The sequence below is a fragment of the Gymnoscopelus braueri genome (genome assembly GCF_963280865.1).
Source record: "Gymnoscopelus braueri genome assembly, chromosome: 2".
NCBI lineage: Eukaryota > Metazoa > Chordata > Actinopteri > Myctophiformes > Myctophidae > Gymnoscopelus > Gymnoscopelus braueri.
The window spans coordinates 9238460-9307522 of NC_137604.1; the positions used below are offsets into that span (position 1 = coordinate 9238460).

At 41.5% G+C, this 69063-nt stretch overlaps 3 protein-coding genes across 4 annotated transcripts; 1 reads left to right on the forward strand and 2 right to left on the reverse strand.

The window, feature by feature from the left end:
• Positions 1-7428: 7428 nt before the first annotated feature.
• On the reverse strand, positions 7429-17103 carry LOC308093911 (extracellular calcium-sensing receptor-like; the record flags this gene model as incomplete). Its single annotated transcript, XM_080440306.1, has 10 exons — positions 7429-8342; positions 9609-9732; positions 10398-10625; positions 11484-11759; positions 12510-12719; positions 13190-13459; positions 14058-14144; positions 15369-15462; positions 16103-16233; positions 17086-17103. The coding sequence occupies 10 exons, from the start codon at positions 17101-17103 to the stop codon at positions 7429-7431; spliced, it is 2352 nt and encodes a 783-aa protein (XP_080296432.1).
• Positions 17104-21121: 4018 nt separating this feature from the next.
• rbm34 (RNA binding motif protein 34) lies at positions 21122-31264 on the reverse strand. Its single transcript, XM_080452360.1, has 11 exons — positions 30995-31264; positions 29881-30049; positions 28748-28857; positions 26547-26754; positions 26179-26238; positions 25800-25843; positions 23897-23980; positions 23535-23598; positions 23381-23423; positions 22862-22980; positions 21122-22568 (listed from the first exon to the last, which is right to left on the reverse strand). The coding sequence occupies exons 1-11, from the start codon at positions 31018-31020 to the stop codon at positions 22170-22172; spliced, it is 1326 nt and encodes a 441-aa protein (XP_080308486.1). The 5' UTR covers positions 31021-31264; the 3' UTR covers positions 21122-22169.
• Positions 31265-32061: 797 nt separating this feature from the next.
• On the forward strand, positions 32062-59717 carry tbce (tubulin folding cofactor E). 2 transcript variants are annotated; one of them, XM_080451090.1, is made up of 17 exons: positions 32062-32144; positions 34606-34745; positions 36325-36409; positions 38540-38674; positions 39277-39380; positions 41108-41207; positions 41591-41693; positions 42655-42731; positions 45596-45691; positions 46581-46645; positions 46818-46882; positions 47230-47382; positions 49896-50049; positions 51075-51143; positions 52910-52969; positions 53259-53350; positions 59046-59717. In XM_080451090.1, the coding sequence occupies exons 2-17, from the start codon at positions 34622-34624 to the stop codon at positions 59139-59141; spliced, it is 1578 nt and encodes a 525-aa protein (XP_080307216.1). In that variant the 5' UTR covers positions 32062-32144; positions 34606-34621; the 3' UTR covers positions 59142-59717. The 2 variants fall into 2 exon arrangements, with proteins under 2 accessions (XP_080307216.1, XP_080307217.1); XM_080451091.1 differs by having other exon boundaries at positions 32092-32144; positions 34618-34745.
• The last annotated feature ends 9346 nt before the right edge of the window (positions 59718-69063 follow it).

The window sequence follows — 69063 nt, forward strand, 5'->3', positions numbered from 1 at the left end:
AGGATGAGTGATAGGACTGACACTGATCTCCATGGATGTACAATATATCATGCTTGTTTGCACACACAGCTCATTAGACAGTAACAATCAGTATAATGGTGATGTAGACTGTGACAGATGGTTGTTACTTGTTACTTGCACAATCACATGAAACAAAGTGCAAGCTAATTTTCCTGCTTATACCTGTGTAAGTGAGTGACAAATATGTTTCTTGATTCTTCAAACATGCTCTGAAAATTCATGCGGCCCACCTATTTGATCACATAGATGGGCCACGAATGCTTTAGATTTAGAGAGCATATTTAGAATCACACTCAGGTCTAAATGGACTAAAACCATTTGATATACAGTACTATTTGATGATATACTACTCGATACTTGCCTTTAACTACCATGTTCTGCAGTTTGGTGTTTTCTTTCTGTAAGGCCTTGATCTGGCTCTACAGGTCTCTGGTAAGGTTGTCGTTTTCCTGGCTTGACGATTCTGCTGGACCGGGGCTGAACTGACTGTCCTCTGACCGTAGTTCCTCCTCCGCCTGTCTTTGCACAGCAACTTTGGCCTTTTTCTATATTATTATTTAATCATGGATAATCCAATACACAAATGATGCCTAATGTGATATCAATTACCGGTTTTGAATTTCCAGAGCCAGAGGCTTTGTCGCCAGTACTGGTATCTTCATCACCAAAGTTCAGGCGTTTTGCTTTTCTCACCCTCTTGACCAGGATGTTATCTGGATAGAGTTCCCTCTGAACAGCTCTGAGTGTAGCATCTTTTTCTACATTCATATAGAAGGATAGATTTTCTTAATGCCAAACATCAACACCGTTACAATGAATAAATACAAATAAATACAAAATAATTATGTGTCCCATCTTTAGAGTTCTTTAAAGAGGTAGTGCCATGAATTGTTTTTAGGTATAACGAGATATAGTTGAAAATGGACAAAAGCAGTGTCAGTTCTTACAATAAATATTAGAATGCTTAATTGATTTAGAGTGCTTAAGATTAATGGAAAACATGTGAGGCTGAACAGAGAAATCAGAATTTGAAAGGTCATGCGAGGGGTTAAAGCTTTCAGTGCAAGTAGTGTATTCCCCACATCTAAGGAACCCATAAAATGCTAATAGGAAAACTGCTTCCAAAAGACCCTGCTCTTAGGTGAGACTAATTTATGCACCGGTGGAAGAGTAAGGAAGGGACGTTTATCATTGCCTTGGGGGTGTGCTTTCTTTAATCCATTGAAGAGGAGCTTAATTGATGGATCCGCGAGCAAACAACCAACAGATGGGTTCTGGCATCTTAAATGAAACTGCACACCGGCGACCAATGCTTTAATTGAAGAAAGCTGGAGTTTGAGTTTTGATTCTGCAGAGTGAACTATGCATGTGCAAATCATGGGAATATTAACAGGAAACACAGAGACTGAAAAAGCTGCACAAAATAAATGAAAATAGAGCTGCAAGCAGCAATAAGCGGTTTCGAGAGAGAGAGAGAGAGAGAGAGAGAGAGAGAGAGAGAGAGAGAGAGAGAGAGAGAGAGAGAGAGAGAGAGAGAGAGAGAGAGAGAGAGAGAGAGAGAGAGAGAGAGAGAGAGAGAGAGAGAGAGAGAGAGGGGCAGTGAGAGAGGCAGTGAGAGAGAGAGAGGCAGTGAGAGAGAGAGAGGCAGTGAGTGGCAGTGAGAGAGAGAGAGAGAGAGGCAGTGAGAGAGAGAGAGAGAGGCAGTGAGAGAGAGAGAGAAAGAGAGGCAGTGAGATAGAGAAAGAGAGAGAGAGAGGGAGAGAGAGACAGTGAGAGAGAGGCAGTGACAGAGAGGCAGTGAGGCAGAGAGAGAGGGAGAGGCAGAGAGAGAGAGAGAGAGAGAGGCAGAGAGAGAGAGAGAGAGAGAGAGAGAGAGAGAGAGAGAGAGAGAGAGAGAGAGAGAGAGAGAGAGAGAGAGAGAGAGAGAGAGAGAGAGAGAGAGAGAGAGAGAGAGAGAGAGAGAGAGAGAGAGAGAGAGGGGCAGTGAGAGAGGCAGTGAGAGAGAGAGAGGCAGTGAGAGAGAGAGAGGCAGTGAGTGGCAGTGAGAGAGAGAGAGAGAGAGGCAGTGAGAGAGAGAGAGAGAGAGGCAGTGAGAGAGAGAGAGAAAGAGAGGCAGTGAGATAGAGAAAGAGAGAGAGAGAGGGAGAGAGAGACAGTGAGAGAGAGGCAGTGACAGAGAGGCAGTGAGGCAGAGAGAGAGGCAGAGAGGGAGAGGCAGGCAGAGAGAGAGAGGGAGAGAGAGAGAGAGAGGGGCAGAGAGAGAGAGAGAGAGAGAGGCAGTGAGAGAGAAAGAGGCAGAGAGACTACTCTAGATCACTGGTTCACAAAACATTTACCAATAGTTATTTTTAGTCTTCTCGGAATGTTAACTAGTGAAAATAGTTGATCTACAAGCTCACAACGCGTTGCTATCTGAAAAGTTGTGAGATTGTAGATGTCTGTGAGATGAAGTCTGCATGAGGTGGGACTCAGGGATCGAACTATGGATCACAGTCTGCCTCTCTTCTCATTGAGCTAGAGATTTTGCCTCCCTGATGGTGTCTGTTGATATCTATAGGTTTTTCCGTCCGTTATGAACCAAGCCTCTGTTTCGCTAACTACTCTAGATCACTGGTTCACAAAACATTTACCAATAAAGTTTGTTTTGTCTCCTCGGAATGGAAACTAGTGAAAATAGTCGATCTACAAGCTCACAACGCGTTGCTATCTGAAAGGTTGTGAGATTGTAGATCGGCTATTTTCACAAGAAAGTATGTCATACATAAAAAACAACTACTCTCAAAAAAGCATTTCATGTTATTTAAAAAAAATTGCACATGTCTGAATTAACAGGGTCATGTTTTGTACATGCAATTTAAACTGTAATGAGTGGAGTTTGAACCAGGGACCTTCGGAAGATGAGGCTAACACTGTACTGATCAAGCTATTCAATCCACAGCCTTGGTCAGTGAAAAAGGAGAATCCAATAAAACAAAACAAAAGGGGGAATATAGTACATTGAAAATAACTGCTCTCAAATAAGCATTTCATTTAACAATTCTACGTTTATTCATTGATACAGTCATGTTGTGTGCAATGCAATTGAGATGAAGCATGTATGAGGTGGGACTCGAACCGGCGACCCTGTGGTTTCAAGGCAGATGATTAAGCGATCAAGCCATTGGACCAACAGACCTGAACTGGTGAAAAAGGAGCTTAGACATTTGACACTGTTTAAATGTTTTTCAAACTGCTCAATATGGCGTAAAATCTAAGGGCGGAGCTTACTGGTCAAAGTGATAGATGTGTTCCTCATGAGTCAAGGCACATGTGTAAGCAAGTTTCACGGCTGTCGGCCAAACGAGGCATGAATAATAATGCCCCGATAGAGAGAGAGAAAGAGAGGCAGTGAGAGAGAGAGAGAAAGAGAGGCAGTGAGAGAGAGAGAGAGAGGGGCAGAGAGAGAGAAAATAGACAACCCACAGCTATGACTGATTGTTAATATTTTGCATTGTTAGTGTAGCCATACATCTCTCTATCTAAATATAGATATTTATGGTTTGTGCATTTAACCTTTGTATGCCTTTTTGTGTAAACAAATCAATTGCCTTCTATGCATGGCTGATGTGTGCATGCAATGTAGAACTGTCTCATCATTTCATTATCTGCTTGAATTTGCAAAAAGCTAAACTTTGCTTGACTGCTATTTGTACCGGTATATTTAGTAGAAAAAGTCAAAAGTATAGCTCTAGAAATAAAGTGCAGATTTATTGCAAAATATACACATCTTAGAAAGACATGAATGAAATAATGATACAAAATACAATTAACAAATAATGTGCTAGCAAACTCTGCTTTATTGAACAAAAGGGCAAGGTTTCAGCTCAATCGGAGCCCCATTGAAGTCGATCATACAATTAAAGTAAAAAAATATTTAAAAAAAAACTTAACATAAACTTAAAAAGTTACAAAACAAACCCGAAATAATTTTTTAGGTACTTATTTGGGCTACTGGCAGTGAGTGCATACACAGTTTGGTGCTGATCAGTCCAGTGGTTTGCTAGATTAGCCCTTTACTCACACAGACACTATTTCTTATCTGCCCTCTTCCTCCGCATCTCCTCCATCCACTGTTCAAGTTGAATGCCAGCATTTTGGGGACAGTATATGTGACCATAATACTGGCTGTGGCCATTTTCCTTGTTGCGGGGCTGGTGGCACTGACTGCATTTGTTTCTTTCGACTGTCCGATTGTAAGGCCTCCGGGCAGGTGTAGTGGGGGGAAGGGGGCCAGCAGGCGCAATCGGTCTGGCTGTACCTGGGATTGCTGCTGGGATTTGTGGCATTAAAAATACAATGGCAGGCCTGGGGACTACGGGGAATGGTGCAGCGGTAGGTGGAGGTGCCTGCTGGAGGAACAACTTCCTCTTCGCAGGTAAGCGTGGGTGGACAGACTGTGGAGCATGGGGGTGGTAGACAGGAGCCACAGACTTCCTCTTGTCCACTGCCTGTCCTACTCTACATTGAGGCAAGTGGTAATGATGTTGGGGGCCAGGTTGTGGTGTTAGAGCAGTGGGGCGTACTTGCGCAGGTGCGAGAGGCACAGGAGCAACAGAAATAGAGGCTGGCAAGTTGACCCCTTGAAGCAGAGTGATACAATCCTGCCTAGTCAGTCTCTTGTTATGCCATTGGATTAGAGTGTGTTGATTTACACTAAAGAGCTGCAATGTAGTACTTTCTATGACTTCACCATCTTACTGTGGTCCCTGAGAATCTGAGTCCACCTTGTTAATGTGCATTTGCCCTGCTTTTTGGGGTGCTTATAGATGTTGCAAAGTTTTACAAAAATTGACTCTACCAGACGGCAACAGTTTGGCCACTGGGCAGGGGATCCTGATCCTAAGACACAGCGTGTCATGCTCTCCACACCTGGTGTAAATTCTGTTTTTTTTTAGGACTTGAAGCGTCCAGTTATTTTGCGCACCTGGTGCCGTGGAGGATATGACACTCGCCGCTGGTCATACGGCAGCAGGTTCTGCCACAGGGCTATGATGGTATTGACCTGCTGGTTGTTAAGGGTTTGGCCAGTTTGAGTCCTCAGTCCCACCAAGTAATCTGCCAGGCTGTCCACTCTGTCCATCCCCGGGATACTGCGCATATCCACAGCCTGAAAAATATAAGAGTACATCAAAATTCAAAACACAATTTCATAAGCAGATAATAGCATATCTGTTACAGTGTAACTTGTCAAAAAAATACTTACCAGCTGCTGCTCAGATTTCCAAACAATTGCACGTTTATTCATTGATACAGTCATGTTGTGTGCAATGCAATTGAGATGAAGTCTACATGAGGTGGGATTTGAACCGGCGACCCTGTGGTTTCAAGGCAGATGATTAAGCAATCAAGCCATTGGACCAACAGACCTGAAATGGTGAAAAAAGGAGCTCAGACATTTGACACAGTTTCACGCAAATTGCTCAGAAATCCTGGGTTTAAATGTTTTTCAAACTGCTCAATATGGCGTAAAATCTAAGGGCGAGCTTACTGGTCAAAGTGATAGATGTGTTCCTCATGAGTCAAGGCACATGTGTAAGCAAGTTTCACGGCTGTCGGCCAAACGAGGCATGACTTTTGCCTGTTTAAAGTTTGCATTTTCAAAAAATTGCTATAGCGCCCCCCTTTGACCAATTGGAGTAAGATTGGTTTCAGTGATACTTGGAATGACCATCTACATTATTGCATAGTTTCAAAGAAATGTGAGTCTGCATGTATGTGTTAGGGGCAGATGAATAATTGTCATAAAACTGCAATGTTCATTGGCTCATAAAAGCTTAACGTTTTCACGGAAAAAATCCGCTCCCATAAATCTGTTGGTATAGGTCCAAAGTTCATGTGTAAAACGTTTCGTGCAGATTGCTCAAAGATCCCAGGAGGAGATAGATTTTTACTGTTTTTCATATCATTCAAAATGGTGGGAAATCTAAAGGTCAGAGGTCAAAAGTCAGCTTGCCGAAAGTTGTTAGGCATGAGGAGACGCATGTGTGTATCGAAGTTTCATGGCTGTAGGTCAAATAGGGCATGAGTTGTACCTGTTCAAAGTCAATTGAGTGAAATAGCGCCACCCTTTGGCCAATAGTTGTGAGTTTCGTTTCTTAGCCGTTTGGCATAGCCCATATTGCCGAGTTTCGTAAAAAGTGACCACACGGTTGGGCCAGAACTGAAAAAACGGCAGAAGAAGAACGTCAACAGTACCAATAAGGCTTCGAGCCTGATAGGCCTCGAAACCTTAAAAAGACCAGGCAGCGTATGCTTTTAATGTATTTGTGGAAAGGCCAATTCTCATATGATGAGATGGCAAAGTCATGTAAGACTGTAAGCGTTCGTCTAATCTAGCGTGTTAGTCTGCTTAGAAATCTATTAATAATAGGAATTGAAGATCGACCTTTATTGATTATGTGAACCGTTGCCTCGTTATCACTAAACACGATTATTTGTTTCCTTGCCCACTTATTTCCCCATAGAATGGATGTGACCACTACTTGGTAAAGCTCGAACAACGCTGTGGATAGCTTGTTTTTTGGCAGAGCAAGTACATTTTTTGGAACAACTCTTTGTGGGATATATCTACCGGAGGTTGAATGCTGCTAGAGCTCTTCCAATATTTTTGGCACTGGCCAATCCTCAAAGCATGGGAATGGAATTACTCTCGTTGCCAGGCCTGCACTACGACGGCGAACGTACTGGGTGTTATCTACCTCTCTCCCTCGCTGCGACGGCTATGACAGATGGGCTTCCATCTGGGTCTCCTGGATGAAGTCGTCCTCACCCTCCTCTGAATACGAATCATCCAGTATGCCGACTTGGTACAGTACATGATCCGAACCAGAAGAAGGGTGAGTAGAGAAATGCACCACGCTTTAACTCTCATCTGCTGGCAGAATCTTGCTTTAGAGATAGATCACTGAAGTTGGTCCGAGCTTGACGTAAATCCTGACACTGGCAGCTGTACAACCGGCTTTGACAGCTAAACACGTAGAATGAAGCTTGTTAACAAATGAATGGGGGGGGGGGGGGGTATGGGGGGGTACGGGGAGAGTGAGCTAGCATGTAAACATCGTGCCTTTGATGCCTACATGAACTATCGTTACGCTGAATAATGTCAACATAAACATTGCAACAAAACCAAAATACAGCCAGAGGGATTTGTCTTTCTGCAGGAAAACACCCCAGCATAATTATAGTGGCTGATAGAGGGAAAAATGCAATATATATATATATATATTTATTTAATTTAGGCTCAAAGTTACCTAGTTAACCTTTAAGAATGGTCGATGAATGAGACCCAATGTTATCAGCAATCAAATCAATATATTTTATTATTGTTATAAATTACACAGCAAACGTGCTATCATTTAATCTCTGCTTCTATATCTTGGTGGCACCGCGACCCATGATGGACTTCTTAGTGTTTCTCTCAGGTTTCAAAATGATTATATAACACTTTGGTCCAAACAGTGCCACCAAGAGACCAAAACTAGATGCTAAAATAGCAAAAACCTCCACTACATCTGCATATTTGCCTGGAGAGCTGATGTATGCTGGGATGAAGGCTATCCACACGGCACAGAAGATCAACATGCTGAAAGTGATTAACTTGGCTTCATTGAAGTTGTCTGGAAGATTCCTTGCCATGAATGCTAGGACAAAGCTGAGGAGTGCCAGTAAACCAATATAACCTAGTAGCACGGCAAAACCAACTGTTGATCCAACGTCACACTCATAGACTATCTTATCACTGTTGTATTGCATGTTTTTATAAGGAGTTGGTGAGGCAGACACAAGCCAGGCTGTGCAGATTGCAGCCTGAATGGAAGTAAGAGCCAGAACTGTTCCTCTCTGCTGCATAGCACCAAACCACCTCATAATGTCTGCACCCCCAGGCTTGGAGGCTTTGAATACAGCCAACACCACCATAGTCTTTACCAGGATACAAGAGATACACAGCACAAAGCTGATCCCAAATATTGCATGCCTCAGCTGACAAGTCCAGAGCCTGGGACGGCCAATGAACAAAAGTGAACACAAGAAACATAGTTTGAGTGACAACAAGAGAAGGAAACTGAGTTCTGAGTTGTTGGCGCGCACCATGGGTGTGTCTCGATGATAGATGAAGATTCCCAGGACAATGGCGCACATAAGTGTGCCTAGCAATGAGATGGCTGTCAAGGAGATTCCCAGGGCCTCATGGTAGGAGAGGAATTCCAGGTTCTTTGGGACACAGTGGTCACGCTGGGGACTGGACCAGAAGTCCTCTGGACAACTGGTGCACTCTGTAGAGTCTATTACAAAGATGGCAAGGTTAAAGGGACGTAATATGGCAAGGTTAAAGGGACGTAATGTGGGGAAGTAATGTATCATCCTGAAGATAACCTTAAGTGTGACATCCGTATCATCCTGAAGATAACCTTAAGTGTGACATCCTACTATCGTACTATATGTATCCTAATATCCCATTCTCTTATAAATGTGGAAACCTCTAACCTTCCTTCCTTCTCTCTGTGCCTGTCTGTTTGTCCTCCAATTATCTCCTCGGCGAGTTGACCAATCTGAACTTGCACAAGGGCACTGGACTTGCACTTTTCTGTGTCTGTGGAGTTCACATTACTCCTTTATGCCTGCTGGTGTGGTTTTATTTTTAATGTGCATGGATGTCTTCCCCATGTATTTTTGGATTGTTTCTGTAAGCTGAAAGCTTCTCTCTCAAAAAGGCCAATAGTAGAACCAGGCCGATTTTGTGACGCACCCAAAAACATCCCCTCCATCGGCACCTTCCTTCATTATCATACCATAACAGCTTACACACGCGCACGCACACACACACACACGCACACGCACGCACACGCACACACACACACACACACACACACACACGCGCGCATGCATGCACACAAAATGATTGATCGTTTGGGACGAGAACCCTTGTGGGTTATCTGGTAGTTAAATTAACACTGAGGATTTGACAGTGGAGAAGAGGGTCCCAGTCTCAAAGACAGAAATTGTATCAAATTGGGGTCGGTGGCCTAATGAATATCATGCTATTAGTCGTAGTCAATGAAGGCAACGCTATTTCCAACAATGTTTTTTCTTTTTGCATTATCTGTCTGTCCAGAGCTCTGCTTTTGCAGGTATCCGGTGCTGTCGGGCAGAAACATCTCCATATTTTGACTTTTCATGTTTTTTTTTTGTAAATTAAGGCCCTACTTGATCATACTACTGCGTCACATAAAAGCATCAAAAGTAGCAGATCGGCAAGCTCGAAACGTGCTTGTCGATCTGCTACTTTTGCTATTTTTTCATTGGAATCCTGACAAGTAAAAAGTTAAAGTTTTGGACATAATGAGGTTTCCATCCGACAGAGACGATATCAAGCTATCTGTAAAGACTGGATATACCCAGCTGTCACCCACTTCTTTACACCTGCAAACCAGTTATGTGACAATAAAGTTGATTCTGATTCTGAAGTGCTATAATGTGTTCTTTTCTGTGCTTTCACCAAATAAACTCAATCAATTCATAAATAAACTCAAATCAGCCAACCAACCTACCTGTCTGATTGCTGATCTCTCCCTCAGAACAAGCAATGCAGTCAAAGCAGCAGACAGGTTCTCCTTTCCTTCTGGCCACACGGGTTCCAGGGGAACAGCTCTCACTGCACACTGACCTAGGAGGCTACCGAGAAAAGTTGGAACATTTATTCACTAGGGATGTCCCATATTATCGACCTCCCCGATATTATCGGCAGATAATAGCACAAACATTTGATATCGGAAAATATCCGTATCGTTTTTTGATGCATGCTATTTTACCGACTTAACAAAAATCTACAGCAGAAGAATCAACTTCTTTGTTTTACTGTCTGTTGCGCAGGTGAGCAAGCCATCTGTGTATGAACGTATCTGTATACTTGTATTTTGTATGTATCTATGTATGTTTCATGTTTTTATGGGACCCCTTCGAACATGAGAGGCTGCATCTCAAGGGGCTATCCCTTCAAGAAAATGATCAATTTCAGTCTAAACCAAGGGTTCCCAAACCTTTCAGGCTGCGACCCCCCAAAATAATCATAATTTGAACTGGGGACCCCCCCACCCTGACAAGCACTGTGAATTGTAGGCATTACATTTAGTTTGACTCGGTTCCACAGATACTTATTGAGAAAATAGCCGATCTACAAGCTCGCTGTACGCCTCGCACCGCAAATGTTGCACATTAAGCTAATCATCTGGGGACCCGCCAAAATAAATTGGGGACCCCCAGTTTGGGAACCACTGGTCTAACGAAATGACATTCACATCACGAGTTCAACATTAGTTACTTTAGAAATCCAAAGTGACCTTAGTCGACTCAAAGCTCCAGAAGATTCTGTCTTCATCCAGGATGAGTTCTTCATCTCCGGAGGCTGACTTCTTGACCACACCCACGTTGTGAACCTTCGCGCTTCCATCAGGGAGCCACGCCCAGTTCATGACATCATAGATCGGTAAAGGATCACCGTTCTCATCAAATGACACATCATCACCAAATGACGTGGTGAAGTTGACCTTTTCCATGTAATGGACAAGCTGGAATTTTGAGATGAGGAAAATTATGAAAAATAAATAAATACTGTGTACGATATACACTATAGCAGCTGCTCCCAACATGTGCGCTGGGGCCCACTGGTGGGCCATGAGGATATTGCAAGTGGTCCCCCAAATAATTGGCGATTTGAAGATTTGAATGCCAATATAACATTAAATATTTAATAAAATGAATATAAAGTCATGGTATTTATTCTTTACAAAATGGCTGCCGTGGTAATTGGGCAGACGGGTGGGCCGGCTTTCGAGATTTTCAAGTGAGCCCCCGGCTGATCACAAAAGGTCGGGAACCGTTGCTCTTGATAAATATCACAATGTGGAGCTTTAACTTTTCAACAAACAAGTATCCAAGTGAGCGCTCCAACCACCGATAAACATTACTGCAAGGCGATTAGTATTACTATACATCCAGTCATCCACTAATAAATGCATTGTTCATCCTACTTTGTCCATTTTTCATGCCTTTTACCAATGTCATATTGGCACGCACATATATTCACTATTATTCTCACTGTGAGTCCAACTAGAAACATTAACAGGTAAACTTTGATTTAACCCATTAAAACCGGGAACGCATCTGTGTAACCGAACCATTGTTTTATACTTTGGCTATTAAAAAATAGCAGATATACAAGCTCATCGTACTGCTATGGGCTTGTAGATCTTCACATTTTTGAAAAACTGGGTGCAAATCTTTGAATAATAATATATTTTTAAAGCGAACATTTTAAACTCAAATCTTTGCTTCTGGGGGTCCCTGGAACAAAATATTTTGTAATATACTGTATTTAGAAGGCATTTGTAGATGCGTTTCCCGGATTGAATGGGTTAATATAACACCTGCCATGGTTGTATTGTCTGCAAACGGGCACAGCTGTGCCCAATGAAAGGCCCTCTTCCTGGCACACATTGCAACATGTCACGGAGGGCATGGGCCAGAGCGTACACAGCCTTGTACACATTGTACTCTATCCTGAGGTTAGACACATCCAACAGTGTGCTTTCTGCTGTCCCCAGGTCCTCTTGTCCAGTACACACCCTTCCACCATTTTCCACCCACTCTGACGGAAGGGGTGCGAATTTACACCGAAATGTGTGTTCCCAAAACTGCCTCACCTGACGAAACACAATAAAGAAACATAAAGAAACCTTGTAAATGTTTGAGTAAAGACATCAGTGTGAAATTGCAGCTTAATACACTTAAAGGTAGGGTAAGCGATATTTTTGGGTTAAAACATTTTTATTTATTTTTTAAGTTAAAGCTCTATATTCTGATAGTAATGGCTATAGAGTGTTTGCTCAGTAACAGGAGTCTCCATGTCTTTCTAGCTCTTTAATACACAGAAGATACATTTTCAGGTAGGTGACAAAATGTCAGCCAATCAGGAGAGAGTAGCCTACTTTTTTTTAGTACATTTATCAGCTTAATTTTTATAGTGTATTTGTCTGCTCATTTATTTGTGTCATCACTTCCAATTCCACTTGTTTAATCTGTATCCTGACTGAGTTCTCCATCCTGATTTGATTAAATTGGTGTCCCGACTTGAAAATGCATTTTCTGTTTAATAAAGCGCTGGAGAGACATGGAGACTCCTGTTGCTGAACAAACACTCTATAGCAATGAGTACTATCAGAATAATAGAGCTATTTAACACTTATTTTAACCAAAGAAAATCACTTACCCTACCTTTAAACCCCAGCATCCGTATTGTGGGGAAAGCTTTCGCAGAAAACAATAAACTGAAACAGAAATAACAGAAAACAATAACAGAAAACAGAAAAGACACTTGCATAGAGCCCTGAGGGACTCCACTCAACCATAATGGGGTTTAAGTGGTTAAATACTAAATGAAACAAAAGACTCACTATGCTATTCCCATGACTGTTGTTGTCAGGGTCATTGTCAGGATGTATTTTCAACAAGAAGTCCTGGAGCCCTGGTATCTCTCCACGACGGACCGCGATACCCAGGGTGCCTCTCAGGTACGGCATGAAGACAGGAGACTGGAGTTCAGTGTACGTCGTCCAGGACTCACTGGCCATCCATTGCAGACCTGTCACATTCTGCTTTACCACCTGTTGAACAAAATACATCACTATACTGTATATCGTTGCTGTCGGACAGAAACCGTTCAGGGAATGGAGAAGAAAAACTAAGAACCTGTGTTCCAATGGATCCAATCAATGTAGTTATTATTTAGGCACAAGATCTTGTTGATACTTTTCATTGGTTCAATGTTTATACAACTCACAGACAGACTTTTTAATTATTGGTTGTAAAGGTGAGATGTGAGAATGCTTATCGTGCACAGAAGTACTGAGATCAAAAGCAAAATATGAAAAGTTGTAAAAAATAAATACACAATTGCTGAGCACTTAAATTGGCCTAGAAAGAGTGATCCAGTTGCATTTATTTCTAATGCTTTAAAATGTGAAACACATATTTTGTTCTTAAAGAATGTGTTCACTTCAATATAGCAAATGTCATATTGCTTATAATTATGAATCGCATAATTAACGTGTACTGTACTATAGATAATCCCAACCTCCTCCATGATTTTAACCATAAGGCCCCGATAAGCAAATCCAATGACCACACGAGCTGTGGACGCCTTCATCACAGAGACAATCCTCTGGAGTTCCGCTGGGTCGTGGTCCATGGGCACGACCTCCACGTACGCCAGACAGGCCGAGCCAGACCGGGCCAGCTCAGACCGCAAGGATCTGGCAGCGTTGTGTCCATAGTCATTATCGATCAACAGCATTCCTACCCAGGTCCACCCCAACCGCCTCATTATCTGCAGCATAGCTCGCACCTGATTGGATAGAATGGAGGGATAAGTGTTTAGGCTAGATTATACACATAGTGAATCAGTGAGCTACACAGATTCCAGCAAATTTAGCTGAGGACCAAACATTTAAAAAAAAAAAAGTAAGCTTGTAGATCAGCTTTTTGTTATCTTGGGAACAATTTCACATATTGGAAATATTTTGGAAACATTTTAAAGGAGTAGTTCACCCAAAATAAATCTTATTTTCTATCAATTACACACCCCATGAAGCCTTGAATTCATGGAGTTTTTGTCGCATTCCTAACCCAATAATTTGATGACCGGGTCTTCGGTCGAGTCTCCTAACAGAGACTCCGCTAGTCATCAAATTATTGGCTCAGGAATGTGACAAAAACACAAAAATTGCCATGAATTCAAGGCTTCATGGGGTGTGTAATTGATAGAAAATAAGTATTTTTTTGGGTGAACTACTCCTTTAACAACACAAATCTTCCCTGGCACAAACTATTTTCCGACGGGGGTCCATGGCCAAATACACATAATTTGGGGGTCCTTGACATGAAAAAAGGTTTGAGAACCACTGTACCACTACCGGCAGATCTATAGTCTATAGAGGTTTCACCTGGAAGGCGTCACTTGGGATTGTTCTAAAGAAGGACAGGAACTGGTTCCGGTCACTCAGACAGGAGCAGGTGGCGTAGTAACTGACCTGCAAAAAGCACAACACATCCCTTCTCTAATATCGCTGTTGTCGGGCAGACACCTCCTATCTCCATGTTTTTACTTTTTGTGTTGTTTCGTAAATGAATGCCCTACTTGATCATACTACATGCAGCTTCACACAAAAGCATCAGAAGCAGCAGATCTACAAGCTCGAAACGCGCCTCGAAACACGCCTCGAAACACAGCTCAGTTTTGAGCTTGTAGATCTGCTACTTTTGCCATTTTTTTTTATTTGAATCCTGAAAAGTAACAGTTTTGAACACATGGACCTAACTGAGTATATTGTCTGTGGGTGGAAACCTCATGTGTTGTATGTATTGTGAGGTTCAACACATAATGAGGTTACAACGATCGATGCTATAATACAACATACAGTGTAACAGGTGTGCAGAACATAATTCTGTCATTCACGTTTCTCTGTAATCGGCAAAGACTGACTGTTATGTTTTCATAATCAGTCAATGAAAGGTTACAATTTGAAATGAAAGTGTTGCTTTCCTGCTGCTTTATACCACACTGGTTTAGTGATTGCGTTCACATGCTTTCAGGATAGAGGGGGGGGGGGGGGGGGGGGGGATACCACAGGATGTATTGTTATATTCTCATATTCTCTGTTTGCAGGGGACATTTGTTATGACCGTCCAGAGACCGATCCTCCTCCTCGCTATTGCTACCGGCCTATGAGCACTCATCCTGGGCATAGAAGTGGAGCTGTGGAATGACGTCCTTAACTAATGATGTTCAGTCATAGTGACTTCCCCATTCATTCATGGTGAGGATCAGGAGTTAATGTTGAGTCGATAGATTCATAATGGATGAATGTATGAGTTCATCCTTAATTCAACATTAATTACATGCTGAATGAATATGCATGCTCAAGTAAAGTGTGACCCGATATGTTTTTCAAGCTGTAAAAAGACAAAATGCTTTATTTATCACATTTTAGATATGGAAAGAAACACAATTAAGCATAAAATAAGTTTAAAAAAAAGGGGGTTCAAGTAGGAAACTTACCTGGGGCACTCTGTATAAACCTAGTATTCTAGCAATAGCAATAGAACTCGTTGAGGTAGAGGTGCCCACAATCCCGAGCACTGGAGGGGACCCAACACATCTCTCATCCAACTGGAACCGCTTCTCTCTCCCGAGCAACGACAACGCTGCACGGAACGCAACTCCAAGCGTCACACAGGTATCATAGAGACTATACCCCAGAGTTGGGCAGTAGCAGGCTGCTGTTGCTGTTGATCTCATTAACGGCAAAAGCCATGGTCTGTGCGGACCTGAAGCCGTCGATGTCAAATCTAACACACAAAATTCCTCTGTAACGTTGAATATTCATCTTTGTAAACATACACATATACACGTAACATCAACTAATCCTCTGGAACTATCTATCGAACACAACTTACCTTATTGTCTTGCTCATTGAATAAAGCAAAATAAAATCTCATGACTGTTTTGTCCTAATCTGCGATTTGTGTGAGCATGAAAGGAGCTGTTTCCTTAACAATTAGCACAATATGTAGAATGAGGTATTATCTTTCAAAACGTATGTTCTTGTGTGTGTGAACCAATTGAAGAAATCAGAGATTGAGGCTTTTACCTTTGCTTTTATGAAATATTTGAGAGGGGTTTTATGGAAGATGCTTCTGAACATATATATTTCTATTGCTAGTTTGACCAATTCAAACACCCTTTATTCTATTGTTAGTTTGACCACTTCAAATGCTCTTTGATTTGAAAAAATAACTAATAACCAAAAATTGCCTATCTACAAGTTCACAACGCGTCACACTGCAACGCGTTGTGAGTTTGTAGATAGGATATTTTTGGTGTGCGACATGCTTCCATAAAAGACACGCTGGCTTCTATGGTATCCAAATGACTGAAATCAGTCAACGTTAATCCATGCTTGCTTGCTGTTGTATTTGTGATACTCACGGATAGCAAGTGGGCTCCTGTTTTTTGGAGGTGAACGACAGCTCAGGTTGGACAGAGGACAGGTGGATCTCAAACAGGCCGCCCAGAACAAAGTCCCCGGCCTTGTACACTCTGTTCAGATTAAAGTGTTCCTGTAACACACAAGAAGAGGAAGGTGAGGAAGACAAAGCAGAGAATGAAGAGAACGACATCACGGTCAAGTACAGGTATGAAAGCAGAGAAGCCATCATGACCATGTCCTCCTCTGTCTAACACCCCTCCCCTTTCTAAATCCATATCCATTGTCAAGTTGCTACATTTTATACAGAGTGCTATGCCATCCCCTGTGCCACACTGACTACGTCATCTGTCCAGTGGTGGAAAAAGTACTTTTTTTTTACTTAAGTAAAAGTATCAATACTGCGATGTAGAAATATTCTGTAGTAAAAGTAAAAGTCATAGAATTTAAAATGTACTTAAGTAAAAGTACAAAAGACTTGGAATAAAAATGTACTAAAAGTACCAAAAGTAGTACTCATTATGCAGAATGTCCCGCTTCACAAGTTTTCAAATGTATAAAAATCGTCGCATTGCGACGCATTGTGAGCTTGTAGATCGGCTATTTTCAAATGGCCGAAACGTATATGGGGCTGAAGTGGTTAATGTATGTTTTGTAATAATAATCTAGATCTACAAAGTGACTAGTCACTAAACCGGCTAAATAATTATAGGGGAGTAAAAGCACAATATTTACCTTTGAGTTGTAGTGGAGTAGAAGTATAAAATTGTACTTGAGCAAATGTACTTAGTTACTTTGCACCACTGAATCTGCCACAACCCATCTGGGCAGAGGCTGAATCCTTTCATGTCAAAATAATATTGTGTGTGCCCTATAATGTGTCGGTCACACTATCTCAGTAGGGCAACACTGGCAACTGCCCACCTACTGTAGGTATGTAGATGATGCAGAAAAACTGTTAAAAACATAGAAGAGCCTGTCTCACCAGGTATGCCTCATGCATTCTGGGGTGCGTTCGGAAATTGCGCACTAAAGTGCACTCGCCTATTAGTTTGTATTGGCCAGTGCGCTCAGTGCTGTATTTCCGAACGCACCCTAAAAGTCATGTCAATTTATCCTCTGTTGCAGACCATCTGCCCTTTAATCCCCTTTAGTTGTTGTTGGGCTAATTGTCACTTGATATTTATCCTCTGCATTTAGTCACTTTCAGAAGCAGCTTTATTACCACACACATCTCATTCACATTTCTAACTATTACTATTTGGCTGCCCTGGGTGATTTGAAACTTCAGATTTGCCTATGTCTCTAATAATTATAATAATTTATTACACGGCTTGGTTGAATGCTCGATTCTGATTGGTCAGTCATCGGTCATTATTTCTTGATAACCGATGAGCTCTATAATAGACTGCTGTGTAATCAGAGACTCAGAACACCTGCCTGTGCCAACCTGCGCTGCTTGGTTTTATGCTTTATCCAACATGACAGCCATGTAAACAAACAACCAATGTCATTTACAACTAAACGTTGCTCTCAATAATATTTTTGAAAACATTTGAAGTGAGAAATAGACGATGCAATAACCGAAAAGTGATTATATTTGATCCACTGCACTTCCTTGTTTATCGTGGCGCACCGACGGGGGAATACCGAAACGCTCGCTCCAAAACACAGTCGCCCCCGGGCAAATCCGGCGGTATTACAGGCAAATCGGCGGTATATAGAATGGGGGGCGAGTGTGTTTTGGGGCGAGTTTTCTGTTATTTTGTCATTTGTTTTCCGAGGCGAACTTGTCCGCCCAGCCCAATACTTATGGAATACTTTCATTGCCGTAAGCAAGGAAATACTTTGTTTTGTTGTTACTTTTGAGTCAATTTATTTATTTATGTATTTAAGTAGCCGTGTAATAAGCGGGATAATGCATGGGGAGGTAGTCATTATTGAAATTTAAAGCCCTTCAGGGTGATAATGCACCTCCCCATGCATTATCCCTTGCATAATAATATATTTTTCGGGCCTTCTGTGTTGTTAAGTTGTGTATGTGTTTGTATCTTGTTTTTGTTGAAAATGTATCCATTCAAACAAAATTGTATTGCTGATATGATAATAAAAACAATTGATAACAAAACAAAAACAAAAATCGGGGGCTTTGAGAGGTTTGCCAGGTAAATTCGCTCATGCTCTGACTTTAAACCAGATTTATGCCTCGTTGTACGACGGGGTAACATAACTTGACGAAATGGCAGGGAACAGTGAAAACAGCGGAGTAGCCTGCACAGTATACGCCCCAAGCCGTACATACAGCATGGCTGGTCTCACTACTGTCTTATTATACATCTTCCCTCTAACTCTTGCTGTACCATTCTGTCCCAAATCACTCCTGACACTTATCTCTTACTTTGAATAGTTGACCCTAGGTATTTAAACTCCTTCATCCTCTCCACCTCTACTCCTTGCAGGGATCCACGGATCTCCATATAGGGGCATACAATATAGGCACATAGAGATCCAGTTGTCCATAACCGCCAATCTGACCGATATGCCCTTATATGTAACTATGGGCACAAACTGAGGACATTAGAGATCTTGATGGACATAAAGGCAGGAAGGCGGGCAGGCAGACAGACAGACAGACAGACAGAGAGATTCAGAGATCTCCATAATGGGCATAAAAGGGACACAGGCAGACAGACAGATGCAGAGATCTCCATACTGTATATGGCAGGGGTCTTCAACGTTTTCAGGCCAAGGACCCCCTAGCTGAGAGAAAGATGAAGCAGGGACCCCCTACTACATATTGTATATATTGGGTTGCAGATTAAACTTTTTCATAGATTTCATAGATAGCTGGATTCGTGCTAATGTGTATTGTCAGACAGTTAACTTTTAAACCCTCAATATTTAGTCAACTTGACCATTGGCTCTGTACTTGGTCTGCTCTTTTCCCCCCCGACACTCACCGACTCTCCGAAATAGCCGATTTTCACAACGCCTCGCGCTGCGAGGCGTTCTGCTTGTAGAGCTTGTAGATCTGCTATTTTCAGGTAATGTTCCCCACCACACAAGGATTTGGCGGACCCCCTGTAGTAACTCCGAGGACCCCCTAGGGGTCCCGGACCCCCTGTTGAAGACCTCTGGTATATGGGCATGAAAGGGATGCAGACAGACGGATACAACAAGTACTCTGACAATGGTTACAAGGGGTATTGCATATCCGGGTGGGGCATGCATTCACAACTTGCTTCGTTCCCGGTCTGGTTGTATTTAAATACAGTACTTGAGTAAATGTACTTAGTTACTTTCCACCACCGCTGAGGTGAGAAGGAAAACAAGAGTGAAGCCCGAGGCATCTTCATCTCACCAGATGTGTCCCATATCGTTGCTGTCAGGCAGAAACCTTGTATCTCTATATTTCAACTTGTGTTTTTTCCCCCCGTAAATGAATGCCCTATACTTCATCATACCAGAGTGTCGCACGCCACACTGCTCGCATTAAAGTAGTGAAAATACCTATATGTGACGCGTTGTGAGCTTGTAGATCGGCTACGTTTACTATTCCTTTGTTTAAGTAATAGTTTTGGACATACAAGGTTTACACCTGACAGCAACAAAATGTCCCTTAGCTGACTGACTCATGTGCCTGCCAGGCAGCTCCACAAACACACAAACAGTGTTGTTTTTCATTAACACAGGCCTTAAGAGGCCATTTAAACACCACAAGGTTGAAACATTACAATAACACTAATTAAACTAATTTAAGCGCCACAAGGTTGAAACAATACAACAAAAATGAATTGTCCTAATAAATTGGTCAATGCCTTGCTAAATCACACTTTCTTAATTGTTTATTTGACAAGATTATCAAAAGTGTAAGTGTAATACCTTTATAAATGCCTAAATCCCCTGCAATGATGAGACATGTAGAGTAGAATAATGCAACTTCATATGGAAACGTGCCAAAATCTGTCTTAGAAAACACACATACAGTACACAGTAATTAGTTATTTTGGTAGTAATGTATTGGTCTAAGTACAGTAGATAGTATTTAAAGTATTTAAAATAATCAAAAAATCTGTCCATTTAAAACATTTCCGTGCTATCCGGTTAATGTTGTCATAAATATATGACTATACATTAATTTGTAACTAAATTATATTATTGTGTGGCGTGCATTTTATTATTATTTAAACGTTATTGAAGGTGATGGGCATTAATAGGCACAGATTGTTAATCTGATTGTTGGTAAATTGTATTTGGGGTTATTTATTAGAAAACATTGGAATTTACTTCACTGTTTTATGTGTGTAGAAAGTACAGGAATGCACTTTTGGCAAATAGTTTGAGAAAACTGTGGAATGTGAAGTCAATAGTGTTAGCTTCGCAAGTGAACCTGTTAATTACGGTAATGTGAGAACTATTCTAACTTTAATGTGCATAAGTCTTGGTACAAGAATACACGCACGCACACACTATTATGTTTCGTTTGAAATTATTGACTTATTTTGTTTAGTTGATGAACAAAAGAAAGTGTAGCATGCCCTTCTTTTGGTACACCCCTACAGAACTTTGAGGGAAACACAAATACTTTTGTACCCCAACTCAAGTATACCTTTACATATTTTGTATACAGGACATTTACTTGTACATTACATTGCAGTACATGCATAGTGTTCCTACATCGTGTCATTTCTATTTTCACTTACATAAGTGGAAAAAAGTGAGTATTCTTCCACCACTGCACAGTTTTGTTTTAATTTTTTTATTTATGAAATCGTTTTATTCATACATACATACATATGTATGTACATTTACAGTTCATACATACATTATAATACCTACAGGGATGGAAGCTTTCCACAGTTCTGGATTGAAAAGTCAAGAGGGAGATGACGAGAAAAAGAGGTTTGTGGTAACAAGTGAAGCCAGTTTGTTGTGGGGAAACAGGTTGATGCAGTTTAAAGGGGGTGCATTTTCTTGCAAGAATAAGCGTCAAGTGCCATTCACACTGAGCATGATAACGATACCGTGCTCGGTGTGAATGGTGCTTTACATAGCTTTATATTCCAATGGTTATCACTGCTATAGAGTGTTTTTTTCAGTAACAGGAGACTCAGGAGACATGTTTCTCCAGCTCGTTTATCCAATCAGGATCTAGATCTCATACAGAATACAGGATAAACAAGTGAAATCTGAAGCGATAAAAAAAAACAAAAAAAACACAATTGGAAATGGAACACTATCACATTGAAGCTGATAAATGAGTTCTCTCTCCTGTCATGATTGGATGAAATTGGTGTCCCACCTGAAAATGTATCTTATGTCTACTAAAGAGCTGGAGAGACAGGGAGATCCCTGCTCAGTGTAGCCTGACAGTGTGTCGTGGGTTCGAGTCCCGATCCCAACGGCCTTTGCTGCACGTCACTCCCCCATCTCTCTCCCCATTTCCTGTCAGCCTACTGTCCTGTCAATAAAAGGCATAAAAGCCCTAAGTAAAAATCTTAACAAAAAAAATAAAATAACTGTAGATTGCTGGCTGTGTGGACCTGCAGAAGAACACCTACAGGTCTGTAATTCAGAGAGTGTACATTCGCACTCTCAGAGTCGTGAGGGTCCGTGGCCTAAAGCATTGAAAACTGGGGGTCCTTGAAATTAGAGCCGACCAGTATATCATCTGGCCGTTATACTGGACATTTGACTTTTTTGCAGTATCGGCAGTTGTGTCCCGATTTTTAACCACTTTCAACCTTTCCGTCCCTGGACTTTGGGCATGTCATAGTTTTCAAACAAAATTTAAAAAGATAGCAGATCTACAAGCTACAGTATACGAGCTTGCAGATCTGCCATTTTTGAATTTGTTTGAAAACTATTGAAGTGTTTAAATAAAATAGATTCTAGTTAAATGTTCTCAAATAGAAAACTTTAGGCAACTCGAACTTTTTCAAATTGATAATTGGTGATCTCGGGATCGGCATCGGAATTTGGCTTCTTGAAACCAAGCAGTTTGAGAATCCCTGCAGTAGAGGATCAGAGCAGTGAGTTCACATCATGGACCTTCTTCCCTGCTCTCTACTACTTCTTCTTCTTCTTCAGACCTCTGGTCTTCTTGGACTTACCACCGGGCTTGGCCATCTCCCCTTTGACCTTCTTGGGTTTACCACCGGGCGTGGCCATCTCCCCCTTGAACGAAGAGGGCTTCGCTGGACCACTGCTTCTCTCCTGCCCGGTCCGGTTCTTGTGAGGCCCTTTCCCCGGAGCGCCCTTAAACCCTCCCTTCGCGGGCACCCCCTTCCTGGGGCCGCTGGCATCTCCTCTCCTTCCCTCGGAACCGGCAGGGGTTTTCCTGGGGCCTCTGGGTCCCCTGTCCTTCTTCTTCACCTTCTCCTTCTTCACGGACCTCTTCACCCGTATGGCCCGGCCCTCCAGCTCGCTGCTGTTCAGTTTGAGAGCCAGCTGGACCGAGTCTGCATTCTGAGAACGTAGAAACAGGAATAATCAACAACCAGTTTATCAACCCCATTCAATCCGGGAACGCATCTTTGTCATTTTAGATTTCTTTGGGCTATTTTTTTAATTTGTGCAAATCTTTGAATATATCTTTTTTTGTAAATGAAGACATTTAATGTCAAATGTCTCAACAAATGTCTTCGTCTTTCTGAAAAAACATTGTTGCTATATCAGTGGTTCCCAATCTTTTTCATGTCAAGGACCACCCAAATTTAAAAGTATTGTGTGAGGAGCCCCCACCGGTGCTTTATTCTTACCTCAAACAGGACGTAGCCAAAGCCCTTCCCCATCCCAGTGGCTTTGTCTCTGATCAGACGCACGGCCTCCACGTTGCCACACTCTTCAAAATGCTGCCGCATGGACAGCTCAGTCATATCTGCAAAACATGTACACACCAATAATGGATAATCTATGATTTAACCCATTAAGACCGGGAAGCTCATAGCACTGAGTTCCGTGCTATGAGCTTGTAGATCTGCTATTTTGAAAAATCGTGAAAATTTGAGCAAATCTTTGAATATATATTTTTTAAAGCAAACATTTGTAACTCAAATCTTTGCTTCTGGGGTCTCTGTAACAAAATATTTTGAGATATTTTTTTTTTAATATATTTAAATATTTTTTTCAAAAAACTGTTTTTAGATTTAGAACACATTTTTAGACTTGGCCTCAGGTCTTAATGGGTTAATGAAATAATCGATCCCCATTTTGGCCATATCGCCCGCCAAAAAAAATCAATAATCTATCAAACTACCTTGAATAAAATCATGACTTACCATATGGCAGATTTCCCACAAATATGGATCGTTTGTTGTCATGCTGCAAAATGACAAAATATGTTAGTTTTTCAAAGTATTTATAAAATGGACTCGACTTCATTAAATTCAACATGTAGTTGCAGCAACTGGCAGGTCGTGCTTTTAGACTTACAGATGAGTGTTTATTAACTCTGTCCACTCGGATATGCATGTTTTTCTCAATCTCCATTCCATTTCTGTAAGGAGAGACATTAAGAACACACGATCAGCATTTAAATGTCGTTGTATGTCCAAAACGGTTACCCAGACCCTCTTCTAGACAGCTAAACCCCTATGAGCCACACCGTAATAACACTGGTTCTCAAAGAGGGGTCCTTGACAGGGGAACAGTTAAACATTAAAGCCCCATTTTAGAATTTTTTTTGTAAAAATCCTCTCTCATGGGGGTAACTGGCACAACATGTTATTATATGGCATGTGAGAATGATGCAGATTATAGCTTTAACTCTTCCACACATCACTGAAGTTGCTTACCTCTCTAAGGCATTGGTAACGGCTTCTTCATCTTTAAACACCACATAGGCATTGATGTTTTGTTTTTTGGGATGGACTTTGCGTCTGTAGGAATAAAAAAAGTCAACATAGTTTTGATGGTACTAAAGTTCACAGCTGGATGTATTCAGAGTCTCACTACTTTACATGTAAATGAACAATGTCTTTTGTAAAAAGCAAAACAACTAATGTAAGTGTTTGGTCAGTAACAGGGGTCTCTCAGTCTCTTTAGTAAACAGAAAATAAATTTTCAGGTGGGTTACAAAATGTAATCCAATCAGTAGACAGAACCCCACAAAGATCAAACACACAAAAATAGGCAAACATTATGTGAAAATAGGTGACCTTTTGGCAAAGACCTACAATGCAAAAACACATGCAAACAATTACTTATTTTCTATCAATTACACCCCATGAAGCATTGAATTCATGGAGATTGTTTTGTTTTTGTCACATTCCTAAGCCAATAATTTGATAACTGGTGGTCTATCACGACTCAAAGAATCTCCTTTAAGTCTCCTACCGGATACATTAGCATCTTTCCGCCAGCAATCAAATTATTGTCTTAGGAATGCAACAAAAACAAAAAAGATCTCCATGAATTCAATGCTTCATGGGGTGTGTAATTGATAGAAAATAAGATTTTTGTTGGGGTGAACTACTCCTTTTAAAGGACCACTTCATCAATGTTCAACCTTATCTTCATATAATTGGCCCTCACTCCTCACTAACGGTCATTAATAGATGGCATGGCACCATTTCTGTCTACTCACTCTGATAGCAGCTAGTTTGACTAGAGAGAGAGAGAGAGACACTTACTGGATGGCAGCTAGTTTGACTAGAGAGAGAGAGACACTTACTGGATGGCAGCTAGTTTGACTAGAGAGAGAGAGACACTTACTGGATGGCAGCTAGTTTGACTAGAGAGAGAGAGACACTTACTGGATGGCAGCTAGTTTGACTAGAGAGAGAGAGACACTTACTGGATGGCAGCTAGTTTAACTAGAGAGAGAGAGACACTTACTGGATGGCAGCTAGTTTGACTAGAGAGAGAGAGACACTTACTGGATGGCAGCTAGTTTGACTAGAGAGAGAGAGACACTTACTGAATGGCAGCTAGTTTAACTAGAGAGAGAGACACTTACTGGATGGCAGCTAGTTTGACTAGAGAGAGAGAGACACTTACTGGATGGCAGCTAGTTTAACTAGAGAGAGCGAGACACTTACTGGATGGCAGCTAGTTTGACTAGAGAGAGAGAGAGACACTAACTGAATGGCAGCTAGTTTGACTAGAGAGAGAGAGACACTTACTGGATGGCAGCTAGTTTAACTAGAGAGAGAGAGACACTTACTGGATGGCAGCTAGTTTGACTAGAGAGAGAGAGACACTTACTGGATGGCAGCTAGTTTGACTAGAGAGAGAGAGACACACTTACTGAATGGCAGCTAGTTTAACTAGAGAGAGAGACACTTACTGGATGGCAGCTAGTTTGACTAGAGAGAGAGAGACACTTACTGAATGGCAGCTAGTTTAACTAGAGAGAGAGAGACACTTACTGGATGGCAGCTAGTTTGACTAGAGAGAGAGAGACACTTACTGGATGGCAGCTAGTTTGACTAGAGAGAGAGAGACACTTACTGAATGGCAGCTAGTTTAACTAGAGAGAGAGAGACACTTACTGGATGGCAGCTAGTTTGACTAGAGAGAGAGAGACACTTACTGGATGGCAGCTAGTTTGACTAGAGAGAGAGAGACACTTACTGAATGGCAGCTAGTTTAACTAGAGAGAGAGAGACACTTACTGGATGGCAGCTAGTTTGACTAGAGAGAGAGAGACACTTACTGGATGGCAGCTGGTTTAACTAGAGAGAGAGAGACACTTACTGGATGGCAGCTAGTTTGCGTGGCATGGTGGGGTCCTCTCGTACCTGCAGGGATGGGATGGACACAATAAATCAGTGATTCTCAAACTTTGTCATTTCAAGGACCCCCGCATATTATATAAAATTGTGGTCATAGATTTCATAGATAGCTCCATAGACTTGTTTGACATACATTATCTTTTCTTTTCTATTAATACGTTGGATTCACGTGTATTTAACAGACAGTTAACCTTTTTAACCCTCTATATCTAGTCAACTTGACCGTTAGCTCTGTCCTTGCTCTGCTCTTTTTCCCCCGCTACGCCAACTTTCCTTTGCAATAAATGACACAACAACAATAAAGAAAGATGGATGTGACTAAAGAAAAACATGGTTCTTACCACTGAGCGGAACCGGATCGACTCGATGGCTCCTTTGTCCCTGAACAGAGTCTGGAGCGTCTAGAAGTGCAGAAAGAATAAAGTAGAAGTCTATTGATTCTCCCTCATTAATACATGTTTAATGCATAAAAGAAATGCCAACGTGTTTCAACCTAGAAAAAAGGTCTTTAAATTTGCAATTAGCATTCATTATAAATGTTAACTATACACTTGTGTGGGGTTATTGCTCACATGGTAAGAGAAGTGTGTGTGTGTGTGTGTGTGTGTGTGTGTGTGTGTGTGTGTGTGTGTGTGTGTGTGTGTGTGTGTGTGTGTGTGTGTGTGTGTGTGTGTGTGTGTGTGTGTGTGTGTGTGTGTGTGTGGGGTACCTTCTTTGTGCAGCTGGCTGGCAGGTTGCCCACAAACACGGTCCTCTTCTGTTTGATCCTCTCCTCTGCCATTCTCTGCCTCTTAATCTTCCTCTTCTCCCCCACATCCTCCCCTCCACCATCTTCGTCTGGCGCGGCCGCTTTCCGTTTGGCCTTCTTTCCTGTTTTACTACTTTCCTCTTCATCGGCATTCAGCAAAGAATTCTCCCTGAGGCAGAGGATGGTTGACAAACACACATTTTCGTTATTTTGTACATCTATATATTTTTTTATGTCTGTGCTCAAATGAAACGATTAAATCTTTGAAATGACTCAGTTTTAGCATTACAATAAATAATTTGATTTAATTTTATGTATTAATTTGCACAACATTAATCATATTCATATACACAGTATACTACCGGTACTTCTTTCCTAGTGAAGATAACAGAATATTGTTGTGCCGGTGAGGTAAGAACCCCACACTGTAAATACTGTAAATAAGGTACTCAGAACACTATGCAAAAAAAAAAAAAAAAAAAAAAAAAACCTAAGTCTCGTTACACGAGATTGAAATCTCGAGATTGAAATCTCGAGATTGAAATCTCGTCTGGCGAAATCTCGTCATTTTTTTTTTGACAGTGTTCTGTCACTATGTACGTTAGATCTAAAAAAAAAAAAAAAAAAAAATATGCGATCTGAGAACCATGTGTTCATTTAAAAAATAATGATTTTTTTCGTGCGGAAAATCGCACCCTGTCTGCAAAGGCCTTTAGTCCAAAATCCTCCTTTAAGTGAATTTCAAGACTTCACACACAAACATAATCATGCACAATATAAATGTAAACACACAGCAGGGTCCGATGTTGAGTTTATTTTTTTCCATAAATCAATCTAATTGCCCTGCTTGGACAACTCAAATCCACCTGTTGATTGTGTGTAAAACACAAAAATACAGAACGCAAACATACAAGCTCATAGCACGGCACGGTGCCGCTCTATGAGCTTGTAGATCTGCTATTTTTGAATAGCCAAAGAAATCTTAAATGAATTAACTCATATAGTGCCAATGACGTCTTTTGACGGCCGTTTTCAGTGTGCCATTAGTGCCAATGACGTCTTTTGACGTCACCATTTTTTTTGGGTTATTTTTTTTATTTTTTAATCTCAAAGGAACTAGGAGAAAACGATTTTCAAAAAGTTAATGCTCCATCCACTTCAATGTTAAAATGTAAACGGAGAATTTTTTTTCTCCGTTTGATCCATAATGCCTGTGGCATGTGGATCAACAAGCTTGAAATAAGCCTGGCAGTGAATGAGTTAACCACTAGGAGGCCACCAGCGCCCCAATTCATTCTTTTTACCCCCCAAAAAAGCCAATTATTTTGTACCCCCCTTTTTTCTCCCCAATTTAGTCGTTATGCATATTGACTCCTCCCCCACACACATTCCTGTGTCGTCACCGCTGTCGTATCCTACTGACTCACCTACCAGTGAGGAGCCCCCACCGGGAGGACGCCGTAGAGCCTTTGTCCTACTTCTCCCGCCCAACACTCCCCACTGGACAGGTGCGGGAGTGGCTAACGTGCAAACGACCGATATCACCCTCCTCCCCGTCCGGCTTCCCTCCCCCCGAACACGGTCCAAATGTGTTCGTTTAGACGCCCGACAAGGCCGGATGCACCAACGGTGGATTCGAACTTACAACCTCTGTGGTGGTGGTGGGCAGGTACTTTACCACTGCGCCACCCGAGCGCCTTCATTTTTTTTCTTTAACCCATTGAGACCTGAAGCCGATTCTACACGTCTCCTAAATCTCAACAGTTTTCTGAAAAACGTGTGTTTCTATATCAGTGGTGCTCAAACTTTTTCATGTCAAGGACCCCCAAAATTATATGTATTTGGCCGCGGACCCCCATCAAAATATTTTGTTCCAGGGACCCCCCAGAAGCAAAGATTTGAGTTAAAAATGTTCGCTTTAAAAATATATATATATTCAAAGATTTGTACACATTTTCACGATTTTTCAAAAATAGCAGATCTACAAGCTCGTAGCGCGGCACTCGGTGCCGCGCTATGAGCTTGTAGATCTGCTATTTTTGAATAGCCCAAAGTGTAAAATAATGCTTTTTAGCTCAAATCTAAAAATGACACAGTTCCAGGTATTAAACAAACCCTATTCATTTCTGCATGTATCCCTCCGGGCCATGACGGTGTCTCACCTGTTGTCCAGACGTTGATCGGCCGCTGACTTTGGTTTCTTCCTCTGGTTGAGCGCGCCTGGCTTTGTAGCAGCTGGACTCTTCTTCTGCTCTGGAGGCTTTGGAACAAGCTGTCACGACACAACACCACAAACGATATGAGACCACACAGTATGAAACCAACGCGTTTGCGTTGTGAAATTGTAGGTCTGCAAGTTTTGAAAACATTGTAAACGTTCAAAATTGGGACGCGTTATGATCGTTAACTCGGGATACGCCGTTGGTTTCATAATTGCCGATACCGAAGTCATAAAAAAAAAGTCAAATAATGGCCAAGTACAGAGCCAGAGTTCAAGATTACTAAGTATTGTGGGTTCAAGTGGTTAAATGTCTGAAAGTACACAGTGACATCCAACATATTAATACAAATTAAGATAATGTGTAAACAATCAAACAAAAAACTAAATGTATAAAACACTGATGGCAGTGCTGTCAAACAAGTCTATGAAGCTATCTATGAAAAAGTTTAATCTACAAACACAATTTTACACAATATGTACTAGTCGGGGTCCCTGCTTCATCTCTCTCAGCTAATATAAGAGGTCCTGGAAAATAATTGAAGACCCCCCCCCTGCTCTAGAGCAGTGGTTCTCAAACTTTTTCATGTCAAGGACCCTCAAAATGATATGTATTTGGCCGCGGTACCCCCCCCCCCCCATCTCAAAATATTTTCTTCCAGGGACCCCCCAGAAGCAAAGACTTGAGTTACAAGTTTGCTTAAAAAATATATATATATTCAAAGATTTGCACACATTTTCAAGATTTTTCAAAAATGGCAGATCTACAAGCTCATAGCGCGAAAGCTCTATGAGATTGTAGAGCTGCTATTTTTGAATAGCCAAGGTATAAAATATGGATATGGGTTCAAATGATTGTGACACTTTATTAACTAATTTTGGTGGGGACCCCTTGGTACCCTCCCAAGGACCCCTGGGGGTCCCCGGACCCCACTTTGAGAATCATCGCTCTAGAGTAAACATACGTGTGTGTCACATAAAGCAAACCTAATGTGTGTTCCTCAGTCTCTAAATGAACGATCAAAAGCTGCAGCAGCAGAAATCAAAAAACGAAGAAGGCTGTTCAAGGCGTTTTACCTTTGGAGGCGGAATAAACAAGACGGAGGCAGCCGGCGGCAGTGGCGCCGCGCTGAACAGAGAGGAGAGCGAGCCGGAGGCCGCCGGCTTGTCAGGGAACAAGCTGCCCGATACCTGACCCGGCACATAGTCTGACTCTGAAGACGGCTGCTCAGTCTGTTCACTTTCACTATAGAAACACACAGGAGAGACATAGTTTAATTTTATTAGATTTTATTAGACGTTATACAGGGATGTCATGTTCATCGTAGAAACGTCAAGGATACAGACACATAAAAGTCTTGCGACTTATTTTCGCAAGACGAAAATAATATGAAGACAGCTGTTCACTATAGAAACACACAGGAGAGACATAGTCTGAAGACAGCAGTTCACCATAGAAACACAGGAGACTGAGGAGAGAGACAACATCGGTGATGGATGATCATAGTCACAACATAAGACACTTCTAAAAGTTAGGATATCGTTCAATCAAAGTCACAGAGCTGTGACAGTCATCACACTCTATAGCGTTCAGGGATTTAGCAATCTCTGACACTAGTAGATGGCCATATATTTGAAAACATGGCCATATATTTGAAAACATGGCACGTGTAGAGTACATAACTGTACATCTGTCAAAAGGATACAGCACAAAAAAAGCATGAGAGCTTATTTCCAATGCGGTCCTTTCAGTGTAAATGATAATGTGTGTAAACTGAGTACCATGTGATGGTTCTCTCCTTGACAACAATCACTGGCTGAATAGTAGTCTTTCCTCCTTTTACTTTCACTCACACACACTTCTAACAGTTAGGAAGGGATGCAGACAGAGGACACATTTCTAAGGTTTTTGCAAATGTACAGACACAGTAAACGACAGACAGACAGACAGACAGACAGACAGACAGACAGACAGACAGACAGACAGACAGACAGACAGACAGACAGACAGACAGACAGACAGACAGACAGACAGACAGACAGACAGACAGACAGACAGACAGACAGACAGACAGACAGACAGACAGACAGACACACACACACACACACACACACACACACACACACACACACACACACACACACACACACACACACACACACACACACACACACACACACAATGACGAACCTCTGTGGGTGAATTTTCTTTTTCATGGTTCCTCCTCGCAGTGGATCAACACACTTTAAATGATACAGAATCTACTGATCTACCAGACCATCCGTGTCATATACAGATCTAAAGGAACTGAATCTACTTGGACCAGACCATCCGTATGTTCTACAGATCTAACTGAACTGAATCTCGACTTGGAGCAGACCATCCGTCCGTATGTTCTACAGATCTAAATAAAGTAACTCTGGATCAGATCTTCACACGTTTTGTTTGCATGGAAGTAGCGGTCCGTCGCCGTGTTCCTTCCCACCGGAAACAGTGCTGCCGTCAATGAAAGGTTCCGATATTTTTTTTTTTTACTTTATTTTTAATTCGTAATTTAATTCTACCTTTGATACTGCTTAATTTACTGAAACAACTTTTTTTTTTAAGATGTTGAGCTTAGCATTCTAGTGTGGATGTTTATGGAAGTTATGAGCAAAAATGATTTATTGTGTCGTAGTAGAAGCGATGTGCACAGTGTTGCCATGTCCGCTTATTATAAGCGACTTTGGGCTAATTTGTAGTTGTTTGTAAATATTGGTAGTTGCTTATTTGGGCTTGTTTCACATTTTTTTTAAATTATTTAAATCAGTGGTTTTCAAATATTTCATGGACACCCAAATTAACCCCCAAACGTATTCATCTTTTGATAGAACCCTTATTGCTTGAATACTTTATTAGAAGTTTGCAGAAAAAAGCACATGAAAGTACAGTTCCATACGAGGCCAGCTAATAGGAATTAAAAAAAAACAAGAAAGCCATTGGCTTGTTTTCAATGGCGTCCTTAACCTCCATCTGAAAATGTGTTGTGTCAGGGACCCTTAATACCAGATTTGTGTTGTTAGAATGTTTAAAAAAGTATTCCACATTTTATTTCGAGATTTTCTTTTTAAAATAGCAGATCTACAAGCTCAAAGTGGAATTTCTTTGATTTATTTTGTATTTATTCAATACATTTTGGCTTGTTTTCCTAGACCTGGTTGCTTATTTCTCTCACAGCATCTGGCAACACAACACTGTATGTACACCGTCTAAATAAGTCCTTTCCGGTCGTCTATGAAGATGTAGTGACAACACAACGTTCTGAGAGCAAAGTTTACATAAACCTGCTTCATTTCGTCAGGTAATTATTAATCATACTGTGATTATACTTATACTCTTCCTTTCACACGCAGACATGATGTAGTTTACCTTCGACTGGAGTAAATAAACGGGAGATCTCTTTAAAGGCTGGGTGACATTATTTTGTTTATAAAGCCATCGTTGGGATTAGCCATGGATCACACAACGGTCTTCTGTCACGGCTATAATGATGAACTTCAACCCGTTGTTTGCACTTTCTCCCTTTTTGGCTTTTTATAAAATGCTTTTCCCATGGCCACGGATGTTACAATTGTGTACGGGCTCTCATAAGTACCTGTATATACCGTACTGTTCAATAAAAAGCATTTTAATCCGACCGGTGGCCATTTTCTCATAGAGTTATAATGTATCAGAGTGCAATACACCTCCCAACCGATAGGGTCGCGTAGTTGAAAGCATAAGGCGAGAACACTGGAAAAATGGCCACCGATCTGATCAAAATGCTTTTTATTGAACAATACGGAACTTACGGGTACTTCTGAGGGCCCGGACATAATTGTAACATCCGTGGCCATGAGGTCAGCACTTTATATTTGAAATCTGAACGTTTATGTAGATGTACGGGCCATAAAGGGAGAAAGTGCAAACACCAGGTTGAGGTTCATCCATGACTGTCATGATACGACAGTCATGTTTCAGGGCTAGGCTGCGCCCATCATGACTTTGTAACATCAGATACCAGAAGAGTGGGCACCTAAACATTACATTGTGGGCACTGGCCTGGGCACCTCTTCCAAAATGCAAACAATAAATGAATAAAGAATTTGGAATTGTCAGAAATAATGTAAAGTACACGTGTTTTGAACATGCATTGGTGCATTGTTATTATCAATTTACCCATCAACTTTAGCCTTGGATCAAGACTATCACATAATGTATTTTATTGATTTTGATATTTGCATATCATAGATACGAAAGTAAAAGTCACACTCGATAAAATACATCTATGATAGTCTTGATCCAAGGCTACAGATCAAAATTCTTGTGTATGCCATAATGACTGGCACTGGATAGCCACAGTTTTGTAGCAAGTTGTAGCAATTGGTCAAATGTTCAACTCGTGTATACTTAACATGAGAGTTATCATCATTACTGTATCATCATGTATGCTACAGCAGTGGTTCTTAACCCATTGAGACCTGAAGCCGATTCTACATGTCTCCTAAATCTCAACAGTATTCTGAAAAATGTATGTTTCTATATCAGTGGTGCTCAATCTTTTTCATGTCAAGGACCCCCAAAATGATATGTATTTGGCCGTGGACCCCCATCAAAATATTTTGTTCCAGGGACCCCCAGAAGCAAAGATTTGAGTTAAAAATGTTCGCTTTAAAAATATATATATTCAAAGATTTGCACACATTTTCACAATTTTTCAAAAATAGCAGATCTACAAGCTCGTAGCGCGGCACTCGGTGCCGCGCTATGAGCTTGTATATCTGCTATTTTTGAATAGCCAAAGTGTAAAATAATGCTTTTTAGCTCAAATCTAAAAATGACACAGTTCTAGGTCTTAATGGGTTAAAGTGGGGTCCGCAGAGACCCCACTTTGCAGAGGTTCCTTCAGACCTAAGGGTCCATTTGGTTCCATTTGTGCACTTTCTCTGAGAGTAAGGTTTGAGAGCTACTGTACTGAGTTGCAGTAATGAATGATGATTCATGCATGAGTGATTCCGTTCAGTTGATTTTGGTTCTAAAAATACTTCTGTTAATCTAATCTGTTACTCACTGAAACATCTGCATGATAAGCCATTATCATTCAGGCGTCCTGCTTAATTGGAATGACTTGCAAAATGATTGAAAATAAAATTAATTAATATCTATGGAACAAAATAATCGTTGTTTTAAACTGACTTTCTGGTCGGACTTGTTTTTTTTTGAATGGATGTGTGCTCACTGTTAGCCTACTGTCTTCACACTAGGTCACGGCTTGTAGTAATCTGATATTTTGGGCGCCCAGCACCATCGTACGACGGGTCATAAAGTAAAGGAATAGTTCACCCCCCAAAAATACTTATTTTCTATCAATTATACACCCCATAAAGCATTGAATTCATGTGGAGTTTTTAGTTTTTGTCGCATTCCTAAGCCAATAATTGTGATGACCGGGTGTATTTCCGGTTGGAGACTGAAAGAGTCTCCTTTGATTCTCCTACCGGATACATTAGCATCTTTTCGAGACTCTTTGAGTCTCCTACCGGATATATTAGCATCTTTCTGCCGGTCATCAAATTATTGGCTTAGGAATGCGACAAAACATTTTTTGGGGGGGGTGAACTACTCCTTTAAGCCAGATTTATACTTCGTCGTCTGTTTGAAATGTTATTCCGGTGATAGAAAAAGCCTCATAACCTTATAGCATATAAACAGATTTGTGTGTCGGTGCAGTGGTTCTTTGGCTGCTGAATTAGAAGAATAATACAGAATCATTGATGTTTCAGAGTACACTACAGTTCAATGGGAACCGACCAGATGTCTGCTGTGGACCCTGAGGTTCCGTCTGACGCAGTGGGCAGGCGGGTGTCCTGTGATGGAGAACGCGCCACGGTTCAGTTTGTGGGAACCGTCCCTCCAACTAAAGGTGAGACAGTTAGACCATGGCATTGTCTGATGTCTGCAGTTAAGACACTTTAACCCATTCAATCCGGGAAAGCATCTGTGTAATTTTAGATTTGAGCTATATATATAGCACAATAAGCACATTATTTTATACTTTGGCTATTAAAAAATAGCAGATCTACGAGCTCATAGCGCGGCACGAAGATTGTAGCTCTGCTATTTTTTTTGTCTTTGTCTTTGAATGTACATATTTTTTAAGCGAACATTCTTAACTCAAATCTTTGCTCCTGGGGGTCTCTGTAACTAAATATTTTGAGATGGGGGGTCCACGACCAAATACATATAATTTTGGGGGTCTTTGACATGAAAAAGTTTGAGCACCACTGGGTATTTCAGAAAACTGTTAGGATTTAGCAGACATTTTTAGAATCGGCCTCAGGTCTTAATGGGTTAATGCCTAATTCACTGGTTCTCAACCACCAGGGGTCCAAATGGACCCTTACGGGCCTCTAACTCTGGCCTCATTTGGGTCCAAATGAACCAATGAGATGAATACACTGTATCTCTTTAATTCCCTACTAAGAATTTTAAATAGGGCTCATGTTGAGTCCAAATCCAAAAGGTACATAAAGTATACTGTAGCACCTTCTCCTCCACACAGCCAGTCTGCATATGACAGCTGAAACAGAGCAGTATTTAGCAAGTTGTTTGCCAGTAATGTTCAGACCACTCTGTTCATATACATGGCCCAGACTAGCCTACATCTGTACACAATGTTTCTTATAATTGTAACCCATTAAGACCCAAGGCCGATCCTACAAATGCCTTCTAAAAATGTTCTCAAACTTCAACAAATTGATGTATATATATATATGGCCGCGGGCCCCCATCTGGAAATGTTTTGTGCCAGGGACCCTGTGTTAAAAAAAATCTAAATTATTCAACATTTTTCAAACACTTTAAAGATTTGGAAGCCTGGTCCAAGCATAGATAAAAAAAAACACAGCCTACTTACTTGTGACTGCTGTCATATTGTTGTATTGGGGATGCTAATCACTAGTATAATTAAACCATTCTGTCTTTATTGTGATGTTACTCTTCTGTACCTATACTGTACTTCTATGCCCTGTATCTGTAACGTTTGCTGTTGTGCTGTCTCTGGTGCCTGAATTTTCCCCATACCAAATGAAGTACCAAATTATACTTGCTTTAATGGTGAATTTCAAGACATCCTCACCAATAGCAGGATTTTCAAGAGTGTGAGACAGAGTGGTCAGCAAAATCTTAACAGGCTAACTTTCCCTGGAATCACAGTCTGTAATTAATCCATCAGAAATGGGCACTTCAGCTTGTGTGTTAGTTATCGATATTAACACACACACACACACACACACACACACACACACACACACACACACACACACACACACACACACACACACACACACACACACACACACACACACACACACACACACAGTTGATGTATGGGGGCAGTGTGGTGTTGAGCATTATAGCAGTTTATTGATATGATGATGCGTGTTGGAGAATGTAAAGTTGAGAAACACTGTTTTATTTGATTTGTTGTTATGTTTTCTAAGGGCTTTGGCTGGGTGTGGAGTGGGACAACCCTGAACGAGGCAAACACGATGGAACCCATGAAGGAGTTCAGTACTTTACATGCAGGTATATACACTCTAATCATTACAATGTATACTACATTATTAACTCGTAGTTAAATGAGTCAAGTCAATTCAAGTCAAATGTGTTTATACCGTATATCACATTTCATACGACAAATATAGACTCAATGTGCTTCAAAATAAAAAAACGGAAAATGCAAAGGTCAACGATGACACAAAATACATAATAATTACATAATTGATTACAATAAAGTAACAATACAATAATAAGATAACTGCACACTTCAAACCTAGCTAAAAGCTTGTGGAATTAGGTTTTTTGTCTGCTTTAAAAAAAAGACACGGCTGTCCTTAGCTTCTGATTTATTTTGGGTTTAGAGAGGAGACTTTTATCTGATGATCTCTAAGCCTTACATCACCAGATTCTAAGGGATCTGGTCGGTGCGTATGGTTAAACAATCAATTAATTATTTGTTTCACTGGGAGCCAGTGAAGGCAATAAATGAAATGGGACTTATGTGTCCAAACACATTTGAACAAAACAACATTTTTTTCCCTCTTTTTTTGTTTGTTGTTAAATGGTTAAAGCTCTTTATTCTGATAGTAATCATTGCTATAGAGTGTTTGTTCAGTAGCAGGGGTCTCCCCACCCATCTCTCCAGCTCTTTAACTCTATAACTGCCAAAGACGTTTATAAACGTCTTTGAGAAATTAGCTGTTGCCTGCCAAAGACGTTTAAAAACGTCTTTAAAAAAAAACTTTTTTCAAAAAAAAAAAAAAATTCTTAAAAGATTCTCTAATTATTTAGTATTGACACCTTTTCGATATTCCAAACGAATAAGGAGATAACAATTTCCAAAGATTTGCTGCTCCATCCACTTCAATGTTAAAATTGAAACGGACAAACAATTCACAATGTTTTTTGGTTTGAAACCACTGGTTTTGAGCTATTTTCAAACATCAAACAACACATGACAACAAGGTCAAATTGACCTCGTTGACATTTGTGAAACCACACCTGAATCTCATCTGTGATTAGAAATTTTCTGGGGATCAATCATACTTGAGAAAAATATTTTGTGGCTATGCGAAAAGGTACCAAAATCGGTCAAAACCCTGGCAGAGGCTACAGACTGTTCTGAAAAAACTCTGGCAGGGTAAGAGTTAATAAACAGAAAATACAATTTCTGGTGGGTTACACATTTGCAGCCAATCAGGAGAGAGTACCCATTTATCATTTATATTTTTTCACAAATCACAAATGTTTTGTGCTCATTCTTTGTGTCATCACTTCCAATTGCACTTGTTTAATCTGTATCCAGTATGAGTTTTCTCTCCTCATTGGATACAATTGGTATCCTGACCTGAAAATACATTTTCTATTTAATAAAGAGCTGGAGGGACATGGAGACTCCTGTTACTTAACACACACTATAGCATCGACAATCAGAATATAGAGCTATTTATATAGCACTTTTTAACGAAAAAAATAAGTTAAAACTCTGACAGCAGCATTCTGAGCTAGCTGGAGTAAATTTTTTACACCTGCTTTGTCAGTCCAGCAAAGAGTGCATTACAATAATCTAGTCTGGTAGAAATACAAGCATGAACCAGTGTGCTGTGGTCATAATTATGTCTCCTCCCATCTGACACCAGTGGTGGAAAGTAACTAAGTACATTTACTTAAGTACTGTACTTAAGTACAATGTTGAGGTACTTTTACTTCACTGGAGTATTTCTAATTGTCTATACTTTTACTTCTACTCCACTACATCTGAGAGGCAAATATCGTACTTTTACTCCACTACAATTATTTGAAAACTTTAGTTACTAGTTACTTTGCAGATATAAATTATTACATTATAAAACACACATTAACCCCTTTAGCCCTATTTTATACCTAGGCTATTTGAAAATAGTCGATCTACAAGCTCACAACGCGTCGCATCGCGACGCGTTGTGAGCTTGTAGATCTGCTAATTTCAAATATTTTTGTACTTTTACTTTTGGTACTTTAAGTATATTTTAATACCAATACTTTTGTACTTTTACTCAAGTCAATTTTGATCTCCAGACTTTTATTTGTAACTGAGTACTCCTACATTGCAGTATTGATACTTTTACTTAAGTAAAACATTTGAGTACTTTTTCCACCACTGTCTGACACACCAAGGCATCCTAACGGCGGCTCGTTCGTCCGTCCGAAGAAGGCCAGCTTCGGGGTGGACTACGTGACGGCCGTCAGTGAACTGTCCTTCAGCGCCAGCCTGGACGACGTCCCCGAGGAGGACATGGATGAGGAGATCAGGTACAGTAGATAAGGAGAGGAGATCAGGTACAAAAGATCACGCTGTTCTCTATCACCCGAGTGACCACTTTCACTTTCTACTCACCCGGATCCGGAAATAACGTCATCCGAAGATTTCCCGCCACCGTCCACTTCCTGTTTAGCATTTTTTCATGAAAACGGCTGTATCTTGAGTTGACTTTTTTTGCCCTGGATTTCGCGAGACATGTTATTTTCAACTAAGTTATTTTTGCTAAAAGAGAAGAGAGCCGTCGCGGTTGGAATGATTTTTCTCTGGGCGACACACACTGATACTGGGTGTGTTTACAAACGGCCGGATGAGTGATAATAATGGATCTAAATGTTCTGTGGCCAGTTGAAGTGGTAAGAAAAGAGTGCATTTTTGGCGAGAGATGGTATATTCACATGCTGCTGCAAGAGAAGGGGCCATCGCGGTTTGATAGTTTTTTCTCTGGGCGACGTGTCGTACACTGATACCGGGTGTGTTTACAAACGGTCTGACAAGCGATCATAACTCTAGTTTGCCTTCCAGTGTGATGAATCTGCCAGCTGGCATTGTCAGACCAACAAAGTGACCCACATGTTTCTTTCCTGTGTTGCAGTTTCAAAGTGTCCAGATTAAAGAGCCTTCAGGTGGTGTCTTTGAGGATGAAGGACGTTTCTGGTTCTTCTGACTCTGGAGACGACATCAGGACAGTCACACCCGGTAAACCTTTACTAACAGTCTACAACGTGTTGGTTTTCTCTAAAAAGCGCAGAGAAATCAAACAGGAAATAAGGAAACAAAGCTAAAGTAGTAAACGTCTTAACCACATTAAACCTTGGCGTCCCTATTTTGTGCATGTCATTATAGGCGAACATTTGCAACAAATGCTCAAGATGTTTCTAATCGTTTTAAAAGGTTCTATGACATTCATTTTCACTTTTTTTATTTGTTATGTTTTTTTGGGGGGTTTTATGACCTCAATTACACCCCAAAAATCGGAACTTTGAACATTCAGTGGATTTTCTGTGGTCTGGGGTTTTCTGAATAATTAGGCTGAAAAGTAATCTGAGCTTGGCCCTTCGGCAGTGAGGTCACAGCCGATTAATCCCGCCCACTCTCCTCCTCGCCCCTCCCCTCCCCTATCCTTTCCTTTGGGAGGGGGGCGGAGCAGAGACGATGATTGACAGGCAAAATCCCTCATCAGCGACACCCGCAGGCAAAGATTTTTTTTTCATTGCAGTTGAAAAGGCTTTAGAAATGTGAGAGAAAAACACTTGCCATGGATCACTGGAGTGGATTTTTTTGTTAAAACTTTCTATACACGTTTAAAGGACCATGACAAAGACTTTTAATGTGTGGTAAAACTGAACGTCATGAAACCTTTAAATATCTTAAAAAATAGCAGATCTACAAGCTCACAACGAAACACGCTGTGAGCTTGTAGATCATCTATTGTCGCTATTTGTTGTACAGTGGACTAATATGGATTTCATTATATTATGATTCATTATTTACAGAATGTGTTCATAAATACAGTAAATGGTGCATTTATATAGCGCTTTTATCCAAAGCCCTTTACATAGATTGTGCATTACATTCACACACGCATTCATACACCGATGGCGGAGGAAACCATGCAAGGCACCAACCAGCTCATAGGGAGCAATTTGGGGTTCAGCGTCTTGCTCAAGGACACTTCCACACTAACTCCGGGGGAGCCCGGGATCGAACTGGGAACCTTGCGGTTGCCATCCGGCCGCTCTTCTTCCCGGCCACTCTACCCCTGAGCCACTGCAGCCCCCAGCATCACAGTGGATACTGTATTGTAATGTGCAGGATGCAGTGCTGCCAGATTTTGTGAGAGAAACAAGCGGACAGGTCTACGAATACAAGCCCAAAATAATCGACTAGGCGGCGTGATCACACACACAGGGGGGTCCTGTGTGTGTGATCGGCTATTTTAAAGATCTACAAGCTTTTAGATCGGCTATTTTCAAAAAATCTTGAAAAGAAATTGAAATACTTTGGAAACATTTTAACAACACAAATCGAGTCCCTGGCACGAAATATTTTCAGGGGGGGAAATGTTTGAGAACCACTCGTTTAAACAGCCATAAGGACCACAATGGAAACAAGCCCCCTTAGACTGTACTACATGTACTGTTAATAAGCATGTTAATAAAGTATTCAATCAATCAGTCAGTTAGGAGGCAAGCCCAAAAAGCAACTACACTTTAGAAACAAGCCCTCAAAAAACTGCATCCTGCAACTACTTTACCAATACTATAAGTGGCTTTACAGGAAAACAAGCCCAATGTCACTTATAACAAGGGTGCCTGGCAACACTGGCAGGATGTTGTATTAGTATTATGTATAAGCAGTGACAGAGGGGGGAGATGGGCAGGTCAGGACTTGATGAAGTGTTGACCATCTTATCTTCTCGCCAGATGTTCGCTCTCTGGACCTGGGCGCTTCCCTGCTGAGCAGCTGGGATGATGTGGCAAACATCACCCAACACATGGAACATCTGCAAACGCTACTGCTCTGGTACAGCTGCGTGTGCGTGTGCGCGTGTGCGTGCGTGTGTGTGTGTGTGTGTTGCAGCCCTATTGTTTTATTTAACACATTTAGAAATGTCTTCTAAATCCACAGTTTTCTGGAAAAAAAATTATCAGTGGTTCTCAAACTTTTTCATGTCAAGGACCCCCCAAAATGATATGTATTTGGCTGCGGACCCCCATCTCAAAATATCTTTGAATATTTATATTTTTTTCCTTGGCATGAAAAAGGTTGAAAACCACTGATGTATCGGACAACACCTCCAAAGGGAGACCAATGGAGCTGTGCAGAAAGAAACAAGGACTAAATGATCAAATAAACCAGAAAAGGCAGTTCAAATGATTGTTGTGTTGCTCAAACTGTCTCTTCAGTGACAACAGACTGCGTCTGCCCTCTGACCCCCCGGCTCTACTGCACGCATTCTCCAGTCTCAAGGTCGTCTCCCTGCAGAACTGCGCCCTCACCTGGCCACAGGTACACATTGTTTAGTCAAACCCAAAGGTTGCAGATCAGGCAGAAAGCTTGTATCTTTCACCACATTCCAACTTTTTATGTTATTTATTCGTAAATGAATGCCCTACTTTGTCGTACAACGGTGTTGCGCAGAAGTAGTGAAAGCTCACACCGCGTCATGACTCCTTGTGAGCTTGTAGATCGGCTGTTTTTGAAGCCGAAGTATACAATAGGGTTAAAGGGGTTAAAGGGATACTTCACTTTCACATAAAATAAACATTAAAAATATATATTAAAAAAAAATGAAAGAAGTTATGGCAAAATAAAGGCCCCCTCACACATTAGTAGGACACTCTAATGCGTGAGGGGGCCATGAATTTTCCATTACCTTTTTCATTTATTTTTTATATATTTTTTAAATGTTTCCCCGGCCCTAAAGTGAAGTATCCCTTTAAGCTGACTTTGCCATTAGGCCTGTCACAATTATTACGTAATCGTCTAATCGCAATTATTTGAGATAATCGCAATTATTTGAGATAATCGCAATTATTTTGTCAAAATTGTCAATTGTTTCCATGTTGAAAAATTATAAAAAATTGTGGAAATAGCAGATTTACGAGCTTGTAGATCGGCTATTTCCACCATTAATGTTTTTTCTTTTTTAGTATTACGTTATTAAATATGTCAGTCATTTCTTTGTATATTTACGTTATGTGTCATATCTGCCATGTGCAACTTCAAAGCCTAAAGGCCAAACGGAAATGTAATTTTCAACAATAAAAACACAATTAAATCGTTAATCGCTATTATTTCAGTGACTTAAATTTGTAATCGTGACAGCCATATTATCAAACTTTGCTGAGGACTCCCTGGAACCCCACTTTGAGAAGCACTGATACAGTTATCTCTCTACATCCTACAGTCTTTCAAAAATACTCATTGTAATTGTGTCTCATTTCTTTTTCTCCTCCTCTGGGTGCAGCTCCTGCAGTGCGCCCCCATGTGGCCTCAAGTGGAAGAGCTTTACGTCAAAAACAACGACATCACACAGCTGCAGAGGTGACGCCCATCAACACATCTGTCTGTCCCTTCTGATTTGAAAGGAAAAGAAAGACGTTTTGTCTTCAAGGTTCACTTTAAGTGTATTTAGTTTCCCATTGGAGAAATTCTTATTGGAGTCGGAGACTTAAGAACTGAAATACAGAAACACAAAGAACGACATATAAAAAAAAGAGCATAGGGCTCGGGTGACGCAGTGGTAAAGTACCTGACCACCACCGCGGAGGTTGTCGGTTCGAATCCACCGTGGTGCATTTGGCTTTGTCGAGGGTGTATACGCAGGGGTGCATAACATATCTTTTTTGGTCTAGTTCTCAGGGGAGCGCCTGGATATGTCACTTGGTGCGCACCAAATAAAGATTTTTTTTTACCGCGACACGTCTCGCAGGATGGATAAAAGAGGGATACATGGATGACTTGAATACAATGGATTCAACTTCTCGTAAATGATTAGCACTCCCGACATTAACGCCAAGCCGAGGGCGACTCCGATCCTGGCTGCTCCCGTTATCAATTGTTTGCACTATGTTGATGTGCTCTTTGATTCTCTCATGCTTATCAAAAGCTGGGTGACTGACATTTTTTGTCCCTGTATAAAAGGCGCTGCTTTTATCCACCAGATTGGGATGTTCAGGGCATATTTTGCACCACATCACGATGCGCTCATCATCGGTGACGAGTGCATGTAACGCAGCCAGCAGCTTGCTGTGTGCGCTGTGTCAGGATTCGAGGCCACACTCACACATGTGCAGCATGCGTCCCCTCCCCCTCCGCCTCCGCCCATGGGTGTGTATGGAGCGCGTATGAGGCGGACGCGTGCATCACTGTGAATGTGTGAGTGTGGCTTCAGGAAGTAAATTCCTGTCCCCGCGGTCCCAGCTGTTGGGACGCGAGAGCGCCTCCCTTCGTCTGATGTGCCGCGCAGCATGCATTTTGACGACGCAGGCGCACTTGCGCACCAGTTATGTGCACCCCTGTGTATACGAACACAATTGGCCGGTGAGGGTGATATTTGTCACTGCACGACACGTACTCCTACGGGCGGGGGTCGGCACCTGTCAGCAGGGAGTGTTGGACGGGAGGAGTGGGATGAAGGCTCTATGTCCTCCCGGTAGGGCTTCCTCACTGGCAGGTGAGTTCGTAGGATACAACAGCAGTGACAACACACACATGTGTATGGGGAGGAAAAGGGGTGAAGAGCACAAAAACGTAATAAAAGGAGAGCGCATCCATAGACAGTGCAACAACGCAATACAATGAATGAATGAATGATTTTCTTTTTTTTCCTGTCTTGTCATAAGACCCATCCCTTACGGGATTATAAGACACCAAAAACATAAATAAACAATATCACATTCTCTTCCTGAAAAACTGCACAAAAGAAAATGTTTGGTAAACACACAAAACAAAACAAAAAATAAATGATACATCACATGTATGTTCTCTTTGCCCGTCTGTCCCAGGACCCTTCCAAATAGTGCGAATACCCTGTGCTCGAAAATCCATGCAAGTCTCTGTGCGTCATCCAACCAAATCAAGTCGAGGTTTCTACACCTCTTAAATAATTAATGATACAAGGGGCAATAGAAAACAAAACGGAACTCACTCTCGATATCATCTATGTCACAATAAATACAAATCCTCCTCTTCCACTACTCTATACGTACCAGTCTCAAGGTGCAGGGGAAAGATCCCAGAACGGTGTTGGGCGGATAATGGAGCACAAACATACTTTTCTCTTGCATATCGGCTTTTTATCATAACAAATGTTCTTAGTTTTGGTTTATGCAATATATCCTGTGACCATTTGCTCTGATACAAACCATAAAGCGTCTCTTTAACCACCAGAGATGTTTGCAATGCGGTTATTTTGAAAACTGTCAAGCAACCCAGCCCTCAGAAGTATATCCTCTAATGCACATCTGCCCGTGCAACTTTTATCGATACATCCCAATTAAAAATGTTCTTGGCAACTCTATTCGTTGGCATTCTGATTAGTCTGTTCCATAAGGCTACCTTGCTGCCTTTCCACCTTATCTCACACGCCTCCCACCCCGTGTGTCCTGTTATTGCCAATACAGGTGCAAATGTATGTACTCCAAGAAAATAACGTATATCCCTATTCTGGACCATTTGTCCTTTCATATTTGTGTTTGACCCCCATATACCAGCCATACAGTAGTAGTGTCAAATGCAACACACAATACTACACAATTCAATACAAATACAAAAACCTATGGCAATACAATACATTCAATATTGCAACTTCACATACCAGCCCTTAAACTACTGCAACTATTTCAGAGCCTCCTGTTGTTCTGTCTGACCTCAGATGAGAGCCCATTAATCAATGTAATTGATTAAAATTAAATTGAGGGACAAAGGAATAGTTATATCTTGTCTTCCTTCTAGGGGTGTGCCGATACACTAATTTCACCAAACGATACGATACGATATTTGGCTCACAACTTCGATACGATTTCGATACGATACGCACTTTTTTTATTATGAAAAATATATGGGGGAGAAAAAAAGCAAATGCAAACAAATAATTCTGTTTTTGCATTATTCAGATATGCGAACTTGTAGCTTTTCAGCTACAATAGCCGTTTTGAATCCAAATAGGGCAATAGTGTGACACCTGACCCGAAAAAACAACAACATGTTGTCACCCTTTTCACCTCGGGGCTGTTTGCATGCCTGATTATTATTATAGTAAAAAAAAAAAAATAATTAAACTATTTTTTCCCCCTTCAAAACGATACATATCGTCACGAAAACGTATCGCGATATATCGCGGGACGATATATCGGCACACCCCTACTTCCTTCCATAACTTGAAGCTGCTGTGTGTTTTTGTAAAGGCCGGTGGGGGTCCTGGAGTCTCTGAGGCTGTTGGATCTGTCCTACAACCGGCTGGCTGAGGACAGCGTGCTGCTGAGTCTGTCTCACCTGCCCAGGTACTGTGAGAACCACTGTCAAACCTTTTTCATGTCAAGGACCCCCAAATTGATATGTATCATTCGGCTGCGGACCCCCACCTGAAAATATTTTTTTGCCAGGGAAACCCGCAAAGTGGTTAAATTGATTTTATTTTTTCAAAGATCTTTTTTGGGGCTTTTATGCCTTTATTTAGAGAGGGATAGGGAAAGTAGGCCGACAGGAAATGGGGAGAGAGATGGGGGGGGCGACACGCAGCAAAGGTCGTCGGGAACGGGAGTCGAACCCGCGACACGCTGTCAGGCTGGCATATTGCAGCCCAGGGTGCCCGGACCATCACGCTACGGCCCAGGCCGGTTAAACTGATTTTGATGCTATATTCACTTTTTTTTATTTTGCTGAGGGTACCACCTGGCATCCCCCTCAAGGACCTCTGTGGGTCCCCGTCCGACACTTTGGAACACACGTTACAGCAGGCCCTGCTGTAACGTGTGTCCCATTATGATGGACGTTATGAAAAAACTGAACTAGGACTTCATTTTAACCCATTAAGACCTGAGGTGATTCTTAAAAATGTTTTCTAAATCCTAACAGTTTTTTGAAAAAAAAATAATATTTTTTTTTTCACGATTTTTCAAAAATAGCAGATCTACAAGCTCATAGCGCGGCACTCGGTGCCGCGCTATGAGCTTGTATATCTGCTATTTTTGAATAGCCTAAAGACATCTAAAAGTGACACAGATGCGTTCCAGGTCTTAAAGGGTTAAAAGATCAAATGTTATCATGTGGCCCATACACATCACGCTGAAGCTTATTTAGACACATTATCAGATCAATAACTCCAATGAACAATAAACCATATAGCTGAATTTGAATAACTGACTTCATGTCTTCATTGTCTCCTTCTAGCCTTAAGTACTTGAACCTGTCCAACACTGGTCTGTCTGTCCTTCAGTTCACTGATGTCCCTCCTGGTAAAGTCCTTTTGTTGTCGTGTGTGTGTGTGTGTGTGTGTGCGTGTGTGTGTGTGTGAGAGTGTGAGTGTGAGTGAGAGTGTGAGTGTGTGTGTGTGTGTGTGTGTGTGTGTAAAGATCTTTGACCTCCATTGTACCACAGTTCAACTAAATACTTTCTGTTGCTGTTTAGGTAGTAAAACAGCCATGTTCCCGGCGTTAAACACTCTGCTACTGAATCACAACAACATATCTGAGGTGAGACCCCATGTTACTGAACAAACACACTATGTTTACCATCACAATACAGAGCTTTAACTGTTTAACAAAATAATATAATAGTTTAACCAAAACATATCACTTTACACTACCCTTTTAAAGCTTCATATAAATATATAAACATGGTGAACCTCTACTTTTACATACAGGCAACATGTTTGGTCAACCACAGTAACACAGCTCCCTTTGTTTCCTCCAATCCTTTCCACACACACACACACACACACACACACACACACACACACACACACACACACACACACACACACACACACACACACACACACACACACACACACACAATTATTCTACACACACACACACAGTGGTGTGTGGTGAACGAACTGGAAAAGCTGCAGAGTTTGGTGCAGCTGTCGTTTCGATTCAACCCCCTGCTGAGCCGAGAGAGGAACCTGCAGACCGCAGATCTGCTGCTGATAGCCAGACTCGGCCAGCTGACCACCCTCAACAAGTCCCAGGTCTGTGTGTGTGTGTGTGTGTGTGTGTGTGTGTGTGTGTGTGTGTGTGTGTGTGTGTGTGTGTGTGTGTGTGTGTGTGTGTGTGTGTGTGTGTGTGTGTGTGTGTGTGAACAAGGTTACATGTTTCATGTTGAGAGCAGTGCACTTTACAAGATATCAGCGCTGACCGGTATATCTCCATGTTTTCATCCTTGTATGTTTTTTTTCCACAAAAGTAGCAAAAATAGCAGATCTACAAAGTTGTGGCCTTGTTTGCAGTGTTGATTTCGTCGACTAAAACTATGACGAAAAATGTTCGACTACCACTGACGAAAACTAAATACAAACTAAGCTACGATGACTAAAACCAAGACTAAATATATTGACAATTTTGTCAACAAATAAAAACTAGACTAAAATGTTAGGATCTCTACTAGTGGAGAAGAGATCCAGTAGAACTAGAAGACAAGTCGTTTTATGTTTGGTTGCGGGTGTTGTGCTCTGAAAATAGCAGATCTACAAGCTCACAATGCGACACAGTAATTTGTACATAGATGTGAGGGGACTTAATTTAACTGACTAAACCCCTTTTTTGAATATTTAATTTTAAAAGAAAAAAAACTCACACACTTATGCCAGGGTGCCAGTGATCACCCTCCCCTGTGCCAACGTTGGCACCCCTGCTCTAAAGTGCGACGCATTGTGAGCTTGTAGATAAGCTAATTTCAGCATGCAACCAATTGTAAAATCAGCCATCACGACACCATCACGGCACCGCCAAAATACATTTTAGTCGACTAAATCAACTGTAGATTTAGTCGACTATAATCTTATGATATTTAGTCGACAAAAACTAGACAAAAACTAAAACAATTTCGGGTGACTAAAATATGACTAAAACTAAATGGAATTTTATTCAAAAGACTGACTAAAACTAAATCAAACTTTGTTGTCAAAATCAACACTGCTTGTTTGCCTGTTGATTTCAGAATCCGAATAATCGTCTTCATAGTCACATCACAGGTTTACAGGGTTAAATTCATAAACCTGGTGATCTGGCCCTTGATACTACGGTAGCCTGCGGTTGTTGTATAGGGTTTGAACAATTTGTAGCTGGGGAGGTGCCTGTCCTTGATGATGCGCTGAGCTTTGACTACACACCTCTTCTTGGAGCAGTTCCTGGAGCGAGGAGAGTTTGCCTCCCATTATGCGTTCTGCTGACCTGACCGCACCACCCACTGCAGGTTTTTCTTTTCACAGGCAGTGCAGTTTCGTCACAATAGTGTCAAGTTAGACTAACTTAGTAGGTGAAACTATCTATGTCCAGTAAGTCCTACTGCCAATAGGTAGACTTCAAAGACTTGACAAAAACAACCAGATCAGAATGTCCACCCTGAGATGGGGAGGTCGGGGTTCAATCCCCTGGCCGGGTCATACCAAAGACTATAAAAATGGTCCCAATGCCTCCCTGCTTGGCACTCAGCATCACACTAAGGCAGGGGTCTTCAACAGGGGGGTCCGTGACCCCTAGGGGGTCCTCAGAGTTACTGTCCGCCAAATCTTTGTGTGATGGGGAACATTAGCCGAAAATAGCATCTTCGGAGCTATAGATCTACAAGCTCGCAACGAGTGAGCATGTAGATCTGCTATTTTCAGAGAGTTGGTGTACAGGGAAAAAGACCAAGTACAGAGCCAACAGTCAAGTTGACTAAATATTGAGCGTTTAAAAGGTCTGGGGGAAAAAACACATTAGCATGAATCCAATATATTAATAGAAAAGATAATGTGTGTCAAACAAGTCTATAAAGCTATCTATGAAATCCATGAAAAAGTTTAATCTGCAACACCATTTTATACAGTATGTAGTGGGGGTCCCTGCTTCATCTCTCTCTGAGCTAGGGGGTCCTTGACCTGAAACAGGTTGAAGACCCTTGCACTGAGGCAACAGGAGATATGCTGTGGTTCCCTTGGCCAGGTTGAAAGTGGTTAAGTATACCTGTGACTAATCAAGACAGATTCAGAGCTCCGCAAAGACGAGAGAAAAAAACAAATCCCCTTTTCTTTCACCGATGGGTTCCCAGATTGGTCTGTGACTGACTTACTTGACCTAATCCCTTTGCTCCTCTAGGGTGCATAGGCCTTTGACAAAAGAATGCCCCCCATTTCACTTGGTTTTTAGCGGTTCTTTCGAGATCTCCCCTAGTTGAGCCCACCCTCTGACCTTTCTTCTCCAGCTGGCCATCTTGTTTCCTTTCGACTTCATTTAACTGACTAAACCCCCTTTTTGAATATTTAATTTTAAAAGAAAAAAAACTTTCTCACACACTTATGTCAGGGTGCCAGTGATCACCCTCCCCTGTGCCAACGTTGGCACCCCTGCTCTAAAGCAATGATTAGAATATAGAGCTGTTATTGTTGTTACAGAAAACCTTTTTGTTTTAACCCCAAAAATATCACCTTTTAACCACAACCTCGACCAGGCGAGTCATACACCCTCAGCTAATGTTTGTCCCTGTTCCCATGGCGACCGACAGATCACGCGCGAGGACCGGAGGGGGGCGGAGCTGATGTACATTAAGATGTTTACGGAGGCGTGGCTTCAGGCCGGGGGTAACAGAGACGCCGAGCAGAGCCGACCCAGCATGCAGTTCACCTCAGAGCATCCCCGATTCCACAGCCTCATACACAGTATGTTCTGGTTTATTTATGTATTAATTAGAGCTAGACGGATATATTGATCGTTTTGGCCAACATACCCAGCCATTATTTGACTTTTTTGATGACATTGGTATCGTCAATTATGTAGCAGATGTTGCCTGATTTGTAACCACTTTCAACCTGGTGTAGCTAAATTGGACATGTCGTTTTAGGTGAACAATTGTCTAACGTTTTAACACCTTTTCAAAAATAGCCGATCTACAATCTATGTGTTACAGCACTCCTGTATTTCTACTGTGTGTCATGCGGTTTGTAATGAAAGTGTTTTAAGTAATTTAGCACAAGCTGTCGTTGCAACGCCTTGTGAGCTTGTAGATCGGCAATCTTAGAATTTTCGATTTTTGTGTTATGTGTTTTAAATTGATTAGAATTAATTTGGCACATTTGTAATCAGTGATCTAGGACTAGGTATCGAACCCAAAAATCTGGCATGGATCGGGCACATTTATTTATTTGTTAATTAATTAATTTATTTGACCTCAGTGTACCCTCGATACCACAGCCTCATACACAGTAAGATCAACTTCACATGATCTATTTGTTTGTTTATGTAATTATTTAATTAATAATAAACCACAACAAAATTACCAGACCATGTGAATCTAAAAAGAAACATCCTATATCAGGTGACATTTTTACACATGCATAATACATATAATATGTCATATTAAGTTAGTATATTTAGTTGGTAGATGTGCGACAACGGTACTTCTGCCTATAGACATGGAGGGAACTGTGACATGACATATTTGAGGACAGAAAAATGATTCAGTTTTGTGCTTAGTTTTTTTTTAACTAGTTATAATAAAGTTGTTTATTTTATTTTGTTCTCTTGTGTAAAGCGACCTTGAGTACCAAGAAAAGCACAATATAAATTGGATGCATTATTAAACAAGTCCAGTGTTGGAGCATGGCGAATCCCTATTGGGACAGAGTTCCACATAATAATACCAATGTATTCAACGTATAAAGTGAATATGATGTTTGTCTCCTAGAGTACGGAGCCCCGGAGGAGAGTGAGCTCAAGAAGCAGCAGCCGTTCGCTCTGAAAAACCAACTGTTGAGTGAGTCCAGTTCTCCCTTCCTTACAAACCTACATATTCATGCCAATAGTTCTCAAAACATTTGAATCTCAAGGACCCCCAGTTTGATATGCATCAGGCCACGGACCCCCATGACCCTGGGAGTGTACGAATGGAACCAAATGGACCATTTGGTTCCAATTGTACACCCTCAGAGTACAGACCGGTAAGAGTCCATTTGGTTCCATTTGTACACTCTCAAAGTTACAGACCAACAAGAGTCCCTTTGAATTCTGTTAACTATCAATCGTTTAGCGGGGGGCCCCACGGAACCCCCTCAATGACCCATGGGGATCCCCATACCCCCACTTTCAGAACCACTGCTTATGTTATTTGAGGCTACACTCTGTAAGTTTTATGTCTGTTTTCTCCCTCTTGTGGCGGAGAGAGGCAATTGCAACATTGTCCAGAGAACACTAAATCTAGTGTCCAACACAGTGTGCTTCAAATAACTTTATCCAAGCAGTAGAGAGACCACCTCCAACCACTGCACATGTACTAGTTATACTGTATTAACATACTCTACCATACCCATTTGGTAAAAAAAAATGCATTTAACAAAATATTGTAGCTGTTATTTAATGGATATTGGAACAAAACAATTAAACTGTATTTTGCCCAGTTCACACCAATGATGCACGATACATGCAACGAAATAGATCGCCGCGGTCTGAATTGACCCGTTGCGGGTCGCTGCAGTTTGGGGATTCTGTTGCATGTGGTTACATGTGGGTGCAAGTTAACCTCGCGTCACCAGTCTTTCCACCTCAGAGGAAAGCCTGGTATTCGTTATTAATGGCCCGTATGATCCGGTCTAAGCCACGCCTACTGAAAAAAAAGAAAGAAAAAGAAGCAATTCCTCTTTCCGGAATTTGCCGTTCTGGTTTGGCGGAGCCGCTTTGTTTTGGTTCCCCTTGTTTGTTTCCCCAATCCCTATTTAAATGGAAATGAATTTCCCCGTGGGATAATAAAGGTAGACAGACGCTAAATAGTCTCCGGAAAGTACACTCACATTTATATTTAAAAAATAAGCTAAACTACGCGCCGCATCAAGGATTTTATTAGGTAGGGCCGCGGACGGACCTATTTTGGGGTGAAGTCTTTCTGGATTTGCAGTTCCGGCCGCCTGATGACGAGGATGACGCGCCTGGTGACGTACGGTTACTTCCGTTCCCGACCGGATCATAGACCCGAAAAGGTAATGCTTCCCAGGCTAGGTGCAAGTTGCATCTCGTTGCATTGTAAATCACTGGTGTGGACTGGCCTTTTTTATATTTACATGTGTGCGATAAACATAGCAGACAGCACCACAGACCTGGATGGAACATTAACCCATTAAGACCAAAATCTGTGATTTTTAGATTTGGCTATTCAAAACTAGCAGATACTCATGGCACGGCACCGAGTGCCGCGCTATGAGCTTGTAGATTGTGAAAATGTGTACAAATCTTTGAATATATATATTTTTAAAGTGAAAATGTGTAACTCAAATCTTAGCTTCTGGGGGGTCTCTGGAACAAAATATTTTACGAATGTTCGCTTAAAAATATATATATTCAAAGATTTGCTAAAATGTTCAGGATTTTTCTAAAATAGCAGATCTAACATGCTCATAGCGTGGCACTGAGCTTGTATATCTGCTATTTTTTTAATAGCCAAAGAAATCTGAAAATGACACAGACGCGTTCCCGGTCTTAATGGGTTAAACACGACGTCTCAAAGCTCATTCTCATGTTTCTCTCTGTCAGATATTACCTTTGTTTGTCCAGACGAAGCCGAACGAAAACCCATTGTCAAGAAACTCCCAGGTAAATCATATTCATTTTTTTTTATAGGTGTTTTTGCACATGAGGTTGGGGCATTACACTGAATAGCAGTATAGAAACATCTCTGTTATTTATAAATATTGGTACTGTACTCGATGAAGCCCTGCATGGGCGAAACGTTGTGGTTTGGTTAAAATTTTAAAGAAAAGACGGAAGGAGCAACCTGTCGCGTGCGGACATTTGCCTCAGAAAATGAATGCAAACTAAGAAAGATCATACCATTTTTATAACCAGTGTGTTGTTTTATTCACTTAAATGCTTTCCCATCCAGACTCCATGATAGTTCAGAAAGTGAAGGGACTGTTGTACAGACTGCTGAAGGTCCCTGGAACGCAGATCCAACTGTCTTACACCAACTCAAAGGTATGTATAAGCATAAATAATATAAACCACATTTGTGTTTGATATTTGTAGAAAATATTTATACCTATCCATATATCCACCACTTTTTTGAGTTCTTGTTTCAACTCAAAACAAAACACGGTAATGGCGTCAGCAGGAGATGAACAGTCTGATCAGCAGCTGAATCAGCCTGACAAACCTCCAAGAACACCCCATGGCCATATTAGTCTGGTTCACTATGTAATTTTGTTGGATTTTTTTGAAGATTTGCAAAACTATACATTTTTGGAAAGGTTATTGTCTAAGGAATCAGAAAATCAATGTTGCCATTTGCCCAGATGTGTATACGGCGGCCATATTGGCAATTACAAAATGGCCACCCTAAAATGTACGTTTTTTAATATCTCGGCCTCTAAATAAGCTGGAACATTGATTTTAACTGCTAAACCTACATTTTCAGGGTCAGGGAATCCAATGGTGCAAGTTATTATTTCATTTTTTTTTATCATCCCATTGACATAATCCACCATATGGGTAAAAAACAGCACAGCCCAGGCAGTCAGTCAGATACTAACTGTTCTTTTTATTTATTTTAACTGTGAACTTTGGATGTTTGTGTAACCATATTAAACATCATGACATGTGTAATCATAGACAGTCTCTATGCATCATCATAATCATCATCATCATCATCATCATCACTTTCGTGCATCACAGCTTGGGAATCGTCATCGTTCTGGCACTGGCTGCTGCACTGACACATTTCAGTACAGGCTAAGTCCTTAGCTTTGCAGGAACATCTGCCAGAAGAACAGTCAGATTTACACTTGCATTGAACCATCTCAAGGATGGCCTTTGGAGCTGGGAGGACCTCTGTGGTCGTTGGTTTCAGCATGCCATCCAAGTGTTTGAAGTACCCATTTTGCAGGGGATCCAGCTGTGGATCCTGCAGAGCAATGGCTGCTTGTGCCCATGCCCTTGTTTGGACATGGACTCTCAAGATGTGCTGCTTCAGAGCTCCAGGTGTTGGAGGGAGCTTGTCACTTTCTGCCCTGTGTTTGCAGAACAGATGCCATCGCAGTTCAGGGATTGTCTTGATGTTGATACCCTTGTGTTGACAGCTCCAGTGTTGACAGCATTCCTTCTGTCACTTCTGCTTCATCCAAAAGCACTCCAGACCCAACTTTTCCCAGCCCGGATATATGGAACAGGCGTGCGGACGCCGAGGACGGGCCGACGGCAGGCGAGAGAGAGGCCTCCGGTCGGACACGGCCGGGCGGCCTGGCACCCTGGAGGTCCTCGGCGAGCCCAGGACGATCTGGGCTCGGCAGTGGCCCCCTCCTTTGAAATTCTCTCCCGGGACTATCGGCAACCTTTCCCAGCCCGGATATATGGACCAGCATGCGGACGCTGGGGACGAAACGCAGGCAGGCCGCCCCAGATTGCGGGCCTGCCGGCGGCCGCTAGTCGCTGCACTGTGACCCGGGAACCAGGCCGCCCCGAAGGCCGTGGAACCCACTACGTTCTGACCGATTGGCACTCGTAGCCCGCCTCTTGCAAGGGCCCCGCCGGCACCTTGTGTGCTTCGGCGGACGCTGCTTGCAGCCTGCGGGCCCAACCAGGCACGGAGGGACCACGTGCGGAGAGGCCCCGGCCTGTCCTCCGCACTCCTCCGCGGCCGACACCGGCCTAACGAGACCGAGACGCCCCGTCTGCCCTAGTTGCCCTGCCACGGACCGTCCGAGGGCCCCCGCGGTCGGCCTCGCCTCGAGCCCCATCACGGGGCTCGGCAAGGAGATCCGTTTGCCACAGGGGCGCGCTCCGGAGACTCGTTTCTCAAACCCTGCGTGTGTCGCGTACTCCGGCGACCGACCAAACAGCTGCGAAACGGGCCATGGGCGCCGATCCCCCGTAACATCCTGTCGACCTGGGTAGAGGGCAAAGGAGGATGTGGCGACCGTCGCAGTGCGCGCCACCGGGAGCTCCCGCCGCCCCTCTCACGGGGGGCCTTGACGGTCTCCGCGGACCGGCAACCCCACGGTGCGCGCCTCAGCTGGGCGCGCTCTCCGCGGCGGAACAGGAGGCCTACCTGGTTGATCCTGCCAGTAGCATATGCTTGTCTCAAAGATTAAGCCATGCATGTCTAAGTACAAACGGCTTGTACAGTGAAACTGCGAAAGGCTCATTAAATCAGTTATGGTTCCTTTGATCGCTCCTCAGTTACTTGGATAACTGTGGTAATTCTAGACCTAATACATGCAAACGGGCGCTGACCTTCGGGGATGCGTGCATTTATCAGATCCTAAACCCTCGCGGCGCGGCGCTCTCGGGCGCCGCGTCGTCCGCTTTGGTGACTCTGGATAAACTCGGGCAGATCGCCCGCCCTCCGTGGCGGCGATGTGTCATTCGAGTGTCTGCCCTATCAACTTTCGATGGTACGCTACGTGCTTACCATGGTGACCACGGATAACGGGGAATCAGGGTTCGATTCCGGAGAGGGAGCCTGAGAAACGGCTACCACATCCAAGGAAGGCAGCAGGCGCGCAAATTACCCACTCCCGGCACGGTGAGGTAGTGACGAAAAATAGCAATCCAGGACTCTTTGGAGGCCCTGTAATTGGAATGAGTGGACTTTAAATCCTTTGACGAGGAGCCATTGGAGGGCAAGTCTGGTGCCAGCAGCCGCGATAATTCCAGCTCCAATAGCTTTAATATCTTAAAGTTGCTGCAGTTAAAAAGCTCCTAGTTGGATCTCGGGATCGAGCTGACGGTCCGACGCCAGTCGAGTCACCGTCCGTCCCTGTCCCTGCCTTCCGGCGCCCCCCCCGATGCTCTGAGTGTCCTGCTTGGGGTCCGGAGCGTTTACTTTGAAAAAAATAGTGTTCTAAGCAGGCCCGAGTCGCCTGAATACCGCAGCTAGGAATAATGGAATAGGACCCTGGTTAATTTTTTTACTTCCTTGTTAACTTAAAACTTAAACATTCTGTATCTAGGCTCCTGAGTACTTTTTTTTTCTCAATGAAACATCTGAAATAACTCTGGCATTCAATGTGTTAACTACTTTCGCGGCCCCGTGTGGTTGGCGACTAACTTCTTAGAGGGACAAGTGGCGTTCAGCCACACGAGAAGGAGCAATAACTGGTCTGTGATGCCCTTAGATGTCCGGGGCCGAAATTATTCCCCATGAACGAGGAATTCCCAGTAAGCGCAAGTCACCAGCTCGCGTTGATTAAGTCCCTGCCCTTTGTACACACCGCCCGTCGCTACTACCGATCGGATGGCTTAGTGAGGTCCTCGGACGGGCCCCGCCGGAGTCGGTCACGGCCCCGGCGGAGCGCTCGGAAGACGCCCGAACATGACTATCTAAAGGAAGTAAAAGTCGTAACAAGGTTTCCGTAGGTGAACCTGCGGAAGGATCATTACCGTTCTGTCCGGCACCCTCGCGCGGGGGTCTGGAATGCCTGAACATGCCACAACATAAAATAATTAACAAATACAGTCTGAGGGCAATGATTACTGGCCTTTTGTACAGTCACTGCAAATAAAATGCTTGCAACGGGAACTACTTGGTGTGTGGATCTACTCTCAAGTATAGTGTAAGCTACACTTTTTGATTCAGCACCCATCCTAGTAGTATTGGGATGTGCATGTCTTTGTAATAATTTCCGCAATTAATATCAGCCACAGTTTGATCATTTTGGACACACTTATGGAAGCTTAGAGTAGCAATAATACAAAAACTAAAATGTCTTTAAAAGTATCAGTGGTAAGTTAACATTTTATTTAATTTGAATGAGCAAGTGAAACATGTTTTTAGGAACAGCTGGAATATGAATTGATAAATGATTTTCTTATTTCAAAGATATTGCAAGAAAACAACCATATCTGGTCATTTTGGACTCAGTCATGCATCTAAGGGTTAATGTTGTAAAGTTTTGTAGCTTTATAATTACCACCATTCCTCGACACTGAAAATGTAGGTTTAGGAGTTAAAATCAATGTTCCAGCTTATTTAGAGGCCGAGATATTAAAAAACATACATTTTATGGTGGCCATTTTGTAATTGCCAATATGGCCGCCATATACACATCTGGGCAAATGGCAACATTGATTTTCTGATTCCTTAGACAATAACCTTTCCAAAAATGTATAGTTTTGCAAATCTTCAAAAAAATCCAACAACATTTTAAATCAAAGCATAAGGAACCAGACTATATAGTCCATGTTTTGAAAAACGCACACACACGACATAATCTCATGCGCAAAGCACTGATACTCTTCTTGCACCCTAATGTCTTTGTTATGAACAGTATATACCAGCTGCTATGCTCATGCACCTTATCTCTAATACCTCATGTACATAATGTTTGGATGGATATGCCTATGTGTAAATATTGTAGCGACCCCACAAAAGACCAGGCCGTAACTTGTTTCTCCAAGGGAGCTAGCTCTCTTGGCGTTGCCTGTTACCTGCCGGTCTGCCGAGCTGAAGGCTGGAGTTTGTCTCCAGCTCGGGTCGTGAAACTTTACAATACGTAGATACCTTGTTGTCTTTCTTTGGTTGCCCCCTTAAAGGTTTAATGACATTCACTTTTACACCACATTCAAAGTCTTTGTCCTGGTCCTTCAAAAGTGTACAAAAAGTTTTAAGTGAAAATTCCATTCCAGTGATCCATGGCAGGTGTTTTTCTCCCACATTTCTAAAGCCTTTTCAACTGCAATGAAAAAAGAAATCTTTGCCTGCGGGTGTCGCTGGTGAGGGATTTTGCCTGTCAATCATCGCCTCTGCTCCGCCCCCCCCAAAGGAAAGGATAGGGGAGGGGAGGGGCGAGGAGGAGAGTGGGCGGGATTATTCGACAGTGACCTCACTGTCGAAGGGCCAAGCTCAGATTACTTTTCAGCCTGATTATTCAGAAAACCCCAGACCACAGAAAATCCACTGAATGTTCTAAGTTCAGGTTTTTTGGGTGTAATTGAGGTCATAAAACCCCAAATAAAACATTGAAAATAAAAAAAGTGAAAATGAATGTCATGATACCTTTAATTGCCCCCCATCCTCTTTCTTTTCTTTCTTTTCTGGAAACAATCAAAAACGATGGTCATCATATTTCTGCTCTCCGTTATAATATAACAGTATATTATACTGTAGGAATCGAAAAAGTCTCTGCCAACAGAAGAGGCGGTGATCTGGACCCTTGCCCCCTAATGGCGTTAACAGTGTTTTTAACTTAAGACCTTTTTTTGTGACAGAGTTTATAGCTTCACATTTGTAGATTATGAATCAGACCTATTTCCCTCTACTCCTGTCTCTTATTATTTAGTTGGATAAAAGGTGGTATATAGGGACACTATATGACATGACCAGGCAACTAATGGGTCGATTTGATGATTTTGCTATCAGAGTATATGTTTTCTGGGGTGCTGAGTTGATTTATGAGGTGACTGAAGCAATTCAAGTTCAGTGCCATATGTTCAAGGTCAACGTCAAGGTAATTTGGATTCAAAATGTTTGTTAAAATGCCTTTTATGTTGACCTTGCCCTCAATAATACCTGTTTTGTCAGGGTGGGGGGTCCCCAGTTCAAATATGCTTATTTATTTTGGGGGGTCCCCAGTTAAAATATAAATATTTTGGGGGGTCACGGGCTGAAAAGGTTGAGAACCACTGCTATAAAGAACGGTTTAGTTTTAACGGTTGTTCCTGTTTGTTTTCTCAGATCGAGGGCACAGAGATTGAGATTGACAACGACCTGAAGTCTCTGCAGTTCTACTCCATTGAAGATGGCGACACGGTGTTGGTGCGCTGGGCCTGAACGCACCACTGGTCAAAGACGTACAATGTATGTGCTTTTTAGCAGACCGTTAACCACATGAACCCCTAGTGTCCCCTACCCTGAGGGCCAACATTCAGCCAAAATTGTCGCTCTACAAGCTCACAATGCATCGCATATTTTCAGGCGAAGATAGTTAGAAATGGAGTATAGAGTTCAGAAGTGGGTTGCGCACATACAGTTTGTCGCTGGTGCTGGACACAGAGTAACAGTTCAAAAGAATGAATGTCCACACAACAACATTGCACCTCAAAGTGTTTTGTTTTCACTTTAAAACACAGAAAAGTGTTACGGGGTGGTACAATGTTTCGGCCACACATGGCCTTCATCAGGTGAAGACCTCAGGTGAAGACCTGATGAAGGCCATGTGGGGCCTAGAATAGAGCCCTGGGGGACTATTGGCTCTTTTCGATTACAAGAGAACCGTGCAACTTATTTCACAGGTTCTGGATTTGTTTCCATTGATAATATCACAATTTAACAATTTAATTAAACATCTAGGTTAACCACTTCAACCCTACGCTTATTTGTCAAAATGTGTCAACATTTTGTTATTTATTTTTTTAAATAGCAGATCTGCAAGCTCACAATGCATTGTGATACAACTGTGTTGATTTGCGAACTTGTAGATGGGCTATTTTTGCTATTTGCCGTACAAAGAAGTACACTTCAGAAGATGTCTCCCCCCTTTTACATATGGAGCCCTGGTTGTTTATCCAAAAACATGAACTCCCTGTAAACACACATAACACGCTTCTGCTGCTTAACTCTTATCATGCGGTTGGAATAGCTTGAGTCTCCTCTAGAATCTTCCTTATTGGTTTGCAAGTTTTCACAGGAAAAACTGTGATTTTATTTATTTTCTCTCTTTTTGTTTTTAGGGGGGCCTTCTTATAAGCCCACTTTCAGTTGCATACCTTTCCTGCACATTTCTAATACTTTTTGTCATTATTTTTATCTGTATACTGTATACCTGTATACAGTTTGTGTGCAAATAATAAACCTTCAGCTCTGTTGAGGCAATAAGCCAGTCCAGTGTGTCATCGTCCAGGTCAATTAAACCAGTGGTTCAGTCTCTCAGTCTCTGAATGCTACATACATACAGTACTTGCATACATACTGTACGTACGTACGTACGTACGTACGTACGTACGTACGTACGTACATATCACAATAACGTTGCTGTCGGGCAAAACGTTGCTTTCTTACAAATATACATTGTCAGAAAGACTACCCAACTATACCCCCAACCCCCACTGTGTGGAGGACCGTAGCAATTAGGCCCAGTCTAGTAAAAGGGTACACACTTCGTAATTACAAATATGAATGATAATGATTCATAGATAAGCCCTAATAATTATGAGAGTTTAACCTGTTTAAAAAGCCTGTCAACAGAACCTACTGTAGAAAACACTTTTGAGTGTTACATGCATAATGTCCTATAATGTAAACCACACTTCACACCCACATGTCTGAGAAATCTCCTTCTTCTGCTGCATGTTTTTAAAGGTGCTTAGTTTGCTATTTTCGTGCCTTTCATTCTCTGGTTTTAACAAGAAACATGGAGACTGCCATGCTCAACTAAACCGTTTTCAGACTTATCGGGATGAGAAAACAAAGCAACCTAACCTACAGACATTGTATTGAATGAGAGCAGGGTGGAGAGCAACTGTGGTTCAGCAAGACCGATATTTAAATAAGAGAGGGGCTATTTCTCCTATGAAAGCAAACAGGCAGGTGCTCGAGGAATGGTTGGCTCCTATGTGTGCACCTGATGGAGGCACTGCATGCTACACCGGTTACAAGTTAATCATTCACTGCCTGAATTATTTCTGGCCGCGTTTGCCCACTGCCAGAGATTTTTCATTGTAAAGAAAAAAAGTACTCAGGAGCCGAGATACACAATTTTTAAGTTTTAAGTTAACAAGGAAGTGGATAGCAGTCTAGATCTTCTAAAAATCATATCTCCTGGTCTTTGGGTCAAATAAAAAAATAAATAAACAATTAAAAATACGTTTTTTACGTTCTTGGCAGAATTGGTAATTGGATATAATTACATTTTTTACGTTCTAGGCAGGGAATGAGTTAAACTGCTACACAGGGAGTCACTCGTTGCCAAATACATTTGTGCTGAATTGTCAGATGTCATGAAAGCTGTGAAGAAGCTGTGAAGAACACACTTCTCTACGTCACCATTTTGAGGTTCGATGGGTTTCACACGGAACAGTGTCGTCACGCATGTTGAAGTTATGTGTAGTCAGGAGTTTTTACTTCTCATAAACTGCACAGAGCTGGCTGACAATTTCAATGACCATGTCTGTGTTGTGAGCTGAACAGAATTATAAAGTTCTATGCAAGGCCACAATGCACGCACACGCCATTCACGTTTCTGTATGACAGAATGGAAAGCGTTCTAAAACATAAGAATATACAGTATGGGGTCCCTGCTTCATCTGTCTTGTCAGCTAAGGGGTCCTTGGCCCAAAAAACGTAGTCGAAGACCCCTGATCTACATAAAAGCGGAAATACGTCATCCAGGCACACAAACCTATCCATATCACCACTTTTTTTAGTTCTTGTTTCAAATCAAAACAAAACAAAACACGGTAATGGAGGCAGCAGGAGAAGAACACACTGAGTCTGATCAGCAGCTTAATTAGCCTGATAAACCTCCAAGAACATCAGGGAAAGTTAATAATAATATAATAATAATAATCTTTATTTATAGAGCACCTTTCAGACATAAATGCAGTTCAAAGTGCTTTACATTCAGGTTAAAAAACACAAGTTAAACAAAACGTTAAAGTTAAAATCTAGACAAGAGAAAAATACAAAACAGTGAAAATCGCAGTGGGGTGGGGGGACAGATTAAAAGGAGATCAGTTAAAAGCAAGGTCATAGAAATGGGTTTTTAGCTGCCTCTTAAAGCCGTCAACCGAGGTTGCCTGTCTGATATGCAGGGGGAGTAGGTTCCAAATCTTTGGTGCATAGCTACCAAAGGCAGCCTCCTGCATGTCTCTTGCCATTTGTTGACAGCTCCGTCAACAGTCCAGCACCGAGTGACCTGAGGGGGCGGCCTGGGACATACTTATCTAGGCAATCTGACAGATAGCAAGGTGCTAGGCCATTCAAGGCTTTAAAAACAAGTAAAAGAACTTTAAAATCTATTCTAAACTTCACGGGGATCCAGTGCAATGACGCAAGTACTGGCGTAATGTGGTCCCTTTTCCTGGTGTTCGTTAGGATTCTGGCTGCTGCATTTTGAATAAGTTGCAGACGCTCAGTAGTTTTCTTGGGTAAGGGTAAGCCTGTATAAAGTGCATTACAGTAATCTAATCCTGATAAAACAAAGGCATGGGTCGGTTTCTTTGCGTCCTCTAAGGAGAGGAAGGGTCTAACTCTTGCAATGTTTCTCAGGTGGTAAAAAGCTATTTTAGTGACATTGCTTATGTGTTTTCCAAAATTGAGGTCGGTGTCGAGGATAACACCCAGGTTTTTCACAGTTGGTTTTACCTGTGCGGACAGATTTCAGAGTATATTCATGACTACAAGCTTTTGAGCATCTGTGCCAATGATGAGAATTTCAGTTTTATCCTGATTTAATTTCGGGGAATTGAAGGAAGAGGGGAAGTCCGCACACCGTTTAGCTCCCAGTAGAATTTTTTATTAAATAGTTAGGCAACGTTTCGACCGCATTATGGGTTTTTTTCTCTCTCAGATTTTTTTGTGTGAGGGGTGAAAGGTCAGAAGGCGGGTCCTACACTGAAAGATGTATGACACTTCTCCATTAGTCACTCAGAGTCTTGAGTGACAGCTTGATAACTTCCTTAACCCCCCCCCCTCCCCAGGCAACAACAACATCCTCCCACATTTCTCCCTTCGCAGAAGTTTGTGCTGCGAAACTCTGACAGAAAGTCAGTGCCTAAGTATTTTAACTTCCTCGTTATAACTTTTTCCACATAGGCCTATGTCGACTTTTATTTAATTCAACAATCTATGATGTAGTAAGATAAAAATACGTACCTGTACTAGGCTCTCAACTACGACACGTCTCTCTCTCTCTCTCTTTCTCTCTAAGTCGTCCTCAGGCGAGCCCTCCATTGTCGCTTCCAGTCATCCCGGTTCTCCATATATCTGGCCAGTTCGTTGGTACTTTGTGCTCCTGCATCATTGTTGAGTACATCCACGTATGTTAGTGTGGCGTGTGTTGGTTCCCACAGCACCAATTTGCTGGCTGGCAGCTCTTGATGCCTTTGGCAGTGCGTCCAAACGACACGTCCAAACAAATACATTCTGACACTTGCGGAACTGTTTATTAAACTTATATCGACAGAATTGTTGTTCTGGGAACCAAAATTAGTATGAAACTTAAGCCAGGGGTCTTCAACGTTTTTTCAGGCCAAAGGGGTCATCAACATGTCCGTACACGGACAAACATGTCCGTGGCAAGACATGTCTATGTCCGTGGCACTTTTTTTTTTTTTTTTAATCAAAATATAGCCTAGATATATTTTGATTTTTTTTAATTATAAATGTAGAAAAATCTAAAACATTTGTTTGAATAACTTTGGTGACTCGTAAAGTAACATGCTCATTACATGTGTTGCAGGAGATGGATTTCTAGTAGGCCTATTGCCAACCATTTCGGATGCTGTCAATGCACTTAATTCACGTTTAATCAGACTATTGATTGGTCTAATCTAACCGTCTCATGCGAACTTGAGCCACGAGAGGCACCAGCGAGCGAGCGAGTTGCCGTGCCGAACGTTGCGAAGTTCGCTTGAGCCGACTCAGCGCAGTCCGAGTCATGTACCGTAAAAAAAATGAAAGAATCGTAAATCATGTTTTGGGGTGATCGTTTGCCTCAACTTTCATCAACCCACAGAATAACGACAAAACACCAATCAATCAATAGTCTGATTAAACGTGATGTCCCACTCAGTGCATTGACAGCATCCGAAGCCGGTGCTATTGCACATGGTACCTGTACACACAATTGCATCGGGTGAAAACAACAAGACAGCTAAAAGAAATGATTGCTATAGCTGCCTCAATTCTGTGAATATAGCAAAATGTGCTTTAAAAAAATAATAATATATATATATATATATATTTCATTTTTTTAGGACAACGGATTCATAGAGTGTATGTGGTGTGGTCAGACAATGAAATAATCAAAGTCAACGGCATGCGAGGGACCACAGTGAAAGAATGGGGCAGGAAAAGAGCAAAAACAGAAGGCATGTCATCTGTTCAGATTAAGGGTCATCACCATGCAAGCTTGTGATGGACATTTCCAGCAATATTTAATTTTTGCCACGGACATGCAAAACGAGTAATCAGTAATATTACCAGAATCACATAGGCCTAGCCCTAAATATATAGTCATGGTGCCATAGTGTCTACTCTATTCCACAGCGCTACACATTTTAAAACGAGCCACTTATCAAATAAATACATTTTTTAATTATTTGGGGGGGAAAAGCCGATCTACAAGCTCACAACACATCACAGCATGTTGTGAGCTTGTAGATCAGCAATTTTCTTTTCTTTTTGGCCGATAATGACATGCCCAAAAATTGAAATTGGGATGTCAGGGTTAAAGTGGTTAGCTATACTTTTGCAAACCTGGAGACTGGGAATTGGCATTAAATGTGGCTTGGTCCAAGTATATTCCATGTTTGGGATTTCAATAATTAGGTCTTATCAGTACAGACAGTGCTTCCATCTTACATTGCAGGAGCAAAAGGGCCACTTAGCTGCAAAGATGAGTGGGTGCGTATTATACTATGGTTATTATTATATAGACAGATGGCAGATAAGGACAGTGTTACTTGAGGACAGGAAGAGATTAAGTTCTACCAGCTAAACTATTTTTTATTTTTTTGTTAGTCAACTTTAATAGTTGTGGTTTCCATAAGGTGAGGTTGAAGAGAAAGTCTAGACTCTAAGGTATGCCGAATGGTACAATAGAAGAGTCAAAAGAAGTTATAACAGTATGTATACAGTACACGATGAGTGATTCATGAAGCACATGGCAGGATTGAAAGGAATGCAGTGTCACAATAGCTTGATGCAAAGGTGCCTAACTTTGGTCAGAGGTGAGGGGGAGGTCTGATGGTGAGGCTGTGGATCAAGGGTTTCCATGGGTTATGATTGTGGAGTGTTATCAAGGTCATTATTGGTATTATTGGACACTTTGAGACGCTTTCTCTCAACTGACATAAATCAACTTTACTTTTTGACATTTTGTTGTCCTCATATGATACAATCATGTCCTGTACATAATTGCATCACAACATACATTACCACAAATCTCCTGCAACAATTGTATTAGTTTTTTATTTTATTTTAGAGACAGTAGCCTACAGTGTAATACACAATACAAAAAACAACACCCAGGGGCGGCCATAGCTGAGTGGTTAGTGAGCCCACCTAGGGAGCCAGAGGCCCTGGTTACCCCAGGTACGATTCCAGGCCAGGCCAGCAAATGTGTCGATGAAATTTGTCCCTGAGCAAGACTCTTAACCCCTAACTGCTCACAGGCCCTCATTGGAAAGAAGACCGCAAGGACTTTCATGAACGGACCTGTTAAAGGAATTATCCTTATCCTTACCAAATTAAAAACAAAACATTACAATAACATAAAGAAAGATGCCAAAAACAAACACATTGCTAGGTTTTACAGACACAGCTTCCTTTCTAACACCTTATAGGGTCTTGTTCTCACATCAGTCCATCTGAGAATATGTAAGGAGTCCATATTTTATCATAGATGTCCAACTTTCCCTTAATTTTGTAATGCAAGCAATCTAGAGGTATATAACTTGATATTTCTGTCTTCCATTGGGCCAGTGTTGGGGGGGAAGGGGCTTTCCAATTTACAGCAATACATTTGTTGGCAGCGATGAATGCAAGGTTGCTCAATTTTCTTTGATAACTGTCACCATGTTTGAAATTACCGATCAGACAGAGACGAGGGGAGGGTATCAGCCTAAGGTCAAGACAATATAACATAAAGGAACATATATCCTCCCAAAACGGGACAAGTCTATGGCAGGACCATAACATAAGAAAGACCCTTTTTTCCCTTACATCTCCAACACAAAAAGGACATTTATGGGTGCATATAGCGTTCAATTTCACTGGCGTATAATATGTTCTGTGTAGGATCTTAAATTGCAAAGGTTAATGTCTCCAATGATATGATTCAGAATGCATGCTTGACCACATCTTTACCCACTCCTCCTCATTGATGCCCTCTCTCAAATCTGTCTCCCATTTTGCTTTTGTAGACAAAGTATTAGCTGGAAAAGCCTATATCATTACATTACATTACATTACATTACAGTCATTTAGCAGACGCTTTTATCCAAAGCGACTTACAATAAGTGTATTCAACATAGGTAGGGAACGAAAACTACTAATCACCAGAAGTCTTTAGTGCATTTTCTGCAAAAACAAGCAACCAAGAGTATACCTAGCGCTAAGGTAAAAGTGCAATATATCAGCTACCTATTTCCTTAAACAGATGAGACAAAATAGCTAAATCAAATGAGCATGATATCAGACCATGGTACAATTTAGACAATCATTTTGCTGGTTTTTCTGTTTGTTTTTCTGTTTGTCTCTCCATTGTAGAGGGTTCTGGTTCGTCAAGTGTATGCTGTGTGGACTGAATAAAACTTCTTAGTTGTGATTTTTTTTTTAAATAGTGAGTTAGATATATCAAATCTTTCTTGAATCTGTCTAAAAGAAAGCAACATTTCTGTTTTTATATACATTTATGGAAGTTGAAATTTGAAATTTGTCCACCAATTTTTCCAAATGGGAGCATAGGGTGATAGAGGTCTTCTCCAGTTCAGAAACTTATGAACAGAATCCCATATTTTCACAGAGTGGAGTATACACAGGTTATTTGTTATTTTCTTTAGATTTTTCATTCCACAGTACAAAGCATAATTTAAATCCAGCGGTGACATATCATAATTTTCTATTCTGACCCATGCACATGGTTCACCAAACCATTGTTTTAATGACTTTAGTTGTGCTGCCCAATAATACAATTTCATATTTGGAACCCCGAGCCCACCCAACTCCAAAGGGAGGTACAGTACATTTAAGCGAACTCTACAAACTTTACCACTCCAAATAAAAGACGAAAATAAAGTTTGGATTTTCTTAAACACATGTTCTGGGACCATTATGGGAAGCATTTGAAATAAATATAATAGTCTAGGAAAGACATTCATTTTTAGAACATTTACACGGCCTAAAATAGATATTGGAAGCGTCTGCCATCGTTTCAGATCTGCCTCTATGGATTAAAGTATTGGGACATAATTTATCTTGAGCAATTCCTCCAAATTATCTATGAACCTAACCCCCAAATACTTTCCTGCAACATATTAATGAGCATGTCATCCTGACACTATAGTCACCAAAATGATTCAAACTCATTTTTTAATATTCAATTGTGTATTTTAGAATATGTTTTTACATTATAATGAAAAAGTATAGGCGATATTTTTTGTTTAAAAAAAAAGAAGAAGAAAAAAAAGTCTTGCAACGGACTTGTTTGTCCATGTTGATGACCCCTATAGGAGCTATTTGCTACCAAGGCAAAGGAGGGCAGAACTGGACAAGTGAAACTCGTTGTGGATAGTTGAGAGACAGTGGGCTCTATTAAGGACTTCATAGGTAAGACCTGGTGTTATTACTTAATTTACGACATGACCGTAATGTGCTACTGCACCAAGGCGCTATACGGTAAAACTGCCCTGAATTAGTCATGGGTGCGTTTGTTGCGTTACTTTAATCAATCCAATCAGAGTACCCGCTGCTGTTAAGATGAGCCAAGCAGTATCTGATCTCCAAGCAGTGGCATAATACATTTTTGCCTAGGGTTGCTGGGTTATGAGAACCCATACACGGGACTTCCACACAAGGGGGCCATCCGGGAGGGTTTCATTAATTCATTTATTCAATTCATTTATTAATTTAATTTTTTAATAAATAAAAATAGTTTTGAGAGAAAAGGCTTTTGCAATCGCAAAAACTAACTTTCATTCGCAAACGAGAAACAAATATTCAAATCATTTTTATTAACATAACACATTTGAATTACACACACATTTTAGTGTGTATTCAGAATAGGTAACCACTTTAACTTTGGTATCCCAATTTTGGGCATGGAATAAAAATAAAAAAGGTTTTGAAAATTGCTGATCTACAAGGTAGCAACGTTTCGCAATATGATCTTGCAGATTGGCTTTTTTTTTTTATAATTTAGATTTGTTTGTGGTTAAATGGCTCAGTGTGGCTTTTGCGAAATAATTTAGATTTTTTTGTGATTAAATGGCTCTGTGGTTAATGCAGAAATACTTTTCTGCTTATTCAGGGTTTTGTTGATCCGTAATTTTGCCGTTAATCATCTGAGCAATTTACGTTCACTATGCACTTTGATCAGAATAGGGTCAGTTTTCTAGATACATGGATCACACAAAAAGATGACACACTTTACACTGATTTCTACACTATACCATACGGACCGTAATAGCCTGTCACAGCCAACACCACCTCCCTCTTAAGAATAGCCTGCCTTACAGCCAGTTTTGCAGACTTAAACGCATCTGCAAAATTCCGAATGATTTCAACAAGCATCATCAGAGAACGGGGTTACACAGATCATCAACTCAATACTGCCGTCAAGAGAATTGGCAATAGAGCTGATCTTTTTAGAGCTAGTGCCAAAGATAACAAATCAATACCCCTGTTACCAAATATTCATGACCTCCCGAATTGATCAAGCCAGTCCTGCACAAATATTGGCACATTTTGAAAACGGAAGCAACTTTTTAATGACTCTCCTAGAGTTGTTTTTAAGCGAGGCAGAAATTTGAGA

Coding starts and splice junctions, on each gene's coding strand:
- rbm34 (XM_080452360.1), bottom strand. CDS start 31,020: ATGAAAAAGAAAATTCACCCACAGAG. Junction 28,858..29,880: donor TGTTTATTCCGCCTCCAAAG/GTAAAACGCCTT, acceptor GTGTCGTGACAG/CTTGTTCCAAAGCCTCCAGA. Junction 26,755..28,747: donor GATCAACGTCTGGACAACAG/GTGAGACACCGT, acceptor CCTCTGCCTCAG/GGAGAATTCTTTGCTGAATG.
- tbce (XM_080451090.1), top strand. CDS start 34,622: ATGGGAACCGACCAGATGTCTGCTGTGGACCCTGAGGTTCCGTCTGAC. Junction 41,208..41,590: donor CTGCAAACGCTACTGCTCTG/GTACAGCTGCGT, acceptor CTGTCTCTTCAG/TGACAACAGACTGCGTCTGC. Junction 46,883..47,229: donor ATCACAACAACATATCTGAG/GTGAGACCCCAT, acceptor ACACACACACAG/TGGTGTGTGGTGAACGAACT.